This window comes from Pezoporus flaviventris, unplaced genomic scaffold (genome assembly GCF_033815535.1).
Source record: "Pezoporus flaviventris isolate CSIRO_AGI_PZ_B2104156 unplaced genomic scaffold, CSIRO_AGI_Pfla_v1 ptg000005l, whole genome shotgun sequence".
NCBI lineage: Eukaryota > Metazoa > Chordata > Aves > Psittaciformes > Psittacidae > Pezoporus > Pezoporus flaviventris.
The window spans coordinates 826,315-894,137 of NW_026892553.1; the positions used below are offsets into that span (position 1 = coordinate 826,315).

Sequence of the window (67,823 nt, forward strand, 5' to 3'; positions counted from 1 at the left end):
GCAGCGGTGCGGTGGGGCGAGGGGAGGGGGGGCTCCCAGTGCCCCGCACCCTGCACAGCAGGCGCGTACCCCTTTAAGGCCCAGCGCCCACATTCAAGATGGCGCCGACAGAACGTGCCCGTCCTTCCCCTGCAGCTCAGCTCGCCTGCGCACAAAGCCCTCTCGGATTGGATAAACGGGGCAGGGCGGGGCGGGGCTTCTCCTTTGCCCCGCCCTCCTCCGGGCGGGTAGATCCCGGCGCGCGCAGGTGCGTGGGGGCGGCGCTGGGCCCGGGCCGGGGCTCGGCCGCGGGGGCCGCGGGTCTGAGGTGAGGTGAGGCCGGGCCGGGGGCAGGGCCTGCCGGGAGCGGGCGGGCGCGGAGGGGGCTCGGGCCGTGGCCATGGACACGGGGCTCCGCGGGGGGCAGTGGGCCGGAGCCTGTCAAGCCGATTCCCACCCCCCACCCCCACCCCCCCCCCCCCCGTAACCTGGGTGTCCCCCTGATCCAGCCGTTCTTCCCCTTCCAGCAGCTCCCAGCAGCAGCGGAGCGAAGACAGGAGCTGCCGAGCCTCGGAGCAAGGTACTGGAGCCGCTTGCCCCCTGGTCGGGGAGGCCTCTGCGCCCGGGGGAACGCTCCCTGCCGGGGCTGGCGTCCGGGATCCGGGAGCTGCTGGCCCGCGGGACATGGAGGGTCCATGGGGGCTCAAGGGGATATGGGGGAGTACAAGGCGGTACGGGGAGCACAGGGACACAGTGCCTCCTTCTCCTTCCACCCAGCTCGGCTGGAGCACAGTTGGGCAGTGCTGGGCCTCATTCAGTTCCTTTCGGTGCTTGAGGCACGTTCCCATCTTAAGGAGCCGCTGGGAATAGATGAGGCAAGAAATAGGGCAGCCAGAGCTTGGGCATGCTTTCGCTCAATGTTCCCAGTGGCCGGTGTGTTCCCAGTGTCCAGTGTATTACCAACATCTTCCTGTTTTGAGCAGAGTTTGTCTAAGTTTTAAGGCCTTTGTTAAGGGTAATAACCCTTTTTTTTTTTTTCTTTGCAGCTGGAATGAAAGGAATGATTTAGGTTCTGACACTTGTGTAGGGCAGGTGTTTGTGACAGGCACCCTTCAGGATTGTCCATGTGGTGGTGGACCTGTCCTGGGTTCCTGGTGGCCATAGAGGGGCTGGTTGTGGGGCTGGAGAGCTGGTTGTGGGGCTTTGGGGGTGGCTGTGGGGCTGGGGCAGCCTTGGGGCAGGACTGGAAGCACTGGGACGCGTGCCTGGCAGACACTGCTGCGCCTCCGACCGCCTTTGTTCCCAGAAGAGCTGGAGAACAGGGTTGTTTTTGTTTGTCAATGCTGCTGGAATGACGGTTGTGCTAAATAGGGAATTGTTTGTGATTCTTTGGGGCACAGCGGCTGAAGCGTCACTGAGCTGGAGCCTCAGAGCCTGGCTGAGCTGCTCCTCTCTGGGACATCCCCCACCCTCTGCTTGGAGATGGGGAAGGCCTGTGGTGTATCCCTTGGCTGCACCAAAATGCCTGTTGAGATTGAATTTGGTTTTGGTTTGCCCAAGGATCTGTGGCATTGTCACTAGCAGGTGTTCTACAGAAGCTGGAGAACTCTGGGAGCAGCACCCAAACCAAAGTGGTTTATAACGGAACTGTATTCAACCTGCACCTACAAACCCCCCGTGTGCTGCATGTGCTTGAAACCACAACAGCAAATTCCCTTTACTCTCCCTGCGGACTCGTAGCTCCTGACTTCAGCTACTAGAGAGGTTAGAAAATCACTGTGGGCCTAAAATTCCAAAGCTCTGCCCCCTGAAATTCCTCACCTTGAGCAGGTTTGCAGGGGTAGAGTTCCTCCCCATGATGCCACAAGTCATTTGGGTGTTCTGGGGTAGCTGGTGTCGCACCAGCAGCTGGTGCCGCAGGCTGGGTGTGCAGCTGGGTTTGACGTTCCTGTCGTCTGATCTTGGACTCATCCGGCGGGTTTATCTGCGAGTTTGGATTCAGGTCCGAGTGCCCAAGTGTGGAGCTGCTGGTGTGGGTTGGGATAGTTATGTGCACCTTGCATCATGCTGTAATTATTCCCTCTGGAATAACAACCTCTTGGTTACGCAGCACAGTTTCATATGCAGTTGTGTCTGGAGGACTGGGAGCACCAGGTTTGGAAGATCTTGTTCCACATGAGTCCCTTGAGTGTGGAAGCCCACCCATCTCCTTGATGCAGCAGATGAGGGCTCCTGGGGAGCCTGATGTGTGAGACCCACCCGGCACCCTGCTTCGGCCCAGGTAACCCTGGGCACCTGCTTGGCAGGAGAAGCTCCTGCACTGGGTGCTTCGGACTCCTGCAGTGCTGTGCACCCATTAGTCAAACTGCCGGTGTTTGTGTAGTGCTTTTGGTTCAAGGCCAAGGCTTGGATGCTGTGAAGGGGTGTGAAAACACCGTAACTCGTATTTTGGGACTCATTGTGGTGACACTGGTGCTATTTCACAGAATCATGGAATGATTTGGGTTGAAGGGACCTTAAAGCTCATCCAGTTCCAACCCCTGCCATGGGCAGGGACACCTTCCACTAGAGCAGCTTGCTCCAAGCCCTGTGTCCAACCTGGCCTTGAACACTGCCAGGGATGGGGCAGCCGCAGCTTCTCTGGGCACCCTGTGCCAGTGTCCCACCACCCTCAAGCAACCAAGCCCTAAACCAGTCCAAGTCTCTGTGCTTGGCTCGTTTTGGTGGATTTCCCTGCCTAATGCAAACAGCTTGCCTTGTCTTTGCCTTTGCTGCAGTGGCCACCGAGGACAAGGTTCTGTGTGGAGCTGTGGGGTGAACATGAGATGGGGAAAGCTTCTCCAGGTCCCTGCTGCTGGGCTGGGGAGTCCCAGAGCCCCCCTCAGCCACCCCAGGGAGCTGTCATCTATGGGGAGAGAAGGGGAATGAGAGAAGTGGAAGGATGCTCTGGGGTGAAATGTCTGCTCTTCAGAAGAGAAAGGTTGGTGAACAGTGGAAGTGAATGTGTGTAAGACTCTAGGGAGACCTTAGAGCAGCTCCAGTGCCTAAAGGGGCTACAAGAAACCTGGAGAGGGGCTTTGGGCACGGGGACTGAAGGGAAGGGACAAGGGGGAATGGCTTTACCCTGCCAGAGGGCAGATTGGGATCATTTTGGCCATGTGATTGTGCACGAGGCTTCTCGTTCAGATCCTCCTGTGCAGCCCTGTGTAGCTGGTGGTGCAGCTGGTGGTTGTGATCATCTCTGTGGTCCCCCCTTTGCCTGCTGTTGGATCTGGGAACGGTGGGGAGGGAAGTGCCTGCCCCTGTGAAGACACGCCGGGGGGCTGGGGAGGTACAGGAGCCCTGAACTATCAAAGCTCAGCCTAGATTTGCTTATCTTGGAGGGTGTTGGTGGGGGGGAGTCTTCTGATACGGGCTTTGGTTGCTTTGTGCAAATAGCCACTAGGTGGTAGCTTGCTCCTCCTGCATGGCTCAGGGAGGCGGCTGCTCCCAGCACCCTGCTAAGTCGTGTTTTGGTGCTGGTGGGTTGGAGCCAAGAATCCCATCCGACAGCTGGGAATCCCCTGCAGTGCTGCATCCAGATCTGGAGCAGCAACACCAGAGGGACATGGGGCTGCTGGAGCGAGCTTTAGGGTCCCTTCAGCCCAAACCAGTCTTAATTCTGCGATGTTGAAGCATGAAATGAGGAGAAGCCCCTGCAGTTTCTGGTGCTGTTTGAGGCGCACTCCAGGCTGGAGGTAGCACCCGCTAGGACTGGGTTTGCTCTGGAGGGTGGCACTGGGTGCTCCAACTTCCTGGGTGCCAGTGCTGTCCTCTGAGTCACTTCCAGGCGTTGAGGGGGTGACCCCTGCTGGGTTCAGCTTCGCTGCTTCCCTTTGCTCGACTGCGATGGGAAGAGTCAGGACAGACTGAAGGAGCCAGAGGAGGTGAAGGGGAGCTGCTGGAGAAGGATGGCTTCTGGCTCACACCAGCACTGGGTGCGCTGGGAGCCTCCTGGTACGTACGCATGGTAGGAAGGGAGCAGTCACTGCCTGATGAAGTGTTGCAGTAAATGAACAATGTAGATAAGCTTGAGAGCAGTCTGGTTTTCTTGTTTGTGCACATGGCTCATCCTGGATAGGTGTTTCTCGCTCATAGAGGGAGTGTTCTTGTAAGAAAAAGGGATTTAAACCTGCATCTCCAGCTTTAGGACTCGGAGAGTAGTGAGCACTGAATGAGCACCTTGTGTCCCTGCTGTGCTGCACATGGGTGGTGCTGGGTGTTACTGGGCTGGAAGGTGGTGGTTGCTTGTTGGCTTGGGTTTGGTTATTAAAACTGAATGAGAACAAATGGGGGGATGGGTTGGGGGAGCAGCAGGTGACCTTGCTTCAGTCTCTGCCTCTGAGATGGGGATTCTGGCTGATGGTGCAGGCAGCATTGTGCTTTCTGTTGGCTGTGGGGCTTGTCTGTGGGGCTCAGCTGCAGGGCTATGGGTTCGTGCCTTATGTGATTACAGACATATTTTAAACCTTCCCTTCCACGGATACACATAAACACACACAGAGTTTTATTGGAAAATACCTACAAACCCATGCTGTGCTGCAGACAAGCCCTGTGACACACCAGCACTGAGGTTCGTTAGCTCTCTGCCTGCTGGGCTGGAAGCTCGTATCCCTGCAAGTAGCTTGGCACATTCCTCACTGGTGTATTCTGCACCAGTTTCATGAGTAAAGAGGGCTCAAAAGTGAAGTGCCAGCATGTTCCACAGACAGGGCTCACTGAGGAGACTGCTGCAGCTCTTTGGACAATGCCAGGGCTGGGTTTGTGTGGGGTGATGGCTTCTTTCCTTGTAATAGGAAGTGCTTTCTGCAGAGTGTGTTGTTCATGCTGTGCGTGGCTGCCTTCTTCCCTTCCTGAAATAAGGCTGAGCTGCACATTTGGTTCCTCTCTAATTCTCTTGAAATAATGTGTGCTTGTGAGAACAAACCATCTCATTGAGGTGAAAAGGTTCTCACTCCCAGGATGCAAGAGCTGGTTTGGAGGCCGAGACCTGATTCTTTCTCCAGTTTAGTTCACTGCTGTGTTGTCAGACCTTGTGCTGGTGTAATTACCCTCCCTCCTGGGTAAGGGAAGGAGAGATGATGGCTCTTATGGAATGGGCAGCTCCTGGCAATGGCTGGATCCAGGGACTTAATTAAAGTTGTTTGTGAAGCTAATGGCACATTTCCAGGTTCCTCTTGCAGCTTTGTGTTCGAGTGGTTAAGGACCATCCTTTGCTTGGGTTGTTCTCATGGGTTGCCTCCCTCTCGGGAGAAGGACATGCAGGGGAGTGTGGCACCTCAGGAGCGCGGCACATCTGCAGCTCTGCTGTGAGGGCCCTCCCTGGTGCTGGGCTCTGCACAGCTCCAGCAGCAGATACAGTTCTGTGCCATGGGAGTGGAAATGGTCAAAACCAGTGAACAAAGTGTCATTGAAACCTGTTGAGAGCAGTTGTGGAGATGATTTAAAAATACCTCGGCAGATGTCACTGGCCTTGTCTAACCCAGAATCATAGAGCCACAGAATCCCAGCCTGGTTTGGGTTGAAGGAACCTTAAAGCTCATCCAGTTCCAGCCCCCTGCCGTGGCCATGGACACCTTCCACTAGAGCAGCTTGCTCCAAGCCCCATCCAGCCTGGACTTGAACACTGCCAGGGATGGGGCAGACACAAGGTTCTCTGGACACCCTCACAGGGAAGAACTTCTGCCTAAGAGCTCATCTCAGTCTCCCCTCTGGCAGTTTAAAGCCATTCCCCCTTGTCCTGTTCCTATGGGTCCTTGTCCAAAGCCCCTCTACAGGCACTGGACCTGCTCTAAAGTCTCCCCTTAAGGAGCCTTCTCTTCTCCAGACTGAACCAGCCCAGCTCTCTCAGCTTGGCTCCATAGGACCTAGGTCACTTTTTACTTGCTGTTAGAGATTCTGAATTGCTCTCTCTGGCAGCAATCAGAAGATAGAAATTGATTCACAGGCTTTGAAAATACGGAGGTATAAAGGACAAAAAGGAAATAGCTCCTTTAGATCAGGAACTTAGAAATGTAATTGGTTTTCTGTAGAGAAAAACATTACATGAGGCATTTGGGCTGCTCTTGTGTCAGATCACGATTGGATCATAGATCATATTTGGCTCACCAGAGCTCAGGCCATGGTGGTGGGTGGCACAGAGCAGTGCACTGGAGCCATGGGCAGCTCAGGCATGGGCTGGCTGTGGATTTTGGGATGGTTGCTCACAGTTTATGGGTCTCAGAGCATGAAGTAAGCCTGTCTCATGGCTGAGCAGTTACTGGTTCCAGCCTAACTTCAGGCAGTGTCACTACAGTTCTTGACAAAGCATCAAATGGGCATCAGCCCAGTTGGCTCAGAAAATGAGTCTTCATGCTTGTGCTCTAACAGACTTCCCTTTGCCCCAGGGTTGGAAGCTCTGGCCATGGATCAGAAGGGCTATCGACGGGAGAGTTTCCAGAGCAGCACTAGTGATGAAGATATGCTGGAAATAGCAGGAGCATCTCTGGACTTCTCCATGGCAGAGGACGACCCACCTCTAGACAGGGAGATGGAAGGTAACACGTGCACATCCCTCTTCTTTCTGCTTTTTGTAAGGGCTTTTGGTGGGGTTTGATGTTAGTATTGTCTGCATGCCCCCCCGGCTCTGTCTGGGCTGGGTCTTGGGTTTCACAGCACCAGTGTGAATGGTTCTCAGGATTCTGCTCTGTGTTGCATCCCCGAGCAGATTCGTGCAGAGCAGCTGAATGCATGCTCAGTGTCAGGTTTGGCTTCCAGCATCGCTTCGTGGTGGAGGCTCGTGGGAGGTGTCTGCTGTAAGCAAAGCAGAAAATCTCCTTAAGGTAAATGGCCATTGCAAGAAGCATGTGAGTGACTTTGTTGTGGTGGGGAGGCACTGCTTGTCTGTCTCCAGCAGCCGAGCTGTTGTCCTCAAAAGTTCTGAGAACTTTCCCCAGTAACGTCTCAGAAAGGAAAACTGCTCCCTTAGCCATTTGTGGGGTATATTTGCTACTCAGTACAGCATGTCCTGTCCCACTGCTTTGCTTTTAGGGCTTCTGGCTCACCCTTTCTGGAGCTTCCAAAGTAGCTGCTCTAGGGAAGAGCTGCCCCTGCCACAAGGGAGGTGTCACGAGTGTGGTGGGCAGGATGACAGCGCAGGGTGGTTCTTAGGGGTGTGTGGTACAAGTAGAGACTTCCCTCCTGCTTTACTGTAATCTTAAAGGTTGTCTGTTGTGGAGAGAATCTTGAGCTGTGTCAGCACTGGTACTGAGCTTGTGCACAGCCAGAGACACTCGCCTTCTCTGCCACCACACATCAGTTCAGTGAGGGTGTGTTGCATCTCCTCCAGCTTGAGCCTGAGGCTGTGAAATGAGCAGGGGAGAGATGAATCTGCTGAGTTTGCTGAGCTTTGGCGCTAGACAAGCACAACTGCCTGACTTTTGTCCTGTGAGTTGTTAGTTTAAAAGCAAAACCACAATTTGGGCAGCAGAGAGCAGTCCTCCATGACCTCCTGTACACCTTCTCATCCTCTCCTTCCCCAGCCTGTTTACTACAGGGCAAAAATGAAAAAGAAATCCTTCTGTTTGGCTTCTGAGCCATGTGGTCTACCCCTAGGTAGTGCAAGCGAAGGCAGACTGCCTTGAAAGGCACCTCTCAGTAGCTGAAACAACCAGCAATTCTGCTGCAGGGGGTGCTGGAAGGAGGGTGGGATTCTCTCTGCTTGGCTCAGTCCCTCTTGCTGCTGTCAGGCTAACATGGGGGAAGAATCACTGTGGCTTTCAGCAGCTGCAGGAACTGAATGGTAAGCATTGGTTTGTGGTTAAAGAGCCTTTGTGTGTGCACAGAGGGGACAAGTGCAAGGTGGACACACTGAGTGTGGTGCTCCCTGGGCTCCCTCTAACGTGACAGAGGGTGGCTGGTGTGTGGGGTAAGCTGTGGTGCAGGGATTGGGCAGGGTGCTCGCTCCAGCTTGGCCTTGGGAATCCACCTGGTTTGTGTTGGGTGAGACCTCAAAGCTCACCCAGTTCCAACCCCCATTGGTTGAAAACCTTCCACTAGAGCAGGTTGCTCCAAGCCCTGGTCTAGAACAGGTCATATCTGGGGTCCACTTCAGAACCCCTCGCACCGAGCTTGGAATAATGACTTGTGACTGAACTGACTTCTGAGGATCTATGACGTATGAGTATGTGCAGAATTGCATACATGAAGTAATCATATTATGGTGTTGGTAACGGAATAGTAATTTCCTGTTGTCTGACCTGCTGGTGAGATCTGCTTTACTGTAGCCATTGGGGTCCCAGCTCTATGAAGCTGAACGTGTGCTCATGTTCAGTCTTTAGAGAGAAAGAGCTGAATTCTTTAACTTCTTGTAAGGAAATGGAACTTGGAGGCAGCACTGGGTAACTGGAGCTGAGTTTACTTTGCTGCTGCCTTGAAGGAGCACTTGGTGGTTTCCCTCCTTGTTTAAATGTTTTTTTTTCTCATCTCCAGTGAGGGTATTTGAAGGCTTGTGGCTACTTCTATGGAAGAAGCAAAGGTTCCCCCCTGGGATGTGTGGTTTGGAGTGCTGGAGGTGGCAGCACTTTGGGGGCTGTCCTGAGCTTTGTGGCAGAGAGGAGCAGTTCTCCTGCGGAAGGCTCTGACTGTTGGCAAGATGCTCGAGTCCACAGTAGGGTTGACAGGAAATAAAAGGGGAAAACGAAAAGTGGAGAGCTGCTCACCCAGATACCAGTTTCAGTTCACTCTGCAAACTTCCCCTGTGACTTCAGGAACTGTTTGCTGGTAAGTGTTTGGGTGCCAGATGTGCAGCATGAAGATGTGGTGGCACAGGCCCAACTGGAGCTGGAGAGGAGGGAGCAGAAGTTCTCCCATGGTGGGGTTGAGTGTAGACCCCTGTCTGGGACCTGCTGGTGTGTCAGATGGATGTGAGTGAGGGACATGTTTTGGAATCAGAACTCAGAATCCCAGCCTGGTTTGGGTTGGAAGGGACCTTAAAAATCATCCAGTTCCACCCCCCTGCCACAGGAAGGGACACCTTCCACTAGAGCAGCTTGCTCCAACCCTGTCCAGCCTGGCCTTACCACCTTCTCCAAGACTCACGCCCTCCTGCAAGAGTGATGGCATTCCAGGTTTCAAAAACAGCCACAACTGGAGCTTATGGATCTTGTCAAGCAACCAGAAGAGGAAGCATCTCCTACTGCTTGGTAGATTTGTAAATCGAGTCCATTTGGCAGCCAGTGCTCCTCCATGTTCCCTTATGAGCCCTTGACTGGTGAGTGACACCACTCTTGCACTGGGTCAGGTCCCCCATGGGAACCACCAGCCTTGCCTGCTGCCCACAGCATGGGATGCTTGTGCTGAAAAACATCTTCACATAGGATCTTTGTGCCTAGCTGGTATATGCTTCCCAAAGGCCAGAGCTGTTCAGGAGCTTCAGTTGAAATGCAGATACTCTGAGTAACTCAGGCTTGATTTAGACTGGGCTATGGTAGCTTTTAATACCTGTCACTGTGCTGCCTGGCTATGGAGAGCCCCTGTGAGTAGCACATGATCCCACTCTTACCTGCTCTGGTTTGGACTTCAGCATTCCGTCAACAGAAGGTAACAAATAAGGCTTTCCTGGATTATTTATTTCCACACTGTTAAGTTGTACCTGGGAATCAAACCTGGCTTTTTAAGGAGCAGCCCCTGCTGCTTTTCTGTTTTTCCTGTAGTCCAGATTATGGCATTACACCAGGCAGTGAGTGCCATTACACGAGGCAGTAAGTGGTGTTTACACCAGGCTGTGGCATTACACCAGACCACAGATGGGTCTTGGCAGTGCTCTTAGAATTGCTGTCAAAGCACAGCTGTTAACCCTGGCCAAAGGGGTGAGGAGGTGGCATGCTTGGTGAGGATTCAGTACTTCCTCCCAGGCATTGTTTCATCTTACTGGCTGTGCCATGGTGATGGGACCACCACCAGGTGGTGCATTTCTCCAGCAGTAAATCTTTTCTGCTGGTTGATTGAAGGGGTTTAAAAAGAAAAAGCTCTTTCCTTGTGGCCTGTTCCAAGTATTGAGCAATGACTTGCAGAGCATGATCTGCTGACGCTTCAGTTTCCAGGTCAGACGTGCTGACTGAGCCCGACACTATGTACACTTGTCTCTACCCCTGCCCTGCAGGACTTGCTTCATGGACACTGAATTTCTTTGCTCTCTCGTAGTCCCATTGCAGTCCTCCGAAGGCAGCTGAGGAGATGCTGGCCACCAGCCCAAGCTCCCATCAGAGCAGGCACCACTTGTCCAGACCCCTCTGAACACACTGAATAGTCAGTACAAACAGAAGTGGAGTTCCAGTTGCCTTCCTCCTGCTTCAAACACAGGAATTTATGCCTTGAGCATCCTGTGTCTTTAGCCAGTTGCTTTTCTATGAGAAGACTTTCCCTGTTGCTTCCCAAAAGCTTCATTTGCTTAAGAGCTCTAAAGGAAATTGCGTCCACAGCTCCATGGGTACCCAAATACAGGGTCAGGTACATTCTGTCTGCAGCCCTGGGTTGGTTTTTTTTTGTTGTTTTATTGTATTTTTTAAGAAAGTCAGGATTTACAAGTCCTGATTCCTTTAGCAAAGTCTGTTGGAGCTGAGGAGGTGTAGTACCTGGGCATTGTGGTGGCCTCTGCTGAGCTTTAGATCACAGAGAGCAGAGGGAGGATATTGTTCCCCCTTTTCAGAGGAAGGCTTAAATGTTTCATGGCTGGAAGGTCCACTTTTTGCTGTGGGATTTAAGGTTCTCTTTAAGCTCTAAGGGCAAGAACTGAGAATTTTAATAGCAAGAAATAACACCCCAAAGTGCAGCAGGGCTCACAAAGCTTGGGTTTCCCATGGAGCTTTGAGTTTATCCACCAGTTCTCTGGACACACTTGCTCTGTGCTGTGGGAAGTGGAGGCACGTGGTGGAGCTTGATGCGGTGTTCAAAGAATCACAGAATCCCAGCCTGGTTTGGGTTGGGAAGGACCTAAAAGATCCTTCAGCTCCAACCCTCTTCCACTAGAGCAGTTTGCTCCAAACCTTGTCCAGCCTGGCCTTGAACACTGCCAGGGATGGGGCAGCCACAGCTTCTCTGGGCACCCTGTGCCAGCGCCTCAGCACCCTCACAGGGAAGAGCTTCTGCCTAAGAGCTCATCGCAGTCTCCCCTCTGGCAGGTTAAAGCCATTCCCCTTGGCCTGTCCCTACAGGCCCTTGTCCAAAGCCCTTCTCTATGTTTCCTGTAGCCCCATCAGGCACTGGAGCTGCTCTAAGTTCTCCCCTTCAGGAGCCTTCTCTTCTCCAGGCTGCCCCAGCCCAGCTCTCTCAGCCTGGCTCCAGAGCAGAGCTGCATCACCTCTCTCCTCGATGCCATCTGGCTGCTGCTCTCCAAAGGTCTCCAAAGGCGAGGGTTTGCTGGCCAGGGGATTTCATTGCCGTGCTGCCCCTTGGGCAGGTGAGACTGATTCACCCACACATCAGAAGTGCTAGTGGACCACCTCTGATCCCTGTGCTGGGGGTATTTCCCCTGTTTTTTTTTCTTCTCCCTCCTTCCTCCTTGACCTCTGGCCAGAGACCCAGGGCTGGCAGCAGCCTCTGGCTGGGCATCTGGGCAGACCAGAGTCAAGGTTTGCAGGGTGTAGTGTTTCAGGTTCGCCAGACAATGGGCAAATGACAGCTATCACTAGTGAATTGCAGCCAGAAGAACTTAATCACCACCTCCTTTGAGCTCTTACCTCCTTGGAATAGCATGATAAGGAATGCTCCTGGGGCCCTGGGGAGCTTGGGAAAGCTATTGCCTGTGTGAGAGGGTGGAAGAAAGATTCAGTACCTGCCTACCCGCTGAGCAGAGAGCATGGCTGCCAGCTCATAGCAAGCGGAAGAGCAGCTCGATGGGCAAAGAAAGGGTTTTTCAGTGCCTCTGTGACTGTGTAGATTCCAGTGTCAGGAATCTACAGACGGTCAAGCTGAAGTTTGGCTTGCTCCAGACCTTTGCAGATGTGTGTGGAGCAGGGCATATCCGAGGCTGATGCAGCAGCAGCATCTGGTGCTGATGTGTGTACTGAGTGATGTTTCACTCTGCAGACAGGCTTTGGGTGAGGTGGTGAAGGGCCAGGTTGCAACGACTTAATCATAGAATCCCATGGCAGGAGATTGGAAGCTCATCCAGCTCCCAACCCCCTGCCATGGGCAGGGACCCCTTCCACTAGAGCAGCTTGCTCCAGGCCCCTGTGTCCAACCTGGCCTTGAACACTGCCAGGGATGGGGCAGCCACAGCTTCTCTGGGCACCCTGTGCCAGTGCCTCAGCACCCTCACAGGGAAGAGCTTCTGCCTAAGAGCTCAGCTCAGTCTCCTCTCTATGACAGGCTAAAGCCATTCCCCCTCATCCCAGTGCCCTGATGCAGTCAGCTTTGGGCTGTGTGCAGTCTGTACAGCACAGCAAACGGGCTGTGGTTTGTCCCAAGGATATATTGCCCCAGGTGAAACGTCCCCAGGTCTGCGTGAGCAGCTCCGCGCACGGCTCCGAGGTGCAGCCTCCGCGCTGGGCTTACCAGGAATCGCCATCTGGGTGAAGGAGCGGCAAGGGGACGATGGGGCTGTGCCGCCTCGATCCTGCCCTTCGGCAAGGTGCAGGGCTGGCCCATGTGACGGCCGGTGTGACGCCAGGCCCGGCGTGTGGGGAGGGCCCCGCGCCGCTGCCGGCTGCTCTGTGCTGCCGGTGCTGCCGTGAGGCACCGGAGCTCCCGCGACCCTTGCCCCGTGGGAAGTGGCTGCGCTCCCAACGGCGCTCCCGCGGGAGCAGCGGCTGAGCCACGGTGAGGAGGCTGCAGGCGTGGAGGAGGAGGGACGTGAGCCAAGGGGGAGCGTGTCCATGTGCGGGCAGCTGGAGCCGCTGGTGCCTCCGGAGCTGCCCCGCCACTCGCTGGGTGAAGGGGTGGGTGCCGGGCGATGGAGGGCGAGCAGCTGGGGGGGCTCTGGGGTTTCTGCTGTCTAATGGGTAATGGTGGGTGGTTTGCTGCCCATCTCCCTTTTGCCTGCAGACCCTTTCCTTTCCCAGGTCTGCTTGAGCAGGTGTGCAGGCGCCTCACCGGACTGTCTTCTTACCGTGCAGGACAGCTCCTAAAGCCCATGGGCTTGCTGGGTTGAAGTGGCAGATGCTGTGACTTTAACAAGCACTGCCTGTTTTTTCCCTGAGCCAGACAGACTCTCTAAAGAGGAGCATTAACCCGTTTTAGGGAGAAGAGGTGATCAAAACACTGACAAATCTGTGCTGAAGGAATGAACTGTACTCCTCTAACAGCGCTGTGCCTAACTAGCTGTCTCTAGGCACTAAACGACTCGAGCTCTGTACCTTAGGAGCCGGGGGTAGCTGTACGTTCATCTTGATTGCATTTTGGCAAGGCTTTCTGAGGCTCGTTTTCTTCCCTTTTTCCAGGGAGGTTATCAGAGAATCCTTGATTTGCAACAAGCTGAGGCAGGAAATAAAATCTTGATAAATATTTATGGCTGTCAGCCATGTTAGTTGAGTGTTGCTCCTGGAAAAAGGATGTTTCCTCATGATGTGCTGTCAAAGGGGCACCTTATCCTCTGCTGTGAATGTGCTGTGTGTGGCTGGAGACCTTAGGGCTCTGGGGACCACAGCCTGGGCTGAATAGAGTCGGTACCAAACAGTGCCTGGTCCCCAGGCACAAACATCCTTTCTGCATGTGGCCTTGTCCCGAGAGCCCTCAGCTGTGGTTGTGTTGTGGATGGGATTGTGCAGACGGTACCTGTGGGACTCCCAGTGCTGTGGATTGGGGTGGTGGGTGACCTGCAGTGCTGTGCACAGAGTCTGTGCCCTCGGGCTCTGATCCGTGTTGCTCTGTGGCAGCTCTGAGCAGGGAGCACGTTCCCAGGACAGCTGAAAGTTGCTGGTCTGGGCAGTTATTCCACTAGACTGAGCAAGGAATGACCCTGATATCTTGCAGAAAATACTGCTCAAGGGAGTTAGGGAGGTTTAACAGTGCTTTATAGAGGCTGGTTTTTAGGACAGCTCTATCTTTTTATCTTTAGATAAACTCCTGGCTGGGCTGCTTGCCTTTGGGAGGTGAGGGCTGGGGAGGTGATCATTCATCTTGCCCTTCTCAAGGTAGACTCGGTGTTGTCTTCTGCATTGCTGGGCTTGGTAGAAACTCGTCACCCACACTGAGCAAAGACTCAAAGACACCCCCCCCCCCCCCCCCAGAGGCACCTCATTGTTTGTAAGTGAATCATAGAATCCCTGTCTGGTTTGGGTTGGAGGGGACCTTAAATGCGAGTTTTCCCCTAAGTCAGTGTTTTGGTGATGTTTTCCTTAAAAGGGGAAAACTAAGAAATGCTCAGTTTTCCCTCTTCTTCCCCACCAGGGTTTTCCTCATATAATGGAGGAGGGATGAACGGTACAAGCACAATGATGGATTTCCTGGAGGAACCTCTTCCCGGTGTGGGCACATATGAAGATTTTAACACTATAGACTGGGTGCGAGAGAAGTCCAGGGATCGGGACAGGCACAGAGAGGTAAGATCTCTTCCTACTCTTTGTGGCACTGATGGCAGGGTAATGAACCTGCTGGAGCTGATCTGGGTTCTGACTGTGGCCTAGGGAGGCACTTAGGAGAGAGGCCTGGGATTGCCCTTTGGATGGGCATGGAGAGCCTCTCCACAGGAGCTTTAATCTGGGGACCAGGGACGTGGCATGTTGCAGTTTATCAGTTGCTACTTCTGGAGGCTTGGATTTATGGAAAAGCTGTGGTGGATTTCTAATACACATCTTAAATGCCTTAATGGCACGTTTCCTTAGGCCACAGTGGGCTTGTTTGAGACTGGACCATAGCAAAGCCTGCAGAGCTTTGCTCTCAGGGGGTGTCACCCCCTGAGAGAGACGCTCAGGGAAGCTGCATGGTTATTTGCAGTATTCTGGAAGAATCACATTGCTCTTCCCTGGTTTACAGTGGAAGGATCTAAGCACCATGATTCTGTTTACTGATGAAGAAACAGGTCACTCTTCTGCTCACACCATTGCACTGTGAATGATGCTCTTCCTGTTGGGTTTGTTTGTGCTGCATGTTTGAGAAGATGAAGTGCATTCTTTGAGACTTTCAGTCTTTCAAGCTAAGTGCAGTTCTTCCCAGGACTTCACCACTCTCTGCAATTCAAGGGATCCACTTAGAAAGCAAGGAATGCTTGACATAAAGCACCGGTGTCCCCACCGTGCTCCTGATCCCCCATGCCCTTGCTGGCAGACCTCGTGGGGGGTGATGACTGAGCTTAACTGGTCTAGTTGCTTTCCAAAATATTCTTTCATGATTCTTCTTTTCCCCTGAGCCTCACAAACCAACCTGGGTCCTAGTGACAGTGCACAAACTGTGCACCGTCCCTGCTCACTGGGACACACAATACACACAATACAGTGTAATGCCCGAACTTGGGTGAGTGCAGGTCCAATTTAGAGACTCCAATGCTCCCACTGCCTACTGCCCAAAATCCTATTCCCACCTATGAATGAAGAGTACAAAGCCAAAGGACCTCTCACACACATGCATGTATGCACTCATGCATGTGTGATGCCCATGATAGAACAGGATGACCTATGTCCTATCTGCAGAGGTGCCTGAACGACAAGACTGCTTCTGTCTTCCTCAAAAGAAGTTGAAATCAGGTCAAGGCAGAAGTTTCTGCTGGTCAAGTGTAGTGTTGGCTCAATGAAATATAAAGGAAATAGCTTTGGCACCCACCCCACCAAGCCTCCATTCAGTAGCAGTTCCACTCACCAGCAGCATGGCATTTGAAAGAGGAAAAATCCAGAGAATTCAGGCAGAAAGGATTCTTACTTTCTTTATTCCCCACTTAGTGAGTGGTAGTTGGCTGCATCAATGTGCCTTTTTATCTGGGAATATAGTGGTGTCCTGGAATGCTTCCCCTGGGAGAGGCAGAGGGCTGATGGGTGCACAGTAGCAGTTCTGTCACCCTTTTGTCCACCTGTCAAGAGCAGTGAGACTGACGGGCTTCTGCCGGCCCTGCTGGGCGCAGGCAGACCGGGGAGCTCACCCTCCCAGGGCACCTTGGACGGGTCGGAGTCCCACTTCCCAGTGCCACCATTCCTCTGTGTTGGTATTAAGCCTACCACTTGCCTTGTGCCCGGCTGAGCAGCACTTCACAGAGCCTCCTCTGCTCAGGGCGACTCTTGTTTGTGTTATAGATACCAGGGCTGTAGCTGGAGACTCTGAAGTGCTGATGGCAGCTTCTGTGTGCTCTCATGGTACCAGTATCAATTTCAGCGGGTATCAGTATCCATGAGGCACAAAGTTTGTTCAGTGTCCAGATTGGCCTGTGGCATAGAATGACAGGCTGTGGTCTGTGAATCACCATGTAGCTTTAGAGCATTTACACCAAAGTGTGTCCGTGTCTTAGTGGATTGTTGTTTCTTTTTGGAACCTTTCCTAGATCACCAGTAGAAGTAAAGAGTCCACATGGGCACTGATACACAGCGTGAGTGATGCTTTCTCTGGCTGGCTGTTGATGCTCCTCATTGGGTTGTTGGCAGGTAAGAGCAAACCTTGGTTTAAAGTCCTGGTTCTGAACTGCAGCATCAATTCCTCCCACAAACCCCAGCAGGTCATTGGAGCAGGAGACCTCATCCCTGGAGCATGGGCTGTGCGAGGGGCTAGCTGATACTGATGCCTCTGCCACAGCTTTGCTATTTATGGAGAATTACTTTTAAATGCTTTGATTTATGGAGAATTAGAATCATAGAACCACAGAATGGTTTAGGTTGGAAGGGACTTTAAAGTCCATTCAGTTCCAACCCCTGCCACGGGCAGGGACACCTCCCACTAGAGCAGCTTGCTCCAAGCCCCTGTGTCCAACCTGGCCTTGAACACTGCCAGGGATGGGGCAGCCACAGCTTCTCTGGGCACCCTGTGCCAGTGCCTCAGCACCCTCACAGGGAAGAGCTTCTGCCTAAGAGCTCATCTCAGTCTCCCCTCTGGCAGGTTCAAGCCATTCCCCTTGGCCTGTCCCTATAGGCTCTTGTCCAAAGCCCCTCTGCAGGTTCCTTGTAGTCCCTTTAGGCAATGGGGGCTGCTCTAAGGTCTTGCCTTAAGGAGCCTTCTCCAGGCTGAACAAGCCCAACTGTCTCCATAGCAGAGGTGCTGCAGCTGTCTGATCGTGCTCTGGACTCCCTTGAGAAGGTCCACATCCCTCTTGTGTAATCCATCAAGGCGGAGCTTATAAAAATGCTGGGTGTCACACTGCGGGGGGGTCTTTGAAGGCTCTTCATTGGACCTGGGGAGGGTAATGCCAAGGATGCTAGGAAGATTTTCTTTCCTCCTCCCCTCCCACTCTACTTGGATATAAAGTGAGAGGAGTATTTGCAGTCGGGCTTCTTTCAGAGCTTGACTGGCTCAGACCGAGCAGCTTCAGCATAACCTTTGCTCCCTGTGCTGCAGGAGCACCTCAGCCTTCCTGAGAGGGAGCAGCCCGGCTCCCGGCCCCAGGAGTAGATGAAAGCTGCTGTTAATGTTTAGAGCAAAAGCTGGTGTCCCATTAACTAGAATATCTGCTGAATGTTTATTGCCACCTCTGGAGCTTGTGCCAGGACTTGTTCACGTGGAGCAGAGGTCTCTGCTTCTGGCCTCAGTGCTGAGCTGATGTTATAGCTGAGAGCAGAGCCGATGGCAGCACTTACTTGTGGGGATTGTAGGAGTTGTTCTTAACATGAGAACAAGAAATTGCTTGAAGATTCCTCTTTTCAAATCTGAGTTACCGGCTCTCTGCGCCTGGCTTTCACTTGGCACACTTACAGCTTTCCCCTGGTTTTAATTTTATTTAAATTGGCTAGAAATGTTTTCTCCCAGTTCAAAGCTATTCCTGTCACAGCTTTAGTATTGTTAAGTATTTTGGAGGCTGATAACATGTACTCCAGAAGTGCCCCATGTCCCCCTCAGTCCACTCATTGTGCTGTATTTATCAAGTGCTTTTTCAGTGCCATTGGGCAGAAGTAATTCCTGGTGATCACTGAATCCCAACCTGGTTTGGATTGAAGGGGCCCAAACTCACCCAGTTCCAACTCTCTGCCATGGGCAGGGGCACCTTCCACTAGAACAGGTTGCTCCAAGCCCCTGTGTCGAACCTGGCCTTGAACACTGCCAGGGATGGGGCAGCCACAGCTTCTGTGGATGCAGTTTGTGGTGTTTCAGCCTTTGAAATATTATTGGCCATGTTTTGCTTCCTGACCTGCTCATTTCAGTGTCTATAGATCCTTTAGCAAATCTCCCCATTTAGCTCTCTATAGAATACAAAGTGATTGGAGGCAGAAATACCAGTGCTGCTCTACGTGCTGGTGTGTGAGTCAGAATGTAGCAGGGCAGACTGAAACCTTCAGATGTGCAAGTCTCAGCAAGGGGATTATTACACTTTTTTCCTTTCTTCCTTCAAACCAGGTTCCTTGGCGGGTCTGATTGACATCTCTGCCCATTGGATGACAGATCTGAAGGAAGGAGTGTGTTTAGCAGGCTTCTGGTTTAACCATGAGCACTGCTGCTGGAAATCCAACACAACCTTTACAGACAGAGACAAGTGTCCTGAGTGGAAGAGCTGGTCCCAGCTCATCCTGGGCCATGGAGAGGTGATGTGTACTTACAGCTGGTTTTATAGAGTCCCAGACTGGGTTGGGTTGGAAGGGACCTTACAGCTCATCCAGTTCCAACCCCCTGCCACAGGCAGGGACACCTTCCACTAGAGCAGCTTGCTCCAAGCCTCATCCAGCCTGGCTTTGAACTTTAAATGTCCCTTCAACCTAAATTATTCATGATTCTATGACTGGATTCATTTGTTTCCCTCAGAGGAATGCAAGGTGACCTCAGGTCTTGCATTTCTGGCAGCTCTATCCAGGGAGCCACCTGCCTGACTGGGACAGACCTTACCCCAGTGCCAAGCTACCTGTGCACCCTGTTTGCTGTTTTAAATAATGGTCTTTGGGTATAGGATTGGTTCATATCCCGATAACCCAGGAGCATAACTTGTCCTTGGAACCTCACACTTGCTGTAGTTCTTTCTGTTTTGGGCTGATAACTTTATGTGGCATTACCTGCTATTTCTGTGCTTGCTTCAGTGAAGAGGCTGGATGTGATCTCAGCTGAAATGATCTCATTTGGGTTCCTTTCTCTGCATTCCAGGGGGCTTTTGCATATATTCTCAACTACTTCATGTACGTTGTCTGGGCCTTGCTGTTCTCCCTCCTTGCTGTGCTACTTGTGAAGGGCTTTGCTCCTTATGCCTGTGGCTCGGGGATCCCAGAGGTGAGTGAGAATGAGGAGGGAGATTTTAAGTGGGCTGGGGAACCATCACCAAAAGATTCAACATCGCTGCTGTGGAATAATAATTTCCTGCACTTTAGAAATGATAATGTTTTTTTTCCCCAAACTATCATGAAACATGCCTAGTACTTAGGTCTTCATGCAGTTCCTTTAAAAACTCGAATGTGTCAGCATTTGCTGTGGGAGACACAAACAAAAGCACACTGTGTAAAGGCTACAAAAAAGATTTTTCTTTAGCAGGGTCAGTAGCCCTGAAGGAAGGACTCGAGAGGCTGTTTCAGCACTTGCATGGTGGGGTATTTTTGCTATGTTGTTTTTGATAGCTGGGGGGAGTGGGAAAGCTGTGAGCAGGATTGGGAGCACCCAGTAAAACAGGAGCTCTGCCTAGGGCTTGACTGAAAGCCTGTAGAGCTTTGTGTGCTTGACTTCCAGATCAAAACTATCTTAAGTGGTTTCATCATTAGAGGCTACCTGGGCAAGTGGACGCTGATCATCAAAACAATCACCTTAGTGCTGGCTGTGTCCTCTGGGCTGAGCCTGGGCAAGGAGGGGCCCCTGGTGCACGTCGCCTGCTGCTGTGGGAACATCTTGTGTCATCTCTTCACCAAGTACAGGAAGAACGAAGCCAAGCGCAGAGAGGTACAGTGGGATGCCTCTGGTGTGGGGAGACTGCTGGGGCTGGAGCTTTGCCTCAGGTGTAAGTTGTTCTCTTTTGGCATGTTGATAGTGTGCCTCAGTGTGACACCCTTGGAGCAAAAGCCATCGTGGTTAGGAAGGGACAGCACAGCAGTGCAGGTTGTCATCTCGTTTGTGATGGAAGCATTCACTGCACTAACCTCCACGTCTGCAATACTTGTTGGTTGGCCATGCAGCTCCAGAAACTGTTTTGGAACTGTTTCAGAGACCTGGACTTGGCTGTAGGAATAAAATGAAGGGCTTTGCTTTCAGGGACACAGTGATGGGCACGGTGGAAGAACTATGCTAACATCTAATGCGAAGCTTAGGAGTGTTTCCTTACAGTGCTCCACATGAGTCAGTGGAGAACAGTTCATGTGGGATGTGCAGTATCACATTGGCCAGTTTACCTTCTGCTAGCCAAACAATGGAATGCACCCAGTGGACTGGTTTTGGGTGGCCACCAGCTCCTCTAGTTACACTGCATGAGAAATGCTCTGAATGTGAGACAGCAAACATGGAGAAGTCAGTGTTCTGAGGTGAAATTGCTGCCATGCTGTTTACTGGGGCTTTATCTAAGGTAAAAGCATGAAACCAGCTGAAGCAGGAAAAGGTACTTGCCATGATGCCACTTCTACTGATTTGGGTGGGAGTCTTGAAATGCCAACACCGGTGGATGTGTAGCTCTCTGCAGCTCTTCTCCCTGAGGAGCTGGCTCACTCCACCGTTGTCCTGCTCTTTGTAAAACAGGCCAGACCTGGCTGACTGAGCACTCGCTGGAGATGAAAACTGAGACATGAAGGTTGGGGGTGTGTGAAAATGCCTCTTTGGTTTCTCCCGTAGGTTTTATCAGCAGCTGCAGCTGCTGGAGTGTCGGTAGCGTTTGGTGCCCCGATCGGAGGAGTGCTCTTCAGCCTGGAAGAGGTAACAGCAGCATTTTCTGGTGGCCCTTGGCGAGCCGTTTGATTGCAAGGACTGACCCTGCTGGGTTAAAAATCCCTCCCATTACTGCTGGTGTGTAGGAGAGCCTCCCGAGTACTGGTCGGTGGTGTGCTTACAAGGCCAAACAATCTAAAAGCTTATTGGGGTTTCAGGTAATTCTTGGGAATACGGGAGAACTTTTTGGATAGTCTATCCAAAGCTTTGCTTTAAACGTGTTGGTTTCCCATGGTCTGTCTGTGCCCAGCACCACTGACTGCTCACAGCCACAGCCTCCCTCTTGTTTGCCATGTGCCCACCCTCTCCTGACAGCTCTGTCCCAGGGTACCCTGGGAACAAACTTACGTGGCTCATTGGACCCTTTTTCTTCCCAAGAAGCTTCCAGTCCTTGTCCTTCAGATCCAGATGTGAAATGTATCACTGCTGCTTGCTTCAGGGCTTAGAGGAAGAGTGGGATGGTTTTGCTCAGCTGAGCACAGTTGTGATGGCAGCTATGGCAAGCACTGTTGTTTAGCACATCTGGACCTTGCAGAGCATGCAGGACAGAAAGTTCTCTGATTCAGCTCACAGCTGATCTGTAACAGCCTTTATTATCTGAGTAAAGTATCTCCAGCGACAGAAGGGTTGGAAGGGACCTTAAAGCTCCTCCAGTTCCAAACCCCTGCCATGGGCAGGGACACCTTCCACTAGAGCAGGTTGCTTGGAGCAACCTGGCTTGAACACTGCCAGGGATGGGGCAGCCACAGCTTCTCTGGGCACCCTGTGCCAGCGCCTCAGCACCCTCACAGGGAAGAACTTCTTCCCAAGAGCTCATCCCAGTCTTCCCTCTGGCAGATTAAAGCCATTCCCCTTGTCCTGTCCCTACAGACCCTTGTCAGAAGTCGTAGAGGGCAGTTGTTGCACTGGAACTGAGCAGGCCACAGTCAAGCCCGGGGTGCTTGGCTGGAGAGGAGGGGGCTGTACCCAGCACGCATTGATCTTGTCCTTGCCTGATATCACTAGGCAGTGGTCGGTGGAGCGGCAAGTGTTGAAGTGACTGACTCTGCCTTGTTTCTCCTCTTAGGTCAGTTACTACTTTCCTCTCAAGACACTGTGGCGCTCCTTCTTCGCTGCTCTGGTCGCGGCATTCACCCTGCGCTCCATCAACCCCTTTGGGAACAGCCGCCTGGTTCTCTTCTACGTGGAGTTTCACATGCCATGGCATCTTCTGGAGCTTGTGCCCTTCATCCTTCTGGGCATATTTGGGGGGCTTTGGGGGGCTTTCTTCATTCGCAGCAACATTGCCTGGTGCAGGCGGCGCAAGACGACCAAGCTTGGCAAATACCCGGTGCTGGAGGTGTTTGTAGTGACAGCCATCACGGCCGTGCTGGCCTTCCCTAATGAGTACACCAGGATGAGCACCAGTGAGCTGATCTCCGAGCTCTTTAATGACTGTGGGATTCTGGACTCGTCCAAGCTCTGCGAGTACGTGAATGATTTCAACAGCACCAAAGGGGATGACCTGCCAGACCGAGCTGCTGGCCCAGGAGTCTACACTGCCATGTGGCAGCTGGCTTTGGCCCTTATAATGAAGGTCTTCATCACCATCTTCACCTTTGGCATGAAGGTAAGAATTGCCTGTAAGTGAGCTCACATTCTGCTGCAGAAACCCCAGGTCTTAGTTTTATTTGCTCAATAAACACGTTTTCCTCCCCAGGCCCTGTTAAGAAGGGGGCAAAGTGATAGACTGTAATTATTTGTTCTGTTGCTTGTAACTGAAGGCAGTAGAAACCCTTTAGCTTGAGTGGGTGTGAGGTGCAGATGTTGTTGTCACGGAACTGGTGTCTCAGGGCTTCATGTCCCCTTTTCCAGCCGCAGAATGCTGCTACATTGTCCAACCTTAAGCCTTTCTAGTATATATGCAATAGATAATGGCAGTGCAGTTGTCTTTATTTGTAAATGCTTGCTTATAGCTGTTCCTTGCTCAGATGGTTTTGATCTGGCTTGGTGGCAGCCTCCTGAGCTATGGGTGTAGGGCCAAGGTCTGAGCTTTCCTGCAGTGGGGTTCAGCAGGTGGAGCAACTTCAGTGTAACCTCTAACTGAGCCCTGTTTTGAGCTGTCACTGGAACAACTGTTTTTGAGCATTCCTTTGCAACGTGTGGGGAGCAAGGCCTTGACCGATGGTGTTTCTGCAGGTGCCCTCGGGTCTCTTCATCCCCAGCATGGCGGTGGGTGCCATTGCAGGCAGGCTGCTTGGTGTGGCCATGGAGCAGCTGGCCTACTACCACCATGACTGGGCCATCTTCAGTGGCTGGTGCAGCCAAGGAGCTGACTGCATCACTCCGGGCCTCTACGCAATGGTTGGGGCTGCAGCGTGTCTGGGTGAGCAAGGAGTCCATGAAGTCCAAGCTGTGCTTTGGGCTTGGTTGACCATGTGGAGACATGTAGGAGTGAAATGCTGCTGTTCTCACAGTCCGTAGAAGCTGGCTTCATCTCCAGAACAGGAACCCTTGTTGTAAAATGCATGATGTTGTAGAGGCACTGGAGCAGGCTGCCCAAGGAAGTTGTGAATGCCCCATCCCTGGCAGTGTTCAAGGCCTTCTCTTGCCAGCACCAACGTGTCATTGGATGTGGCAGGTTTCAGTGGGGAGCTCCTGACCATGCAGCAGAACAAGGGAGGCTGCCTACTGACCTCAGGTTTTCCTGTGGGCTTTTACTTCCTGTTCTGGCCTTAACTCTCGTGGAGCAACTCTTCTTTCAAGCACTCTGGGTTTTGGTAACGCTTCTTCCTCTTGGCTGGATGTGAGAAGTTGAGTGCATGTGGCTGAACTTCACTTTCACTGTATTTCCCAATCCTTTCCTCCACAGAAAAATGTGCTTAACTCTAAAGGGATTTAAGGACTCAAGAGTATCAGAAGAAACTCTCATGTCAGAAATAGTAAAAGCATGCCACCAAACCTCATCTTTGGCCTTTTTAAAGGGGAAACACCTTGTTTACATGTAATTGATGAAAATAGTTCCTTTTCATTAACTCTTCTTACCACTGCACGGCACTAAAGGGTCTGTGTCCCTTGAGGTGATGGTATTGGAGCAAAACTGCATGGCCAGGCTGTTTTTCAGCTAGCTAAGTCACCTGAGAGAAGGTTAGTTAGTCATCTTTTAAGGTTCGGTCTGAATTGAAGGGAAACCCATCAAAACCAGGTAGCAAACCCTTGTGAGCCAGCCCATGGCACCATGCTCTGGATGGGATGGGTGGTTTCAGTACTGTGTTCTGCTCGTGTTTGGTGTCCCCTGCAATGCTGAATGTGGTGCAGGAGTCCAGCAGTACAAGACCTTCTCTAGAAGTGTTGGCAGATGCAGCTCTGCTGCCTGGAACCCCCCAGAACTGCCTGCTCATGTCCTCTGTCATCTCCTGTTGTGCTTGCAGGTGGTGTGACCCGAATGACGGTGTCCCTGGTGGTCATTATGTTTGAGCTCACTGGTGGACTGGAATACATCGTTCCACTGATGGCAGCAGCCATGACCAGCAAGTGGGTGGCTGATGCCATTGGGCGGGAAGGCATTTACGATGCCCACATTCGCCTCAATGGGTACCCTTTCCTGGAGGCCAAGGAGGAGTTCTCACACAAGACCCTCGCGATGGATGTAATGAGGCCACGGAGGAATGATCCTCCTCTGACTGTCATCACGCAGGACAGCATGACCGTGGAGGACGTGGAGAGCATCATCAATGAAACCACGTATAGTGGCTATCCGGTGGTGGTGTCCCGCGAGTCCCAGAGGCTTGTTGGGTTTGTCCTCAGAAGAGACCTCATCATTTCAATTGGTAAGAGGAAAGATACTGCGCAGATGAATGATGCCATCAGAGTCCTTAAATGGCACCAGCTGTAATTTACTTGAGGAGTTTAGGCACCCAGTAGCGGTGGTGTTTGCATCCCCAAGCAGCATGGGGTCTGCATGCAGTGAGTGTGAGGGACAGGATGACTTCTTGGTGCAATCAGTGTGGCTGTCTTGAATTCATGAACCTTACGGCATGAAGCAGGGGACTTCTTGCCAGCAGGAACTAAGTCTTCCTGACTGTGGATGACTGGACTGTGGAATGCTTTCTTAGCTGTTAATTCATTTCATTAAGAAAAAGTCTGGTTGGTCCAGGCACTGAATATTGGGGCACTTCTGAGGTGGTGCTGTCCAACCTGTAAATACCTCTCTTCACCACTAGCCAGCCTGGTCTTCCACTTGTTTCACTCGGTGGTTGAGATGAGTAGTGCGTGGTGTTGGCAGGGCTTGGTAAACACTGTCCCGGCATCTCTCAGATGTGTGTTGAGCTCCTTTGGAAACAACTTCGCCATGGTACAGTTTAGGGCATGTTTAGGCTCCTCTTGATCTCAAGTTTCTTAAAAAACTTCAAGTGCTGTTTCTCAGCATGAGACCTGAGTGGAAATTCTGGTCATGTTGTCTCTCATTGGCCTGGGTGAGGCCACGTGGCTTCTGGTGGTGCAGCAGGAAAAATCTGTGTGTTAGGGTTGAGTGCTATACAGGCATCTAGCACTCCTGCACTGGAGCGGAGGTTGGGCATCGGGGTGCCAAGCCCCGTACTGTCGTGCCAGTTGAATTCCTGTGGTGTATGTGCAGCTCCGAGCAGCTATGCTGAGCCTGGGTGAGCTCCTCACCTCCTGCACCAGCACCTAGCAGTGTTCATGTGAGTGCCGTGGTGAGCTGGAGGGAAGGATGGATCCAGCCAAAGCCACGTATCCCTCTCTGCTCGGGATGCCGGAGCAAGGAGCAGGATGGTGCTTACCTTGAAGCTCCTCCAGTTCCAACCCCTGCCACGGGCAGGGACCCCTTCCACTAGAGCAGCTTGCTCCAAGTCCTGTGTCCAGCCTGGCCTTGAACACTGCCAGGGATGGGGCAGCCACAGCTTCTCTGGGCACCCTGTGCCAGCGCCTCAGCACCCTCACAGGGAAGAGCTTCTGCCTAAGAGCTCATTTCAGTCTCCCCTCGTTTATCATGCACATTGCCTTCCTTCTGCTCTGTGGGATGGCCATGAATTCTTGCAGTTATGTTATTCTGAATCTTCAGGGACTTAAGAGTAATCCTCCCCCCAGAGATAAGCACTGTTGTGTGCCACAGGAGGGGATTTCACCCAGCTCTGGTGCTGGGGCTGCCAGGCCAGCCCCTTCCCAGGGAGCCTTGAATGTAAATACCAAATTGAAGCCTGGACTGCCCATGCAGCCTGAGAGTAATGCACTATGTAAATACCTGAGTGAGGGCAAGTACTGAACCTGGTTTTATTCCTGACACCATCATGGGCACGGAGCCTGTGCCAGTATGTTTAAGTGCTTAAAAATACTTGTGAAGTTGCTCTGCATAGGACCCAAATCAGTGAGTGATAAAGTACAAAGCATTTTATCTACCCCCTCTTAAAATTGGGAAGTTAAAGATCTCCAGAACTTGCCTTTACATGGCCAGAGCAAAACACAAGAAACGTGTTGCACCCTCCTTGAGTTCCTGGTTGCCTGGAGAAGCAGCTCAGGTGAAGGGAAGGAATAGACTTTTAAGGCAGAGATGAAAGGGTATGCGCTCTTTTGTTTGGAAAAGAAAGGGAGGGATAATACTTAATCAAATGTTCCTTCTTCCAGAAAATGCCCGGAAAAAGCAGGATGGGATTGTGAGCACTTCAGTTGTTTATTTCACTGACCACTCTCCCCCGCTGCCTCCAAGCTCCCCCTCCATGCTGAAACTTAGGAGCATCCTGGACCTCAGTCCCTTCACAGTGACAGACCAAACGCCCATGGAAATCGTAGTGGATATATTCCGCAAGCTAGGATTGCGCCAGTGCCTGGTGACTCATAACGGGTAAGCACGCTGCAGGCAGGGCCCTGGGCTCGGGGACTGCCTCCTCTCCTTCAGTGAGCAGAGGGCTCTGAGTATCAGGGGGAGCAGCTCTGGAACAAAGCACTTGTGAGAACACCGAACCTTCAGCTGAAGCAGTAACATAAAGCCTGTAAGGTGAGGACCCAGCTCCATGCAGTGATGCATCTGTCAAACTGATGGAGAGGGCTCACAGCCTCCTCTCAGATCTGCCCATAGGTATCATGCAACTACTGGAATTCACTTTGATGCTGCTCAGAAACAGTGTTTTCTGAGGGGGAAGGAGTGAAGGGACACCTTCTTCTAGACCAGGCTGCTGCAAGCCCCTGTGTCCAACCTGGCCTTGAGCACTGCCAGGGATGGGGCAGCCACAGCTTCTGTGGATGCAGTTTGTGGTGTTTCAGCCTTTGAAATATTATTGGCCATGTTTTACTTCCTGACCTGCTCATTTCAATGTCTCTAGATCCTTTAGCAAATCTCCCCATTTAGCTCTCTCCTGGGGCAGGACCGACCCATCCCTCCTGCCCCTTTATCCCGATGCACCCACCCATGCCCACAGAATCCCAGACTCTGGGGTTTGGTTGGGTTGAAGGGACCTTGAATCTCATCCAGTCCCAACCCCTGCCACGGGCAGGGACACCTTCCACTAGAGCAGCTTGCTCCAAGCCCCTGTGTCCAACCTGGCCTTGAACACTGCCAGGGATGAGGCAGCCACAGCTTCTCTGGGCACCCTGTGCCAGCGCCTCAGCACCCTCACAGGGAAGAGCTTCTGCCTAAGAGCTCATCTCAGTCTCCCCTCTGGCAGGTTAAAGCCATTTCCCTTGGCCTGTTCCTGCAGGCCCTTGTTCAAAGTCCCTTCCCAGGTTTCTTGCAGCACTAAACATTCAGGTTGATCTTTTCAGCAGAGGTGGGTGTTAGCAGTGATTAGTATTTGTCTTTTGGTCATAACCTCCTAAATGTAAATCACTGACGGTTTCTGCTGGGGCTTGTGAGCACCCTACATTGTGCAGAGTGTCCCACAAAGGTACTTCAGCTCCTGCAAGGCATTAAAGTGTGAAGCCTGTGAGAGGCAGGATACTTTCTGTGCATGCTAGTGCCCTGAAACTGTGGTTCCCTTTTTCAGGAAGCTCCTTGGGATCATCACTAAGAAGGACGTTCTGAAGCACATTGCACAACTGGCCAACCAGGACCCAGATTCGATACTCTTCAACTAAAGGCAGACCAGGAGGTATTGTGTGTTCAACACAAAAGGACCTTTAGAGACCATCCTGGATACACTTCCCTATTTTTATTGAAAACATGGAACTGTTTTCCAAGTTTTCTTCAAAGGAGCTGAAGAAGATACTTTTTTTTTCTACCAGATACCGATTGCACTACATAATCTGTGGAACAGAATCTTCTTTTTAGAAGAAAAAAAGAGACTTTAATTACGTTGCTTTTGTGAAGTTGCATTGGAAAGATTCCATGAAGGAGTAAAAGCAAAATGCTATAGAATTGGATCTCTTACTTTATTTGGACTCGGCACTAACGCAGGGAGGAAAAGACAAGCTCTGTTCTTCAGAAGCTTTGCAGGAGGAGGATTTTGCACACAGCACTCAGGTGGTGGCAGAAGGATGTGGTTGTAACTCAGGGGTGGTGGATTCCCAAGTAGCCGCTTGGGAACAATAGGAACAGTCAAAACTGGTGGGGGGAGGGAACCGTTGGCTGGCTGAGGGTGTTCTGCTCAGCAAGGGTAAGAGCCCCACAAGCCCAAACCCCCGAGAGCAGATCTCCTGGGCCTAGGTCTGGTTGGGATGAAGCTTCTTTCGATGAATCTGTGAATGTATTCAGTGCCTCTGCTGCTACCTTGCCAGGAGAGTCCTGAGGAGGAGGCAGGAGGTAACAGTTGTGTTCTCACCATGATCCTGTGCTTAGATACATGCCTGAGGATTCCTTCTCCTTTACTTTCCTTTTACTTTTAGAATGGGAAAGGCCAAGTCCTATGTTATTGCCCTTTGCACTTCCGTGTTCTGATCATGATTGATACCACACAGTGACCTCTCCCATAGTCAGCAGGGGCTTGGGGCTGGAGACTTTCTCCTGGGCCCCCTGTGCCTGGGATGTTTACATGGACACTTTTGCTGTTCCCTGCTCCTCCAGGTCCCAGCTCCAGGATTGGGAGTGCTGCCACTTCACATACGTGCACCGCTCGGGGTCTCTCCTTTTGCCAACAGCTATGCAATAAACCCTTCCTGAGCAATAAACCCCTCAGCCTCGTTCCACCTGTGTCCTTCAAGTCCCTGTCCCAAATCCCACCAAATGTTCCTGTTAATAAAATTGTGACCATTTACTGGAATTCTGAAGGTATGTGAATGGTTTTGGAGGTGGATGATGTTCATCATGGCTTCAGTCTCTATCAGGTGGTGGTCTATGGTCTATGCCTGAGGCTCTGCAGAGCTTCCTCTCACCCTGGTTCACCACTGTGGCTGCAGAGAGGAGCCAGCTGGTGAGTGATGGCCCACAGTTAGGGACTGGGGGCTCTGACTCTGCTTCCTGATGGACAAATCTCTGATGGGTGGTCCATGTGAGGCTGCTGCTGCCCATAGTAAACCTATTCCATGTGGGAGCGGGGCTCCTGGATAGAGTTGTTTGGAGGTTTGTTCTTAAACTCTCTGAAATAGAAGCAAGTTCTTTATCTACATGGAACTGAAGCCAGATCATTTTCCAGCAGTGAGTACCTGCTGCCACTGCTTTTCCTGGCTCTGAGGTCCTGAATTCTTGTCTACCTTAAAGCTGAATCAAAACAAGAAGTTACCAATGGATCAGGTCCCTTCTGCCTAGAAAATAAACGCCTCAACTTTGTCTACGGTGTTCTGTACAGCAGGAGCTGGTGCTGAGTTGAAACCAAGACTGGTGTGTTGGTAAGTAACAACTTGAAATGCTCCTGCCTCTAGCAGGAGAAACTTTGCCTTTAAATGCCTTTCTTTGTCCTGTTTGGAGAGGGTTGTTCACCCTCTCCCAGTTCCTGGGGGTTTCCTCCAGGAAATTCCTGTCCTGTGCATGCAGGGGTGCATGCAGGCTCCTCATGCAGGCTTCTCTTCCCTGTGGCGCTTGGAATACCAGACAAATAGAGCTTTGCTTTTCTGCCTCTTACACTTGAAAACATGGTCCCTGCTTCAGTTAGATCCACACCACATCTGAGCCCATCCCTCTCCTTGCAGGAAGGTTGCTGCAGCCTGGGGTAAGGGTAAGGACAAGAGGTGCAAAAAAGGAAAGCTGTGAGTGGGCCGGAGCCTCCCGGCTGCCTGGTGTCTTATCCCAAATGCTCCAGGGAAGCGGGAGGGCAGGGAGCAGGCTGTTGGAAGGGGATCACAGCGGCTCTGCCATCTGGGAATGGGAGCTCGGGGCAGGAAGCAGTTGCCAGCAGGCAAACTCCCAGCTCCACCATGCCAGAGCCTTTTCTTTGCCTCTGGCTTGCACAGATCTCTTCACTCCTGCTTCTCTTTCACGTGGTAATTTCCCTGTGGATGGACAGCTGGAGGTCTGGTGCGCAGTGGCAACGTGGAAATAGGAGCTTGGAGCTGCTTGTCTGTATATGAAAGCCTGCTGACCCCAGTGACGTAAACTGTGTTTGTGTGAAGGGAGAGGCTCAGTTCAGCTCCAGACCTGGTTGGGTCTAAGCTGTAGTTCTCTGTGCAGGGACACTTGGAGCAAAATCATCCTCATCATGACCGTGTTACCCACGGCAGTGCTGCCAGTGCCTGGAACGTGGGGCTCCTGCAGGGCTGTGCACTGGGACTGGTGCTCCCCCAGGGAGCCGGGGGGTACAGATCCTCCTGGCTCGTTGAGCTCTGCTTTGCGGGATTCCTTTAATTCCTATGAAAACAAGTTCATCTCTTTCCTGCAAAATTCTGTGCAGGGAGAGCACATACTCACGGCTCTAACTAATGGAGAAATGGTTGGGAAGGGTTTTCCCCATCCGCCTCTTGCTTTCCCATTGCATTATCTTCTGAGCGACTCCAGGAGGAGCCCTGGGGTTTCCCTTCGGCAAAGGGCTGGTTATACAACCCGGCGCTGGAGCCCGTGCGTGTGTTTGATAAATGCCACCAAGCATGTGGTGGTCTGAGCTAAGCAAGAACTGCTGCTTGCAGCGCTGTGCTGAGCACCAGAGAGAAGGCTGAGGCTCTTCAAATCCCTTTTCAGCTGCCTTCAGGGTCTTAGACCCCACTCCAGGTGATGTTCCATGCGAGGAAGTGGCTGTGGGGCACTCTGCTCCTCACCCAGAAAAGGGAAGGACCTGCCAGAAAGGTCTTAAACCATGATATCGATGATTGTTGTATTGTTTATGTGATTATAGCTCATTCATACGTGACTGGGACCCTCGTGGGAGGGCTCTGGCTGTCCCACGTCCGAAGGGCAGGATGTGAGCTGGGGTGGTTGACTTGGTGCTTTCCCAGCCTGGTGCTGGGGTGTGAGGAGCAGGATGAATATGCACTGGGTGGGTCACTATGAAGCTATGGGGCCAGTGGGCTCTGGCCTCCTCTGCCTGCCCCTGGAGGAGCCCTCGGCCACTGAGTCTTAATGAAACACAGTGTTTAATGGAGCCTGATGCTGTCCCTTTCCACTCTGCTGTACTAAGGCAGCAGATGCATAGAGCCACAGAGTGGTTTGGGTTGAAGGGACCTTAAAGCTCATCCAGCCCCAACCCCTGCCACGGGCAGGGACCCCTCCCACTAGAGCAGCTTGCTCCAAGCCCCTGTGTCCAACCTGGCCTTGAGCACTGTCAGGGATGGGGCAGCCACAGCTTCTCTGGGCACCCTGTGCCAGCGCCTCAGCACCCTCCCAGGGAAGAGCTTCTGCCTAAGAGCTCATCTCAGTCTCCCTTCTGGCAGGTTAAAGCCATTCCCTTCACATATGGGGGTGTCCATGTGCGGTGCGTTCCTGTGTGGATCAGGACCAGGTTCCACAGAGCTGTTGGGATGCCCCAGGCAGTAGGTAAGTGGAATTACTTTTTCCTGGGATCTCCAGTCTGTTGCACGGTGGGAAATCAAGGGGAAAACTGCATATGCTTCATAAGCCTGGGTGGAGCTCGCTCAGTTCTTCCTTTGTGTCCAGCTTGCTGGTCCCAAGGGCAGAGCCCAGGAGCTGTCGGTGCTGGCTGGGGATCCAGGGACCGTGCCAGTGAGAGCTGGGGACATGTCTGTGGAGGGAATGGAGGATGGGCCAAGCTGCTGACATCAGCTTCCTGTTCCAGCAGCCCTGAGGGCTCTGAGCAGCAAAAGGTAATCCACTGGAGGAGAAAGAAACCACCTTCAAGGCAGTGTTTTTCCTGAGGGGCCTCAGTGGGACCTTGGCACCAGTCCCTGTGGGGCTGCAGCCTGTGGGAAGGCTCTGTGAGCAGTACGGGTCCAGGGAATGGCATGGGTGGAATGGGATGGCTGAGCTGGCCTCCTCCTGCCTGTGGCTGCACTGAGGCTCCTGCTCACTCCTGCTGTGGGAGCACCGATGTTATCCTCTTGGTTTAAGGAGCATCCTGCCTCCCACAGCTGCTTGAATCTCTCCTGCTGAAGGAAAGGGGTTTCTGCTTTGTTTTCCTCCTTCTCGGGTTCAGTTCACTTGGGGGATGCCCCAAGGTGCCCCAGGGCAGGCAGAGGGGCAGAGCCCTGGGCTGGGTTTCTTTGTGCTCTGTATTTACAATGTCCCAGTAAGTGATTTCCTGGGGTGTTGACATGTTTTCCATGTGGACTTCCTCCCTCCCACTGTGCATGTGTTCTGGGCTTGGGACTTGAAAGTGAAATAAGATGTTTGGAGAGGAACGGAAGGCTTGGATGCAGTGATGAACTGGTTAACAGCAACAGGAGGGGGGAGACATGAGCCGCAGACTTTGCTGGGAGACAAAGGGCAATGCAGTCACTGCTGGGAACGCCCTTGGCATTGGTCTGTGCCGAACTGAAAGCACAACCTCGGGGCAGCGAAGATAAGACAGTTCTTTGGCAGCGACTCCAGGGAAGCTGCATGTGTCTGGATCGAATTAACGTGATGAAGCCATAAGGAATAAGGTCAATGTGAAAATATTGCTGCAGCATTCCCCTCACCCCTTGGTGTTTTAAAGCAGGAGGAAAGGGCAGGGAGGTTTCTGTGCTGTCACCAGGCACGGAGATGAGCAGCTTTTGCTTCCAGGTGACTCCTCTTTTGCTTCCATGAGGTTTTAAGCTTCGTACGGGAAAAGCAAACTGCTTTTGTGCTATGAGAGTAGCTGTGTAAGCAGACACCCCCATATGTGAAGGGAATGGCTTCACACGCAGGCTTTTTGGTGTAAATCCCACACCAGTGAGCAGTTCGAGGTCCTGGCCTGTGTGTGTGTGGTGTCTGTGTGGTTTGGGAAGCCCTGCTTGCTCATGCCATGGTGGGCAGGCGTGTTCTGTGTTGAGTGCTGCTGCCACAGCCTCCTACAGTGAGGCCTGGCCAGTGGGTCCTGGGCCATTGACTATGACCAACATCTACGGGCATCTTGTCCAAGTGGTGAAACTGAGGCACATATTTCATGAGGAACCGGTGAGTAGCTTGAGTAGAGCCTGCCTGTCCCTGAAAGAAAACCCTTGTGTGACACTGCATCAGCAAGCTCTTGGCACGAGCCAGGTTGTTCTCCTGGTTACTGCTCACTTCTAAGGATGCTGCACACGTGGCCACTGGCTTGGTGATGTCCAGTCTTCAAAGCTTTGCATTAAGGTCAGCTTAGAGAAGCCAGGACCTGCTGTGGTACAAGTGAGGGCTGAGGCAGCCTCACCAGGTGCTGGAGCAGTGGGAATGAAGCAAGAGGAGCTGGGTGGGATGTGCCTGTCTGCACAGGCTGTGGCTCCAACAGCTCTTGCTGCTGCTTGTTAAGCTTCAAACCGGTTTGTGAAACTGAAACTCGTCTTCCAGTTCAGCACACGTTAAATGTGCGCTAAATTCCTGGGCTTGTTCTGCTCTTCCCAGCTTCTTGTTTGGTTTCCTCCTTGTTAAGCTTGGGAAGTGTGTGTGGGGGGGGGCTCTGCCAGCAAGGTGAGGAACCCAGGGCCCTGCGACTCTCCTGGAGCAGGCTGTGCCTCTAGAACCTCCCTTTGCCTGGGCTGTGCAGCTGGAGAGCCCCTGGCCACGTGCTGGGTTTGCCCTGGTGCGCTTGTGCCTTTCCCTTGTGTTCATGTCCTCGGGGCTCCGCAGGAGCCTCCTCAAGGTGCCCACAGGCCAGGTCCAGCCCACGGCGCTGGGGCTGGGGGGGGAAGAGCTGGGAAGAGCCTAGAACAGCAGAGCCAGAAAAGTTGCGGAGCTGGGACCTCGGGAGCACCCTCGAGGCTGGGGCCAGGCTGCATCCCCCAGCAGCGCTCCCCCCCGTCCACCCCATCTGCCCCTGCCGGTGCCACACAGGGCTCACTGCACTTGGCCCAGCTGCTGCTGGGCCTGGTGCTCCTGGAGCTCCATCCTCCCCCAGAGCATCTGCCCATGGCGTCCTCTCCCTTTCCGGGAAAGCGGGGCTGGCACCGAGCCTGGCAGCCCCGGCTCCAGCAGCGCTGCTGCAGCTGCACCTGCACCACCGCCAGCTCCACCGGGACAGGGCTGCTGCAGCTCCACGCCAAAGAACGACTCGGAGCCTCCTGCTCTGTTCCCTGCAGCCCCACGTGTGGCAGCTCAGGGTTGGGCTGATCCCAAAGGGATCGGGATGCGGGAGCTGGGCTGAGCTCAGCGCTCCCCACGGAGAGGTTTCAGGCTGGGAAGCCAGATTCCTGTTGTTGGTCACCAAGGTGGTTGAGAAAGAAGGCAGAGAAATAAGAGGTGGAAGGGGAAGGGAGCATTTCAGAGGTGGTTTTGGAAGGGTTGGCAGGCCTGCCTGGAGCGGGGAGCAGTCCTGCCCCCCCTTTTGCAAAGGGCAGGCTGGTGCTCCTGGCGTTCTCTGACTGGGAGGCTTGGGATGAGCTGGGAAAGCTGCCCATGGGCTCGGGGCTGGTCCAGCAGCTTGTGTGCAGGGTCACAGGGCCAAGTCAATCGGGGAGCTCTCTGTACTGGCCTCACTGGAGCAGGAGGCAGAGCCCAGTGAGCAGCAATGGGCAGGGTTTGCGGATGTGGGGGGGATGTGAGAGCTGGCACTGGTTGCCAGCCCCAGCCAAGGATGCAAAGAGCTGGGACTCAAGCCTGGAAAGCTGTGGGATGGATAGTGGGAGCGAGGAGCAGTCCCTGCCAGGCAAGGGTGAGCTGGGGAACAGCCCACCTTGGAAGCCCTGGGTTTGGCCGTGCCTTGGGCTGGGCTTGGCAACCCAAAAGCGTTGAGAGGAGCAGCACCAGGATACCCAGGATGAGGTGTAGTCCTGGAGAGTTGATGGGAGGAGGGGAGGAGGAGGAGGAGTGGGGCCAGGCTCAGCTCCCGGGAGAAAGGCTGGTGGAGCTGCCCCTGGTCCCAGGTGAGATAAAGGTACCAGGCTCAGAAGTTGGAAGTAGGAGCGTGTCTCGCTGGGAATGCCCCAGGCATCCACCAGGAAAGTCAAAAGTGGAGCCCTTGGAATTGCTCCATATGCAAGATGAGGCAGGACCCTGTTATCGCCTGGAGCCCTCAGCTGGGCTCCATCTGCAGTGCCTGGACCAGAGCTCCTGAGAACCACACGCTGCCATTCCTTGGGGCTACCATGAGTCTAAGCAGCTCTGGCTTCACCCACGCTGCTCTGCTGCCACTGGCACAGGTGGGAAGCAGTGGGAGGCTGCGGGATGCTACAGGAGCCTGGGGAAGCTGCCCCTCTACCTCTTGCAGCCTACGGCTGGGCTGGGGCATGAGTCAGGAAAGAGGGAGCAGGTAAAGGTGGGCTGCAGCCAGGGGCTGTCCAGGTCCCAGGGGGCTGCCCAGGACCCGGGGGGGGGCTGCTGGGTGCTGGCTGAGTGTGGCAACCAGCCCAGGCCTCCCATGAGATGCTTTGCATCACGGCAGCTCAGAGCCCAGGGCTGGTACCTGCGGTGCCCCTGCTAAGAGGTGAGAACCAGCACTGGAGTAGAGGCTTTATTGAAGCAGCACCGGGAGTCCCCGCAGCTGTGCTGCCATGCGGGGTGTTTGCACCCTGCGTGGAGCCCGTGCTGCCACCCTGTCCATCCGCTCCACCAGTCCCCACATGATAGAGTATACAGGGAGTTACAGAAAGGGTTACATTCACCCCGGCGTCTGTGGGAGCTTGACGACGCTCTGCCCTGCTTGAGCCCACCTCCAGTATCTGACACAGACTTCAGAACCAAGGCCCTGCCCTCATTCCTCCCTGGTCCTGTGCTGCTATGGCCGGGCTCACCCATGAGTTCAAACCCTGCGGGTTAACCACTGCCAGAGAGGACCAGGAACCCCGAGGAAGAGGGAGCTGCTTGGTCAGGAGAGAAGGGGAGGTGTGATGGCAGGGTCTTGGGCTGGAGGGGGCCATACAGCCACGTGTGGTTGTTCGGGCTGGTGACTGCTCCAGCTTCGTGGTCCTGCCCTTTGACCTCCCCTGACACTGGCTGCTGGCATCGCTTCATGTTTCCGATGATCCCAAACTAAACTCCTTCACACCTCTCCAGAAGCTGATGCTGGACCTGCCCTGTCCCTGCTGCTGTGCCTGGGTTCCAGCCCTGCACTCACAAAGGGCTCCTGTCCCTGAGCACCTGCAGCCTGGCAGCACATCTGGGGCTGCCCCTGCCAGATGTGCAGACTCACAGAGGCTCATCCTGCCACGGGGACACTTTGTCTTGTGGTTGCAGACCTGCCCCTGGTGCCTCTCCTGCAGCAGGTTTGGTGCTACCTGGCTGTTTGCTCAGATGGAAGCCAGGGAGATGTCCCACCTTGTCCATGTCTCCTGGCTCATGGTCTTCCTCCCAGCTGGATGGTACCAAGCACAGCAGGTCCCTGTGGGCAGCCTCCCTGTGCCCTCTGCTAGCTCCTCCCTTGGGACAAGCACTTAGGGAAGGGTGCTGCACCAGGCCCCTCCTCCCTGGCTGGTCAGCTCCTGCTTCCTGGGGCCCTGCAGGACCCCGGCTGGGCAGGAGCAGTGGGAAGGAGCGAGAAGGCGGCTGTCACAGGTCGAGCCGGAAAGCCCCGAAGTAACTGGCTGCTGCGTCGTTGTAGTCGATGGCCAAGGAGGAGACGGAGACAAAGAGCTCATCCCCGGCCTTCAGCTCAAAAAGCCCCCCCTGGTAGAGCGCGTGGAGCCCGTAGTCCGCCTCGGGTGCCCAGCACTTAGTGCCCACCCCTTTGAGCAGGAGGATGGGCTGGCTGTAGGATGTCTTCCAGTTGATGCACTGCACCAGCTGCGGGACGGAGCCCCGCGTGCCAGCCATGTCGCTGGGGTAGCGGAAGTAGATCTGGGAGTACACGTAGTACTTGCCAGCCTGGTTGACCTGCAGGCGGCCGTCCTGGTACGTGATGTTCTGCAGGTGGGAGTGGATGGTGCTGTCCTCCCAGCGTGCAATGGCGTGGCGGCATGACTGAGAGAGGTTCCCGAAGCGCCGGGTGTTCCCTGGGGAGAAGGAAGAGTCACCAAGGGCAGCGAGATGCTCTGGGGAGCGCCCACTGAGGTCAGTAGGAAGGGAGGGCATGGCTCTAACTCTCTCCCACAGTCATCCAGCTTGGAGGGGTGGAGAAGGGGGTCTTGGACCTGACAGGAGACCCCTCCCACATCCTCCCGTCCTGGTCCCCTGCCCCTTGGGTGAGATCTTTCCCCCCGTTCCCATCTCAGAACCCGCCGGTGCCCAGTGGGGTTCTCCAGCTCACCGTCCTGGGCCAGGCTCTGCGGGCGCAGGGTGAGATGTGCCGAGGGTTTGCCGCTGGTTTTGGGAGGAACCCGCCCCTCCGAGGTGTTGAAGTAGCTCCTCTGGGCCTCTGCGAGTAAAGGGACACAGGCCGTAGAGGACAGGGAGCGTGGGGACACTGAGCCCCATGCCAGCAGAGTAGGTCCTTCCTGAACAAGCAGGGAAATGGCCCACTGATCCGTCAAGGAGGAAGGTTCTTTTGGGGTGGAAATGCCTAGTCAATCATTACCCAACATGTCTGTGTTGCCCCAGGTTCCCTGGGCTCTGGACAGAGGTATGTGGCTGTCCTTCTACCCCATTCCCCACGACGTGTGTCCTTCATCCTCCCAGTGGGACTGTCCCTGCTCTCCCAGCACCGTGGCCGGCAACCCAGTCCCAGCAAGGAGGCTGTCAATGCTTTGCCCCCTGGTGCTGGGCCAGGAGGGACTCACCCTTCACCACGCTCCTGCGGATCACGTTCTCCGTCACCTGGACCCACAGAGAAGAGACACAGACCCATGGTTAAAGCTGAGACGGGTGCTTTCCATGTTCCAGAACCCCTTCGCACTTTCCAAGCCTCCACGACTTTGTCTTTCCTGCTGTCTCTGGGCTCCACCAGCTCCTCACTGGTGTCCATCTCAACTCCACCACCTCCCTCTGCAACCATCCTTGCCAGCGCCTTCTGCCACCCCTCTGGTGAGGAAACTGAGGCATTGGCTCCCACCCTTCCCTCGTCCCCAAAGCCGGCAGGCCCAGACTCACAGTGGCCACATAGGCCTTGATGGTGTTGGCCAGCTTGAGGCAGGACTGGTTGCTGATGAGCTCCTCCAGGCTGGAGCCCTCCTGCTGCTGGTTGATGACCTGCAGGCACCGCAGCTCCTCCACGTTGCCTGGCGCCTGGGCTTTGAGCTGGAACAGAAACACCCCGACACCCCCACGTCAGCCTGAGCCACACCACGGGTGGGGAACAGCCCAGAGCTGCCCTGATCCTGGAGCTGGTGTTCTGCCAGGCTGCAGCTGCTGCCTGTGTCTCCTGTGCTGGGGGGCAGGTAGGTGGCAGGAGGCTGGGTAGTTCTGTCTGGAGTTTGTGACATGCATGGCTTAAACCTTATCTTGTCCTCCCATGCTCCCTGGCAGAAGCGGGTCTTGCTCATCCCAGCTCTCTGGGAAACGCAACAGCCCATTTCGCTGAGTTCCAGGCCCATGAGCAGGGAGAAGGTAAGCACCAGGTAAAGAAAAGGATCCCAAATTCCCTGGTCTCCACCTCCTTCACCTCTTCCTCTCCTGGATTGAGGGAATGAGGCTTCTGAAACAGTAAAGCCCAGCCTGAGGTGCTTGCAGCTCTGGGGAAAGTACCCAGCCTCGTCTGTGCTCCTCATGCTTCCTGCTGTGGAGCTACACCAGGGTTGCAAAACAAGCTCCAGGCAGCTCCATCCGTCCAGCTGCAGCTGGAGATGGGTCCCCACGCACTCGGTGCTGCGTCAGCACATGTCAGACCCTTCCTAGCCTCTGCTGGCCTCTGGCTTGGGCTGGGAACTTTCCCTCCACGTGATGGGGGCCCTTTCTGAGCCTGTCCCGGGCCTGCCCCAGCTCTTCTCCAGCCCTGGCATCACACTGGGGACAGGCACGGTGGCTGCTGTGGGTGCTGCTGTTTAGGGTGTGGGGAAACAGGCGCAGATAGGAGAGGGCTGCTCTGAAATCAGGAACTGGGGATGAACACTGGCACATTGAACATCCTACCTCTGCTCCCTGGGTAATTCCCAGATCCTAGGACAGAACCCAGGAGTCCTCAGGATTGGCCACATCATCACCTGGGGCTCAGCCACCTCCAGCACCCTGCGCTTCCCCATGTCTCTGAGGGCTCCGAGTCCCCACCAGACCTTTTGGGTACCCACTTTGCCTTGTACCAGGATGTGCTCCTCTGGGATCAACAGACTTTACTGCCGGCAGAAAGACTGCGTGAGGTCAGATGAAAAGGGGTGGGTTTTTAGAAGGAATTTTGGACCAACCATCCCTCCTAGCACCAGATGGACCCACCAGGAGCACAGAGGCTGCGGTGCTGGGCTCAGGGGACCAATGTGGCTCATGTTGGGGAGAGCGTGGCCCTGCCTTTATCCCAGGCTTTATCCCTGGCAAAGCCTTGCCTGCCCCAAGGGCAGGACACACAGTGCCTACCAAGGTGGTAAATCCCCAAGTGACAGAGCTGCTCCCATGGCACTCCACAGCAGGAGAGCATGCTTGGGCAGTGCCAGCGCCCACAGCTCCTCCACTACCAGGAGCACCGATTATGGTGTGTGCCTACACAGCTAGGGAGAGCCCTTCTCCTTGTCCTCTTCCTCCTCCTCCTCCTCCTCCCAGGCCCGGTAAGGCAGGTCCCCGGGTAAGATGGTGGCACATCCCCAGTGTGGGGATGGCAGCCACATGCCTTGTCCCTCCTGACAAAGGCCTGGAACTGACTGATGACACTAAGTGCTTGACTAAAGCTTGCTGTGACAGGTTGCCCATCTCACCAGCATCTCTGTCTTTGCAGGGTCTCTACCACCTGGGACCCTTGCACTGAATGGGGTGTTTAAATTACAGGAAAAGTGGGAATGGTTTGTAAAACTGGGAGCACAGGAGGTACCTGGGTGAGGGGGAGAGGGCAAGGTGGTTGTGCTGAGGTTCAGTGAACCTGGAGATGCTGAGCTCTGACCCCAGCACTGATCCCATGTGGGGATGCAGTGGCCAGCCTCTGAGATTAGCTCAAAGAGGTCAATTTAAGTGTCTCTTCTGACCACCGCTTCCCATGGCTCCATCTGCCCACAGTCCCCTATTCTCCCCAGCCCCTTTCATGCAAATCCCTCACAGCAGGATCCAGGGATGGAAACAAAGCCTCAAGAGGGGCTGAAGCTGCTCCAGAGGATGCTCCACCGGGCACCAGACAGCAGTCAGGGGCTGGACTTTTCCCTTGTTTTCCCTGCTCCTGCTGTGGTTTTAAGCAAACCTGAGCACAGCAGGACACCTCTCTTGCCGGGCAGTCCATCTGAAGGGATGGAGTATCCTGGCATCCCTGGGATTCCCTCTCCCTGGTGCAAAGGTCTCTTCCCTTTGGCATTTTCCTCTCCTGGGTGCTCCTGATGGCTGGGAGCCTGGTTCAGACTGTGAACAGATCAGGTCCCTCACATCCGACTTTGGCACAAGTGACGCTGGGAATGCCTGCGTCCCAGCACAGTTATTTGGGGTGACTGAGCTGCCGCAAGCACCCGAAGGCTGCTGGTATGGGGGGGTGGGGGCGCAGCCAGGACCCTTCCACCACCTCCCAAAGGGGGTGAGGAGGATTTGGAGCTCCAGAGCGGGGTGGGATGCAAATGGAGGGAGCCCAGAGCAGCCCCCGTCCCCCCCGGGGCTGCGTGCTCTGATGGGACCCCAGGACAGGGCCCCGGGCCCGGGCGGACCCTCAGCTTCGGCCGCAGCCAGGACAAAGGATCCTTCTCTCCACATCTGGCTCCAGAGGGAGCTCAGGGCAGAGCTGCCCCCCCCCCCCCCCCTTCGGCTCCGCATCTGGCGGGGCAGCGGCGCAGGGCGGGGAGCGGGCAGAGCCCTTCCCACACGCCCCGGGGTGCAGCTCCTCGCCGGTCCCGGGACCCTGCGCACCAGAACGGCTCGCAGAGGTGTGGGGGAGGCAGGAGAAAGCCCCCGCCGACGGGCTCACCTTGGAGATGGCCATGGTGAAGTAGACGAAGAGGCCGGTGGTGCAGGCGATCTGCAGGGCGAGGATGGCCATGACGGCCACGCTGCCCCAGAGCGGCCCGCACCGCCGCCGCCGCCGCGGCGCACCGGGACCGGAGCCGGAGCCGGAGCCGGAGCCGTCCGCCAGCATCGGGGCCTCCGAGCCGCCGCTGTCGGAGCGCAGGTACTGCCCGGCGCTGGGCTGGAGCGGGGTCATCGGCCGGCCCTGGCCTCTCAGCTCCAACGGGGCCGCGGGGACGGCGGGGACGGCGGCGGCGGCGGCGGCGGGACGGACCGTGGAGGGGCGGGACAGGGGTGGTCATGGGGCGGGGCCTCACGCAGACACCTCCCGGGGCATCGGGACCTGCGGGGGCGGTCCTTGGCGTGCGGACACACGGCTCCGGGCAGCGGGACCCCTCCGGGGCTGGGCGGACGCGAGCCGAGCCGAGCCGAGCCGAGCCGGTGATGGGCGGCGCGTCCCTGCGGGGCAGCAGGTCTGGCCGAGGCTCGGCTGGGCGCCCCTGGGAGCGCCGATAGGTAAAGGATTGCAGGAAGCGGGCAACTGCTGCTGGGCATCATCCCAGGCCTTGCCTAGGGGGGATACAGAATCAGAGAATGATGGATTGGTTTGGGTTGGAAAGAACTCTAAAGATCATCCAGCTCCAGCCTCTGCGACGGGCAGGGACCCCTTCCACTAGAGCAGCTTGCTCCAAGCCCCTGTGTCCAACCTGGCCTTGAACACTGCCAGGGATGGGGCAGCCACAGCTTCTCTGGGCACCCTGTGCCAGCGCCTCAGCACCCTCACAGGGAACAGCTTCTGCTAAGAGCTCATCGCAGTCTCCCCTCGGGCAGGTTAAAGCCATTCCCCTTGTCCTGTCCCTACATCCCTTGTCCCAAGCCCCTCTCCAGCTTTCCTGCAGCCCCTTCAGGCACTGGAGCTGCTCTCAGGTCTCCCCTTCAGGAGCCTTCTCTTCTCCAGGCTGACCCAGCCCAGCTCTCTCAGCCTGGCTCCAGAGCAGAGCTGCTCCAGTCCTTGCAGCATCTCCGTGGCCTTCTCTGCACTCGCTCCAACAGCTCCACGTCCCTCTGGTGTTGCTCCTCCCAGAGCTGGATCAGGACTGCAGTAGGGGGACTCCCCAGAGCACAGCAGAGGGGCAGAATCCCCTTCCTCAACCTGCTGCTCATGCTCTGGGGATGCGGCCCAGCATACGGAGGGGTTCTGGGCTGAAGAACCCACCCCTGCTGGGAGCAGGGCAACTGTCCTGTCTGCCAGCTGACCCCACAACGCTCTGTCCTGCAGAGCACCCAGTCACTCCGGAACAGAAACACTGAGCTGTTTGGAAAGCAAACAGAAAGGCTGGAGAGATACCTGCTCTGCAGTCAGGTGAGTCTGTGGCTTTTAGTGCTTTTGCCTCTGCAAGGAAACGAGCTGTTGATAAAACCCACAAGACTCCGTCCCCTCCAGAACTGCTCCCTCCTCTCCTGGGATGGGGTGTGGGAAATGCGGCTGTCCCAGCCCGCAGCAGGGAGCTGCGTTCCCTCAGCCAGGCTGTGAACCAAACCCCTGCTAGGCCCCGCTTTGGTCCTTAAAACCCTCTGGGGTATTACAGTCATAACACTGGGGCAGGATTAAACTGCTCTTTCTGTGCTGGGTCTTGCAGAGTGTCTGTTATCCAGGGACCCCTGACCTGGGGAACAGGGAGAGCCGGTTGGAATATGCAGCTACATCAGTGCCTTACTTTATCAGTGCTCTTACTCAATGCAGGGGTTTTAAATTCTCTTTTCAAAGAGGAACTCATCCCACTCCACATCCTGCATGCCAGGGCCGGCACTGCCTCTTTCACGGAATCCTGGTGCCTCCCCTGGCTTTGTGCAGACCCGTTTCCCGTATGGAGCCCCAGGATGCAGGAGGAGGCAACTATTCCAGGCAAAAATTAAAAGGGAAAAGCAGCTCTAGGTCCAGATTATCTTCTTCCTGATGTCTTTGTGAGGCTGGGAGGAAGCAGCAAGTCCCCCTCAGGTCCCTAATTGCCTTGGACATGGGTAGGGGGACAGAATTGTCCTTTTCCTCAGTTGCCAGGTCAGGAGCACTAAAGCAAACCACTCCTTCCAGTCCTGCTTTTGTGCTTACACATTCCTGCCCGTCCTTGCAGGTGGTGCCCATGTCCCTGCAGCACTGCCAAGCTCCTCACCACAGTCAGAGCACAAGGCAGATGAAGAGGAGGAGGAGGATGAAGCTGTTTGGGGGTCCTTCCCCAGGAGGTGGCACTTGGAGAACTATGGGGGCTGAGAGCTGGTCCCCTACACATCCCTATATGTGAGGGCCCCATTCTCCAAGCTGCCTGTGTGCAGAGAACAGCATACCAAAGGCTCAAGCAGGTCCTGCTTCCTCTTCTGTCTGATTTGGAGCAATACAAGGGCAGGTAGTGACAGGACAAAGGGGAATGGCTTCAAACTGCCAGAGGGGAGACTGAGCTGAGCTCTTAGGCAGAAGCTCTTCCCTGTGAGGGTGCTGAGGCGCTGGCACAGGGTGCCCAGAGAAGCTGTGGCTGCCCCATCCCTGGCAGTGTTCAAGTGTCAAGTTGGACACGGGCTTGGAGCAAGCTGCTCTAGTGGAAGGGGTCCCTGCCCATGGCAGGGGTTGAAACTGGATGAGCTTTAAGGTCCTTCCCAACGCAAACCAGTCTGCGGATACTACTGTGGATGTGCTGCTGCATGGGATGGGCAGGACACGAATGGGCTGTGCTGGGGAGCAGAGGGGAGCTGCAAGAACCTGGTATGCTGGAGCTGCTATTGGTGCCTGCTGGGAGGTTCGCCCAGCAGGCGGGCTGTGAGTCAGGGCAGCACTGGAGCCAAGCTGTGAGCAGATACCTGGGAGGGAGCCAGCTGGGAGAACCAAGCCCTCCTGCTCCGGCCCAGGAGCTGCTTTCACTTCCAGTGTTTCCAGGTCTGTGCCCTGGCAGCGCCAGCTCACCCAGCCTGCGCCCGGGTTTCCTGAGCACTGTGGTGCGGAGCAAGTTTAGAGGAAGGTGTTTGCGGGCTCTGGCCGTGCTGCCAGCAAGGGGCTGGGCTGGGGGGTGTGAATTGTGTGTCTGGGAGTTTGCAGCCCGTCCCTTGGATCCGCTTCAGCTTTGCCTCAGGAAAGGAGGCTGTGATTTGACCGTGTTTATAGTCCCGTGGTTCACAGCGGTGACAGGACGGGCTGGGTTTGGGCCAGGCTGGACCCTCTGGAGCCAGGCCCTTCTCCACCTCCGGGACAGAGCTCTAGTGCCAGATCTCAGCTTCCCGGAGCTGTGCCTTTAAGGCAGCCCGCAGCCTGGCCTGGTTTACTGAGCGGCTGATGCTTCCCAACACGTGGTGGCTGCGTGATCAGCCCCCCGGGATGTGGAGTCATTGCAGCTCAAGAAGCCCTCGCTGCCTCTCCCCGCCCTCTTCCCCCCCCGCGCTGTGCTCTGTGTGGGTTCCAACTGCTTCGGGTCACTGGCAGGAAGACGTTGAGCTCAGAGTGTCCTGGTGCTTGTTCATTCAGGATAGTAACAGAATGCCAGCCTGGTTTGTACTGGAAAGGACCTTAAAGCTCATCCTGTCCCAAACTCCTGCTTCTCCTCACACAGCATGGATCAGCCACAGGACCCACCACTGCATCCCAAAGATGTGTCTGTCCCAGGGCTGCTCCCTGAGCTGGGCAGTGGGACACGATGCCGGGTTACATCGTGTCCCCAGGGTCCGGTGGGGAGGAATGGCCAGATTCTTCCGGTGAGCCCCTTCTCTGGGCTGGGATCCCTCATTTAGATGATGTCCCTGCTCATTGCAGGTGGTTGGACTAGATGAGCTCTGAAGGTACATTCCAACCCAAACTGTTCTGTGATTCTATGATTCTATATCCCAACCCTTCTGCTCTCCCACGACAACAACTGATCTCACTCCCTGTATTGGGACCATTCCCTGGTCTCCCTGCCTGTGCATACACACTGGCCAAGCTGCTCCACTTGAGACTTGATGCCTTCTTGGAGACTGTGATCTCTTCCTGTAGATGATGATGCCTTCTTGGAGATTGTTATGTCTTCTTGGAAATCATGATGGTTTTGGAGGGGATCTTGGTGTCTTCCTGGAGATCGTGATGTCTTCTTGGGGATCTTCCTCTGCCCACGCTGGGTCAGGCCACCCCTCTCCTCCCTGCATCACTCCAGGCCAGCACTTAAGCTTGAGCCAAGAGGATGAGTTGGGACATGACAGTGATGAAGAGCTCTTGGAAGAGGAAAACACGGCCATGTACAACATCGGGAGTACCCCAGGATCCTGGGCCTCTCTCAGGGCCCCTGTGCTCTGCAGCAGGTTTTTTCAGTGCTGTGTTCTGCCAAGCCTGTGCTTTAGCTGGTGCTCGTTCTGTGTGGTCAGCTTGTGCACGTCTGGCGTGTGCAGCAGCTTTGTGCATCTCCAGTGAGAGCAACATACCCAGTTCCAGGAGTACCTGGGGGGACACTGGAAGTTTCCCCCAACACCAGCACCACCCAAAGGCATCAGGCAGGGCCCGAGGGGACCCAGTCATGGCAGGTTTTGAGCTTGTTGCATTCCTGAAGTTGTCTGGGGCTAGGAATAGAAGCTGAAGTGGTGTCTGAACCTGCCTTCATCAGGAAGCTCCTCTGCATGGGGGTGCTCAAACCAGTGTGGCTTGGCTTCGGTTTTATTTATATCTGTCTTATCCATCTATTTCTTTCTTTCTATCTATCTATCTATCTATCTATCTATCTATCTATCTATCTATCATCTATCTATCTATCTATCTATCTATCTATCTATCTATCTATCTATCTATCTATCTATCTATCTCTATCATCTACCTACCTAATCTATCTATTCTCCAGGGTTGGTTTCCCGACATGAGACCATACAAAGCACCATGCAGGGTTTTGCTGTGGCAGAACAGCTTGTGCTGGTGCAGACACCCTTCAGTGCCCTCCAAAGCTGCTACAGGGATGGAAATAATGTGGGAAGGGCAAGAAAATCCCTGCTCCCCTGTGCTTTATGGGACAACTCTTGTGCAGGAACAGGAGGTTTCTCCTGCACCGCCTGCCTCCAGCTGCTCCAGCAAATTATCAACCCCCCATTCATTGCCATTGTCATCTTTCACCTGCCTTCTCCTTCTCCTCTTCCCAGTGCTGCTGAGGGCCCGTGGGGAAGGGGAATGTGGTGATGCTGCTCCTCCAGTCCCTGTTGGACCTCACACGGGGGGATCTGCACCGTGGCAAACAGAGCTGGGACAGATGGAGGGGTTGCCTTTGGGTTTTGTTGTTCTGAGGAGGTAGAGGAGAGGGGAGGGGAGGAGAGGGGGAGAAAGAGGAGAGGACAGGGAGGAGGAAGAAAAGGAAGAGGACGAGAGGACAAAAAGGTAGAGAAGAAGAAGAGAGAATGTGATAACATAGTTTGCTTCAGCAAAAGCTTGCTTTGTCTTTGTTTTTGCATTGTATCCTGCTTAAGCACAATTGCATAGGTGGATGAGAAGAATAAGTTCCTGAAACTGTGAAACAGGAACAAGGGAATTTTAAGGCCAGATGTAGGATATATGGCAGTCATGCTTGATCAAGCCAACATCTAATCTCGAAGTAACAGAACAAGTTATAAGGGCTTTAGGTACATGCGTGGGGTTAAGTAGATCAACACTTCGTATCAAATAAGACTACAGGCCCTTATCAACTAGCTCTTAAAGGACCCTCCTGGATACGCACAGAAGAAAGAATGAAGATTGCATCAGCCATCGGGAGGTGGGATTTGTCTTCCTGAAATTCCTATGAATATGTAGAAGGCTTGACTATACGAAACTTTGCCTCTGCTGGCAGGTGGGCATGCAGGATATGAAGGCACGCACCCAGTGTTGTGAAAAAGCCTTTGCTCCACTGACTTTGTCCCCGGTTAAATTTTTCTAAAGGTGATCTCCTTTCTCACAGAGAGGAAGAGGAGGAAAGGAAGAGGAGAGGAGGAGGGGGAGAGAGGGAGGAGGACAGTAAAGAGAAGAGAAAAGAACAGGAAAGAAGAGCAGGGACTGGAAGGAGAAGAGGAGAGGAGGAGAGGCCGGGAGGCAGAAGCCAGACCCGCGGCTTCCCCTCCTCTCGCTGCCGTTGGGAGGAGCCGCCGCTCCCGGGCCAGGCGGCTCCCGGTACCGCGGGGCGGGCCGGCCACGGGAGCGGCGGGGGGAGCTCCGGGACTCCGGGTGCCCCGCTCCGACCCCGCTGATGCTGCCCCTGCCCGGCCCCGTCCTCCTCCTCCTCCTCCTCCTTCTCCTGCCCCTCGGCTGCCCCTGCAGCGCGGCCGCCGGCCATGCCATCACAGGCAAGTCTCTGCCGCGGGGGCCTCCGGACCTCACGCCCGAGGAGCGAGCACCGCTGCGGGGCGTAGCGGAGAGGGGGGCAGCGGGTCCCGGCAGCTTCTCCGGCTCCCGCTGTGAGAAGCGAATGCGATTCCAGGGACAGGGCGCTCATTAACGCTGCTTGTCTCCGGACAGAAGCGCTTAAAGGAACGTCGGGAGGGCCCGGGGCCTTCCCCGGCTCCGGGCATGTGTTCTTGTCAGCGGCGCCAAGGGAAGGGGTTTATGGGCTCCTCCGGCGCCGTCACACCCGGGGTTGTGCGCGTTGGGTGGTTGGAGCAAGGAAAACGGCTCCTGAGTGGGAGCTGGGAGCCGGTGGCCCACTGGGGCCTCCTGCTTTGCCATGGCACTCCTTAAAGCAAGAAGTAACTTTAACAGAGGGGATTGTCCCCTCTGTTGTGCTCTGGGGGAGACCCCCCTGCAGACCTGCATCCAGCTCTGGGGCAGCAACAGCAGAGGGACGTGAAGCTGCTGGAGTGAGCCCAGAAGAGGCCACAGAGATGCTGCAAGGGCTGGAGCAGCTCTGCTCTGGAGCCAGGCTGAGAGAGCTGGGCTGGGTCAGCCTGGACAAGAGAAGGCTCCTGAAGGGGAGACCTTAGAGCAGCTCCAGTGCCTGAAGGGGCTGCAGGAAAGCTGGAGAGGGGCTTGGGACAAGGGATGTAGGGACAGGCCAAGGGGAATGGCTTTAACCTGCCCGAGGGGAGATTGAGATGAGCTCTTAGGCAGAAGCTGTTCCCTGTGAGGGTGCTGAGGCGCTGGCACAGGGTGCCCAGAGAAGCTGTGGCTGCCCCATCCCTGGCAGTGTTCAAGGCCAGGTTGGACACAGGGGCTTGGAGCAAGCTGCTCTAGTGGAAGGGGTCCCTGCCCGTGGCAGGGGTTGGAACTGGAGGAGCTTTAAGGTCTCTCCGAACCCAAACCATTCCATGCTTTTGTGACATCCTCAAGTCCTCAGCGCTGCAGGGAGGCAGGAGCTGCCCCTCAGGAGCTGTGCACTAACGTCTCCTTTCTTCTTCAGGCCGTACGCTTGCTCCCTGCTACTCCGCTGACCTTAGGCCAGCATCAGGGAGACTCGTCTCGGCCATGGGCTGCACCGTGCATCTGACGGTTCCACCGCTGCAGGGCGGCAGAGCTGTCATCTGGGAATACAGAACTGCCCAGCAGGAAGGAGCCATCCTCAGTTATGCTTTCGATGGAGCCAGCACCACCTCTCACCCTTACGAGAACCATGTGAGGTTCAACAGAACAGACTTCTCGCTGCAGATGGTGCTGCAGCGGGGGGATGACCGGCTGTACCGCTTCAGGTCCGAGCTGGAGGCCACGGGCTGGTTCCAGCTGCACGTTGTGGGTGAGTGATGAGATAGAAACCTCCCTCCTCTGCAGCCAGAGAGCTGGAAGGTGCTCTGGGTCTGGGACCTGGGGAACTGTGGATTTGAACATCGACAGTCACTCCATCTCTCCTAGAACCACTTTCCAAGCCAGAAATTGTGGGCAACTCATCAGTGAAGGCAGGAGACAACACCAAACTGGTTTGCAACGTCCTGGAAGGGAAGGCAGACGCTTACTGGTGGAAGAAAAACGGAGTGTTGTTGCTGGGGAGCGACCATATCCAGCTTGAGAACACTACCCTGTGCATCCTGAGAGCCTCGATGAATGACAGTGGCTACTACACTTGTGTAGTCCGCAACAGAGTCAGCCAAAATGAAACCTCCTTCCTGCTCCACGTCCAGAGTGAGTGTGGGTTTCCTCTCTGTGCCCAGGAAAAGAAACAGGGGTAATGGCTCCAAACCACCAAGTTTTGGTGGCAGATTTTTGCTTGGAGGGAGTGTGTGTGTGTTAAATTCAGTCTGGGTGCAGACACTGTGGATTCTCTTCTCTGCAGATGCAGCGAATGTGGTGCTGCCCATGATGCTGGCGTGCGTTGTTGCGGGCTCGCTAGCGGGTGAGTGCTGGGCCTGGCTCTTGCCCTGCCATTTTGGCCGCTGCAGTGGGTGCTTGCATGCGAGGAGGGATGCGGGATGAGGCTCTGTGCTGGCTGAGGTGGCATGGTCATACTGGGACCAGGAAGCCTGTCACTGCTGTCATTGCAAGCAGGGCATCCCCTATCCAAGGAGGTTGTGGTGTTCTCTGCTCCCTTCGCTTGCATCCCTGCTCTCAGGGAAGCTTGTCAGGAAAATGCCTGCTTGTACTTCCCTTTCCTTACCTGGCTCAGTCCCCTAAGGACCAACCTTCCCCCTGGGTGCTGGGTGACGTCACACAGCCCTGTACGGTGAGAGCACCGAGCCCTCCTGCGGTCGGTGTTGGTTTCCTGCCCACAGAAGGGCAGCGTGCTTCCTCTTTGCTTGTTTTGCTTTTCCTCCTTTTTTTTCGGAGCTGGAGAGCCAAGTTTTCCAGCCCATCCCCAGGCCCTGGCAAAGTGAGGGTTTTAATTCTCAGCTTGCCGACCTGGAGAGGAAAACAGAAAGAGGAATAAAAGCCCAAGACTGGGATCTGTCAGTTCAAAACAGCAGTAGGAGTTCTCCTGGGTGACTTAGGCTTGTGTTTTGCTACTGCACAAAGTTGCCAGGTTCTTCCTGGGAAAATCCTCCAGGCACTGGACAGGTGCTGGGATCTCCCTTCTGTGCTTCTGTTCCCATCATCCCTGTGATGCTCCTGCCCTACCTGCTCACCCAGAGTGGGGATGGGCAGGGCGGTTTCCTCCAGAGCCCAATGCTTGCCCTGCACTGGAGCACCTGGCTCCAGGTTTCCCAGCTGAACTTTGCCACACTTTGTCCCAGCAGCATCTCTTTGGTGTTTGATGGTGACTGGTTTTTCCGCAGGTCTCTTTGTGTGGTGCAGGTCAAGGAACCACTAGTGTCACAGCGGCTGTAGGTAAGATGCCTCCAGCCCTCTTTGGGGCTGGTCCTGCTCCTCCAGCTGTAGCTAAAAGCCTGAATTTATCGTGAGCTGGACACGTGGGATTGCTCGGGGTTCTTTGCCAGCTGCTCCTCACAGGACCAAGAGGCAGCTGAGGGCTTGCTCTCCACTCTCCAGAGGCTCTAAGGATTTGCTGTCTTCCCTGTTCAGTCCCCACTGGGATTCGCTCTGGAAATATCCTTGATTGCCCCACCCAAAGCCTCATACCACACGTTACTTCTGGCAAAGCAGGCACTGAGCACCCCTGCATGGAGGAGACTTTGAGCTGCTCCAAGCCCATCACCCCTTTGCTCCATCACCTGCTCTCCATCAGTGCTGGCTTTTTAATTCTTGTTGTGCATTTTCTGCAGCGGGATGTGCTGGGGGAAGTGATGGTCCTGTCCCAGGTCCTCCAATTGCAAAAGTAGTCATCAGCTCGTGAGTGGTTTTTGGGAGAGTGGAACCTTGCCCGGAGGGGAAGCACTGCACTTCCCAAAGAGGCCACACTCTGGTTTCCACTAAGACTTTCCAGAGTGGCAGGAAGCAAGCTGCCTCCAGGGTGCAGCAGATGCAGAGCATGAGCAGACCCACTCTGAAAAATGCTCCTTATTGGGTGGGTTGGTTGGAACTCTCCAAAGGTCTCTGAAAGTTTCTGGGAAGTGAGTCTCGAAACCTTCTTGGGTTGTGCTCGCTCTCTGTGACCACAACAAACTCGGGCTGAGAGTGAGGACAAGGGTGTGATCCCCTAAGGATGGAAAACCACACTGTGGCTAGTTGAAAATCAGAGCTCTCATTTGTCTCGTGCAGCCAGGTCATAGGTAACTTCTCCTGGAGATAAGCTGGCCAAGGTAGCTCCTGGAATTTGGAGTAGAGCACAAGCCCAGACCTTCCCAGCACTGCCAGGGCCAGCACTGCAGTGCTGGGAAGTCACCAATGGGGTCTGAGTGAATGGGTCCGCACCCAGGAGATGCCTTGGATGGAGATGTCTCTTCTCCTTGCAGGTAGAGAGCTTGAAGAGCTGTGCCCTTGCTGCCTTCTGCTGATGGTAGGTGCTGCCTGCAGGGCGCTGGACGACCGATGCTGTCCAGCCTCTTCTGGGCTCACCTCTGAATTGCTGAAGGGCTGAACCCCACGAATATTTTTGTGTAAAACCCCAAATTGAGCTGTTCCTGTGCTGTCCTGCTCCTCCCCTGGCACCGTGCACATCCCTGGCAGGGCTGGATGTGGCTGTTGTACTCCAGAGCTCCAGACCTCGCCTGGCTTCCTCCAGAAGCCATGTGGGCTGAGTGCTTGTGGGTGGGCTGATGGTTCTGGAAGGAGGCACCATCCCCACTGGACAGACACCTGGTCCCGGGAACGCTGGTGTGTGCTGCAGTGCCAGTCCTGCCTCCCCAGGGCTCAGGCCACTCACCTTGGCCTCCCGGGGTGCAGCTGTATGCTGTGCCTGGGACTTGCCAGGGTGGATCAGGAGCTGGGACCACGGGCATTCTACTCAGCTTGGTCCTTGGAAGGAGGGAGAAGGGCAGGATTTTGATGTCATGTGACTGGGGAGTCCAGGAGATGTGTGAAGGTGGCAGGGGATGGAGCAACAAAGTTGTTTCAGAAAGCAAAACTCCCCATGCGGGTGTGTTAGAACCACGGTGTGCCTGGAGGGGAGATGCCCCAGCCCAGCTCCTCTGTCTTCCAGCCTCGGGTTCTGGCCATGCCTGGGACATCCTCTCCTCTTCCAAGCAACTGCCACCTGTGTTGTACCTGTGCTGATGTGAGCTTGTCCTTCCCTCCTGCGCTTCTGTGGGTGACGGGAGGTGATGAGAGACTTGGTCTTGTTTGGTTTGGCCAGGGCAGCACTGGTCCATCCCTCTCCTGTCGCTTCCCTTCACCATGCCGCTTCTGTGAGGAGGGTCTTATTTGTTCTTACAGTGGAAATTACTGGAGAAAACTGGACGCTCCCCTAGGAGCACTGAACCTCACAAAATGCCTGGACCGATCGTGGGGCCTGGGTGCTCACACCCATCGTTCATTCCAATAGGTCAGCTCCAGGTCCAGCACCTCACTGAGCCAGCCCCCAGCCCCACTGCGGGGTGCAGGCATTTTGGGTGCCTTGGATTAGCTACTGGATGGTCACATCTCTCCCAGGACAGCTGGTGGCCTGGCGACATCTTGCTCCAAGGCACTGCCAGCAAACGGAGAGTGGCACAGGGGGATGTTTCTGTTGCTTGTGTCTGCTTCTTCTGCAGCAAAAGGCTTTCCTGACCTGAGGAGCAGTGGGTTTCCCTCTCCTTGGAGCAAACAGGAATGCAGGCACGTGATTACAGAAAATACTTCATTGAACCTTTCAGAGTTGCCTGTGAATCATTTTGGAGATGTTTCGGTGTTTTAAGGTTTGCTGCTACTAATAAAAGTGTGTTATCCCTGTTGATACTGTTGTGATCTTCAAGGGTGGGAAATGACCCCTCAGGGGTACCCAAAGGCTGCGGCAGCGCAGGGATGTGCTCCCCGCTGCTGGGCTTTGGTGGGCAGACCTCGGGAATGCTGTATTTCCGCTGATATCCAGCTCTCCTGCATCCCCATCCCATCCCTCACCAAGCAGCCCAGCTTCTCCTGCAGCAGTTGCAGCTCAGGGGCTGAGTTGGCTTTAAAACCAACCCACAGCCTTGCTCCTAAGTCAGGTGAGGGTATTTTTAACTGGTATCAGTGCCCTGAGTCACTGGGACCTGGCACACAGCCACCCTGGCACGGCCAGTAGTCCCAGGGGCAGCTGGACGGGGCAGAGGATGCCACCCGGGTGAGACAAGGCCAGAACTGCCTCTGGGCTTACCCTGTGGGGGCATTTCAGGGGAGGTCTTAGCTTCAGGTTTCACCTGGTGGCCCTTGGGTTTATGCAGGTTTACGCAGAGTGGCTGTGTCTGGAGTCAGAAAAGCCTCCTCTAGGCTGCAGGAAATACCTTTGTGCATCTAACAGCTAAACGTGGTGGGGAAAAACAGCCTTTGGGAAAGGTAGGAAGTATATGAGAGTTTCAGTGTGTCCTGAGCAAATAGGTTCCTGCTTCTGTATGTTGGAGCATGTCAGATGAGCCAGGATGCGCCTGTGGAAGAGATGTTGCAGCATCCAGGTTCTGCATGTCCTCCTGCTTGTGCCCTGCTGTCCTTCCTCATCGTGTGCCTCTTCCCCTTCCCTGGGAAGCCCTGGCAGCTTAAGGAGCCCTGCGCCAAAATAGCAGAGCTGTTAGCACCAGGCTGGGCACTTCAGTCATTTTGCTGTAGAGGGTAGACAGGACCTGACCAAACACCCGTCCTGAGCAGCACAAGTGCTTTGGCCCGCTCGAGGATGCCAAGAAAACAAACTGCTACTGGTAAAGCAAGTATTTCTTTCAAGTTACTACAAAATTACTTCCAGAAAAGCAAGTGTGTGCATATAGTTCAAGCTGCTACTGGAATTACCACTTCCCAAGCAGCAAGTATCTACGTATCTATATACCAGTATCAGAAGTATGTGTATCTGTGATTTATCAATATTAGAAGTACGTGTATCTATTATTAATTTCTTACATGAATTCCTATATATATGTATCGTTTGAAATGTAACTGGTATAGTGCTCGTCAAACCGCTCTCAGGAGTGAGGCCACTCCGTGCCGGACAAAGTCTCCCTGCATGAACGATGCATGGCTGGGAATCTGGAATCAGACAGGCAGCCCTTGATGGGGATGTAGAGTAATTTCTGCAGGGAGAGGCTCCATTTCGGGTAGAACGTGAGTAATTCTTTTATACCATAGCGACGAGAGAGGGCGTTGGACACCACTGTTTGGAGCAGATGTTTCTGTTTTGCCCATAGATCATGTTCTTTCCTGGTTTTGTCGGACCAGTTTTGCTTTCCCAGGCTGTTTCACTCTCCCTCCAGCTGAAGCAGCCAATACCTTTTGCCACTTCCTGCTTTCCCAGCCTGCTTTCCACCTCTTTTGACTAGTTTTCCCCTTTCCAGATGGTACGTCTGTGACTGCTGTTTCTTGATTCTGTGGTTATCGAGGGTACCTTGGGCTGTTCCAGGTTCTTGGTACCCAGCTGCAGTCCTCAGGGATGCTCCTGCTCCCAGGACTGCAGACATCTGCTGCGGGTTTAGCATATGTTTTCTGGCTATTTTCTGCACTAAAACCTTCAGGGCTGCTCCTGATGTTGTTCTCCTTCCTAGGTTATACCTTAGGAAGAAGTTCTTCCCTGTGAGGGTGGTGAGGTGCTGGCACAGGTCCAGCGAGTGGGGGGAGAGGCAGGAACCAGCCTGTGAGTGGGGTTGGGTAGAGGATGGAGTCATCTTCAAGATGGGGACACACAGAGACGTATCCGTGTGAAACGAGGAGAAAATGATACAACTTTGAATGATTCCATCTTTGAGATATGGGACTCTTCCTCAGATCTCCCCTCGTCCTTCCTCAACGACGTCCCGGGCAACACGGTGCTCCTGGCCAAGAGCAGCTTCAACAAATGCGTTCTGAATGTCACTAGGAGTAAGCCAGGGTAGACCTGAGTGATGTTGACCCTCCTCCAGAGCCTTCTAAACTTCTAACATGGTCTTCATTGAAGGCAGAGCATGAGACTGAAAAGTCCTTCATCAGGATAAGCACTAATAAGCAACAACTGAATCATCGGTGTGTTACCAGCACTGTTCTCAGACTGAAGCCGAAACACAGCACTGCACCGGATACTAGGAAGGAGAAAAAAGACTGTTACAGCTGAACCTAGGACAGCATCCATCCCTTATTCCATACCATTCACGTCATGCTCATTTCCCGCATTTTTCAATACACCGTTGCTTTTTGTCTCAGTATACATACACATACACACAAAGAGACAAATATCATTCCTTAGTCCATGGACCATTGCTGTAAAGCTCACTGAGTTCATTCAGTCCGTGATATCAGGCTCCATCTGTCATCACAGTCTTTCAGGGCAGGAGAGACAGTGTGTAGTGTTGGACTTTTCAGTCTCATGCTCTGTCAGCGAGGAGGTGTAAGCAGCGAGGAGAAGCAGACAGGCCAACCCAATATGGATGATAAGCAAACTTCTACCTTATTTGTGACGCAGTTCACATATATATAGGAGAAGTATTCAGCCACTCCTCCTTGGCACAACAGTATTGGTTAGCCCCACACAGCTTCCTCCACATTCTCCTCCCATGTCCGGTTTCCAATTACCTGTGGGGGCCACCCCCTGCCTTGCTCGCACAGTCCTCCAGGGCTCTATGGTCTTGCTCTTAGAGTCATTCTGCAACAAGGAGGGGCACAAGAAGCTGGGAGGAAGCAGCTGGCACACGCGCTTTGGGATCTGGGGTTGCCTTCAGCACCTTGGGATACCTGGTGTCAGCCACAGGCGTGGAGCTCCCCTGGTGCTGAGAGTCCCGTACCAGGAGAGAAGCTGCTGCTTCTCCTTCATCGTCTGCTCCAGGAGCAAGATAGGGTTTTCCAGCATCTTCCATGGGGATGTCGGGCAATGAAGCTGCCACTTCTTCCTTGTGTGCTTCTGAGGAGACAATGGCTCTCCCGTCCTGTTCTTGATCGTCTCCTGACATGGGAGACACGGTATCTTTTCCATCCTCACTTCCTGATGGGACAAGGAGGGGTTTGCTGGGCTGTCCCTGAGGGCCTTCAGCCACAGGAGACTCAGTGTGCTCAGAATGTGCATGGGACGATGCTGCCATCGCCACATCCACACTTTGGGCCACGTCCTGGTGTTCCACTTGCTTCCTGGTTGGAGACTAGGAAGGAGAAAAAAGACTATTACAGCTGAACCTAGGACAACATTCATCCCTTTTTCCATACCATTCACATCATGCTCAGTTCCCACATTTTTTCAATACACCGTTGCTTTTTGCCTCAATGTACATACACATACACACGCACAAAGAGACGGATATAGAAACACAGAATCACAGAATCATAGAATAGTTAGGGTTGGAAAGGACCTTAAGATCATCAAGTTCGAACCCCCCTGCCATGGGCAAGGACACCTCACACTAAACCGTATCACCCAAGGCTTCGTCCAACCTGGTCTTGAACACTGCCAGGGATGGAGCATTCACAACCTCCCTGGGCAACCTCTTCCAGTGCCTCACCACCCTAACAGGGAAGAATTTCCTCCTTATATCCAATCTGAACTTCCACTGTTTGAGTTTTAACCCGTTAAACATTCCTTAGTCCATGGACCGTCCCTATAAAGCTCACTGAGTTCATTCAGTCCATGAAGTCAGGCTCCATCTGTCATCACAGTCTTTCAGGGCAGGAGAGACGGTGTGTAGTGTTGGACTTTTCAGTCTCATGCTCTGTCAGCGAGGAGGGGCACAAGAAGCCAGGAGGAAGCAGAGACAGGCCACCTTACCCAAACTAGCCAAAGGGGTATTCCTTCCTAAAGCACGTCATGCCCAGCATGGAAACTGTGGGGAGTCACCCCAAAGGGTCAGGCTGCAGCTAGGGCAGGGGGTGCTGAGCAACTCTGTTGTGCATCACTGCTGGCTATTGTTCTTTTCCTTTGCCCTCTTAGTTTTATATTCTCTCTCCTCCTGTCATCAGAATTATGACTATTATTAGTACTGGTAGAACTAGTTGTATATTGTATGTTAGCTATGGGACTGTTCCTATCTCAGTCCATGGGGTAGCAGTAGTGGTTCTATATTATACTTTAGTTATGGGACTGTTCTTATGTCAATGCGTGCAGGATTCTTTCAGTTCTCCTCCCCCCACATCTTGCCTGGAGGGAGGCTGGGGAAGGCGGGCTGAGCGAGCGGCTGTGTGGTGCCGAGTTACCAGCTGGGCTTAAACCACAACGCAGCTAAGGCCAGTGAGTTACCATGGTGTCCGTGACTCATGTGCTCTGTCTGACACACTGCATCTTCATCTCCTTCCACCTGGGACAGGAATCTGGAAATAAAGGAAAGGCCAAGTAACTCCTGGGTTTCCAACAAGGCCCTGGAAATTTTGGATGCACCCTGCAATTCACGGGATGGGTGAAGACAAGCTGGCTGCAGAGAGCGATGGAAATGGGAGCCTTCCACTGGGGAGGGCCCATCCATCTCCAAAGCCAGTCTGGCAGGGAAGCAAGACAGCAACACGGAGAGTGGATGTTTGCCTGGACAAGCCTTACCTGCAGCCCATCAGCGCTGCTCTGCCTCCCTTTGGCTGTATGGTCTTGGTCCAATATTACCTATATTTCAGACTGGGAGATGCTCTGCGTGCTCTGGAAAAGCCTGGGAGTTTCCTTTCAATCCTCCCTTCGAGGGCATCCTCTCCTCAACAAGATACTGATTCATGAATCATTGAATCTCAGCCTGGTTTGGGATGGGAGGAACCTTAAAGCTCCTCCAGTTCCCAGGCCCTGCCACGAGCAGTGACTTCTTCCACTAGAGCAGCTTGCTCGAAGCCCCTGTGTATACCTGGCCTTGAACACTGGCTGGGGCAGCCACAGCTTCTCTGGGCACCCTGTGCCAACGCCTCAGCACCCTCACAGGGAAGAATTTGTGCCTAATGTCTATTCTGAATCTGTTAAGGACCTCTTAAGGTCCTTTCCAACTCTAACTATTCTAGGATTCTATGAATCTATAAAGTCATTCATTTATGTCAGCGTGTTACCGAACCAATCAAGTTGCCATAGGTATTTATCTACTGCGCATGCAAAAATGGCCTGGAATTATGCAAAATGGTTCTTGGAAAACTACTGAATATGCATGATGTTTACCAGAAATATAATGAAGACGTATGTTAGGCAACAATATAATCATGCTCTATTTGATGCTTGGACTGGACACATTAGGAGGAGATCTCCCCTATGTCTCCCAGCACTGCAATAAAGAATACCTGCTTGTCACCTTAAACTTTGTTGGTGAGTTCTTAATGAGTTATACAAATTAAAATACTCCATCCCTTCCTGTGGAAGAGACCAGGGCTGGAAGGGACCTTAAAGTTCCTCCAGTTCCAAGTCCCTGGCATGGGCAGGGACATCTTCCGCTAGAGCAGCTTGCTCCAAGCCCCTGTGTCCAACCTGGCCTTGAACACTGCCAGGGATGGGGCAGCCACAGCTTCTCTGGGCACCCTGTGCCTCAGCACCCTCAAAGGGAAGAACTTGTGCCTAATGTCTTAATGTGAATCTCCCTCAATAGCCCCTGTGCGTGGATTCAGCTGAGGTAACACCCGAGGTCCCTGCACAAACACCAACTTTAATGGAACAAATGTTCTGTAAATGTTCACCCTCTCACAGTCAGAGCCCAGCTGAGCTCTGCGGCTTCAATGGAAGTCGAGGTGGGCCTCGTGTTACTTAGCAACTTTCAGAAAAGACAGAGAGAGAAAGGGGGGTGGTGGGGAGGCAGAGAAACAGAGAGCTCAGCAGTCTGCCAGTGGGGGTGTTTGGTGTGGAGAGAGTGCCCCAGGGGCTCACACATGCCCCAGTTCATTGGCGCCGGTTCCTGCCCGTGTGGAAGCTTCTCTCGCCCAGTTCCAGGAGTGACTGACACAGCAGTCAGTCAAGAGAAGCTGCTCCAGGCCCTCCCCATGACTTCCCTTTCCGACTTGTGGGACCTTCTCTCGATGCATTCTGTCTCTGCCCTCACAGCCACAGACCCCGAGCGAGGAAATAGCTGGGCACATGAGGTTGATACATGGGTAGACTCCACAACTTGTTAAAGTTGTAAAGTAGGTATGCTTTTATTCAGCGCTGAGGTGCAGGAGGATTGCTCTTCCAAAAGCAGTTTGTTTATATTACATATAATGATTACATAAACATGAGATTGCTTCGCACCTATTACATATGCAAAACCTATTCCTGTCTAGTATTAGAAGTAATTTTCTGGCATTTGTCCCATTGATACGCTTGCGTAGTGCCTCCTGGTGGTGGTCGTTAGGGGGTTGTGAGAATGAAGGCCTGTAGTTCCTCTTCACCGCGAGTAACCTTTTGTTTTCACACAGACTCAATACGGTTTCGGCTCCTATCCAAACCTCAGGTTCAGCACAAGCCAGTTTTATGTATCTTAAAGCAGAAACTTGTCAAGTTTGCAAAGTGTCCACAGCGAGCGCAGGCTGCAGCACAATGTTCTCAGCGCAGCTCCCTCAGGCCTGGAGCTGGCAGTGGGGCTCTACTCCTCCACTTGCGGGCTGATTCAGGATCTGCGGAAAGCCCTGCGCAGAGAATTCAGCACCCTTCTGAAGCGGGATGGTTGTTGCTTTTGGACGTGTCTATCACTGGTCTCATGCAATCCTTTGTTTGGGGTGGGTGTTTCCCAAGTATAGCTGGTGGACTGGGGATGGATGGGTAGCAGGTAATGTCGCGTTAGAGGCTGCCAGTTTTGCATTACCATGCGGGTTTGCCGCTGTTGGCTTTCAGTCCTCTCCGAGGCAATGGAGGCCCTGGAACTGCCAAACCTGTGCAAACTGTGCCACCAGCGTAGCCTTGTAGTTGGCTCCTCCTCGGTGTCCGGAGGTGGTACAGGCACTGCCTGTTCATCCCAGTAGAGTGGTGGGGAGGCAAAGGTTCTGCTGGCCTCTCCTTGATGCTCTTCAGGTGCTTTCCTCTCTTTGCGCCTGGTTACAACCTGCAGAGCTCTTTTGACAGCTGAGACCCTTTGTCTCTCGGCCTGTGGTGGCAGCTGGCTCCAGCTCAGTACTGGTCCCTCTGTCCAGGCCTGTCCTGGTCCCCGTCTATCTGTGCCCAGGTGCCTGGCCTGTGTTGCTGTCTCTGCCTGGGCCTGGGCTGGTGTTGGCACAGGAGACTTGGTGTGCTCAACTTCTGCAGGTCTCTTTGCTTCCATTGACACATCCACTGCTTCAGCCATGTCCTGCTCTTCCAGACGTTGTTGGATAGTTTCCTCCATCGAAGCAAAAATCCTGTGAATGACTTCCTTTAGGAAGTGGCTGGCTTCTTCCTCTGAAACCAAAACAGAGGGTAAGGGGCTGAACAGAGTAAGTATTAGACTCCAGGCATTCTCATCTTCCTCCTGATGCTTCGCTTCCTCAGCAGGTGGGCAGACAACTACTTTTACAGGCTCTTCTTGATGATCTCTAGACACAGTGGACACCTTGTCTTCTCTAGCCTCACGTGCTGCTGGGACAAGAGTGGCTGTGCTGGGCTCTGCCTGAAGCTCTGCAGCTGCAAGAGGCTCCGTGTGTTCAAATGCTGCAGGCCTCGTTGCTGCCACTGGTACACCCACAGGTTTTTTGTCAATGTCCTGCTGTTCCAGAGGCTGCTCGTCCGTTTTGTGGATGCCAGAGAAACTCTTGCGCAGGACGCCTCTCACGAAGCTCCTGGCTGTTTCTGAATGTATCAGCTCAGAGGCAGTAGGGCTGACCAGGGCAAATGGCTTTCTCTGTGCCTCTGCTTCTACTTCCTGCTCATCAAAGCCATGGGAAGGTGGTGCCGGTGCCTCCTCAACTGTTACTGGCGTCACTGGTGCCATTGACACATCCACATGGCTTTGGACCACATCCTCCTGTTCCTGAGGCTGCTCATCTGTTTCCTGGATGGCAGCCACAGCCTTGCGCACAACGCCCCTCACAATGTCCCTGGCTGTTTCCTGCAGAAACAACTCGTAGGCAGAGGGGCTGAGCAGGGCAAATGGCTTTCTCCGTGCCTCTGCTTCTACTTCCAGCTCATCAAAGCCATGGGAAGGTGGTGCCGGTGCCTCCTCAACTGTTACTGGCGTCACTGGTGCCACTGACACATCCACATGGCTTTGGACCACATCCTCCTGCTCCTGAGGCTGCTCATCTGTTTCCTGGGTGGCAGCCACAGCCTTGTGCACAACGTCCCTCACAAAGTCCCTGGCTGTTTCCTGCCGAAACAACTCGTAGGCAGAGGGGATGAGCAGGGCAAATGGCTTTCTCCGTGCCTCTGCTTCTACCTCCTGCTCATCAAAGCCATGGGAAGGTGGTGCCGGTGCCTCCTCAACTGTTACTGGCGTCACTGGTGCCATTGACACATCCACATGGCTTTGGACCACATCCTCCTGCTCCTGAGGCTGCTCATCTGTTTCCTGGGTGGCAGCCACAGCCTTGTGCACAACGTCCCTCACAAAGTCCCTGGCTGTTTCCTGCCGAAACAACTCGTAGGCAGAGGGGATGAGCAGGGCAAATGGCTTTCTCCGTGCCTCTGCTTCTACCTCCTGCTCATCAAAGCCGTGGGAAGGTGGTGCCGATGCCTCCTCCTGCTCTTGTGCCACGGAAGCGAGAGGTGCGCGGCGCTGTTCTTCCTCAGCAGCTCCAGCCAGGGGAGGAGCTGCCAGCTCGGTTTCCGTGGGACCGGCCAGGACAGGAGACACGCTCTGCATGTCTCCAGCTGCCTCTGATGTCCCATCTGTGCCCACAGTGCAGCGGATGTTGGATTCCACCTGGATGTCCGCTGCGGGGTCCTGGAAGAGCTCTGGCACCAAAGGGCTGACACAGATGTTGTCCATGGTGACGGCTTCCCCCTGGGATAGCTCTTTGTCACTAGCACATTCCAACTCCTCCTTCGCCTCCTCATCCTTCTCCTCAGGGAAGGCCGCTGGCTCCTCCTGTAAACACACAGCAGAACATCAGGAGCTGACAGCTCTCCCCAGGCCTGTCTCTCTCAGGGCTGCAGGTAGCTGTGTGGGTGCTGTGCCGTGGGCTGCCTTCTCCCCTGCTGCCCTGTGACCAGTGCCAGGGCTGGGTGATGCAGTGGCCCATCACCTGGGGTCTGGGGCTGCTGCTGGTGGCTGTTCACTGAGGAGGTCCCTCACGGGCTGCTCTCCTTCAGTGCCTTTGCTCCAGTGGAGGGGTGCGGAAAGGGAGAGCAAGAGCACAGGCAGGGGAGGGAGGGAATGTGAGAGGGATGGCACAGGGAGCACCAGCAATGTCCCTGGCACATGCGCTTTGGGATCTGGGGTTGCCTTCAGCACCTTGGGATACCTGGTGTCAGCCACAGGCGTGGAGCTCCCCTGGTGCTGAGAGTCCCGTACCAGGAGAGAAGCTGCTGCTTCTCCTTCATCGTCTGCTCCAGGAGCAAGATAGGGTTTTCCAGCATCTTCCATGGGGATGTCGGGCAATGAAGCTGCCACTTCTTCCTTGTGTGCTTCTGAGGAGACAATGGCTCTCCCGTCCTGTTCTTGATCGTCTCCTGACATGGGCGACACGGTATCTTTTCCATCCTCACTTCCTGATGGGACAAGGAGGGGTTTGCTGGGCTGTCCCTGAGGGCCTTCAGCCACAGGAGACTCAGTGTGCTCAGAATGTGCATGGGACGATGCTGCCATCGCCACATCCACACTTTGGGCCACGTCCTGGTGTTCCACTTGCTGCTGGTTGGTTCTCTTGATGACAGCCACAGACTGGACACGTGGCTTCCTCTCTTTGCTCATGGCTTTGGCCTGCAGAGCTGTGTCCATTGCTTTGGTGGTCTGCGGGGCAGGTGCCCGTCTCCGTCCCTGTGCTGCTGCCTTCTGCTTGCCAGAGCGATGGGGACCTCGTGCCGGTGCAATAGGAAGGAGAGGTGCCCGGTGCTTCCCAAGAGTTCCGGGCAGGTAGGTCCAATTTGGCTGCTCTGAAGTCTTGACGTGAGGCAGCGGGGACAGACGCTTAGGAAGCACCTTCTGCTGCAGCCCCAGCAACTTGCTCTTGAGGCTGCCCATCCTCCCTGCTGCTGACAGGGGCTCTGCCGCTCGCCCAGCGCTCCTCAGTGTGTGCTGAGTGGCTGGGGCCTTGCTGCTGTTGGCTGCACGGACGGTGCCTCTTCTTGTTTGTGTCCCTGCAGCCCTGCTGTGTGCTGGCTCCTGCCGTGCCACTGGCTGCTGGCGGGGTCCCTGGCTCCCAGCGCTGTACCTGTGCAGCACTGTGCTCGTGCTGCCTGAGCTCTTACTTGTGGGAGCAGAGGCTTTGGGCCTGCGTAGAGCAGGCTGACAGGTCGCTGGCCGTGCATCTCTGCTGCCGTAACTGGGGATACGGGGCAGCTGGGCAGCAGTTTTGAGAAGCTGCCGTTGGTTGCTGCTTGCACTGCCGACGGAAGAGATGCTCACACGGTCAGAAGCTGCAGAGGCTGCTGGTGTTATAGGGGGCAGCTTGAAGCCGCTGCTGACTGCTCTCTGTGGGCGAGGTGGCTGCCTGGGTGCCATTGTCACCAATGGTGACAGATGGAGTGTCTGCTCCTGTCTTGACCTGCTGCTGCTGGGCAGCACCACCCGGTGCCCCAGGCTGCCCATCTGCAAAAGAAGCCAAGCAGAGAGGCTGTGTGACGGTGTCCCTTGTGCCCATGTCCCAGCTGGCTGAGCTCAGGCGGCTGGGCTCCTCTGCCAGCCCCAGGGCAGGGCTTAGAGCCGGCTCGGGAGAGGCCTGGCCACCCGCAGCCCACGGCCACTGCCCAGAGCACCCCCGGCATGCCCGGGCAGCCTGCGGGGCACGGCATGGGGGGCTCAGCTTGCTCCCTCCTGCACCTCCCGCCTGACCGTCAGCATCTCCCGGGGTCAGGAATACGTTTGGCCCCATCTCCCTGGGGCTCCCTACCTGTGCCTGCTGAGTGGTGACAGGCCGAAACCTCTCTGGGTAGGGCACCCGTGGCAGTGTGATCCCATGGTGGGACGACGCCTGGCTCTGGCTGCCCTGCGGCGCTTCTTCGGGCTGCCTGCGGGTCACCTGCGGGCAGGAGGAGGAGGAAAAGGTGTGTGAGGGAGGCGGCTGCCTTGGCACAGCGGCCTGTGCAGTGCGGGCAAGCCTGGCGCTGTCACCGAGGCACTTCCGAGCGGCCCCGTCCCACCACCGGCCTCTCCCTCCTCCCGAGCCCTCACCTGGCGCCTTCTCTGCTCGCTTGGCCTGCCCTCAGTGGGCTGGGAACGGGCGTTCGCCTCTTTACCCACGGGCATCTTCCACGTCCTGGGACGCTGAACTGCCGGGGGCTTCCAGGGGACTGCTGCCTCCTGAGAGAGGCTGCTCCTCCTGACTGAGGTACTCCAGGGCTCTCGCTCCTCATGTACCCCACGGTCAACACCGTGTCACAAAGCCCTGGCGGTCGCCATGGAGATGCCCACGCCCGTGACTGGTTCCGTGGAGTCCCAACCGGTGACGAGCATCTCCACAGTGACCTGCGAGGCTTTGCGATGGTGGCGCCATTGTGTCAATGAACACTGGGCACACCAGGGCTGCTGCACGCCGTCATAGAGTCAACCAGGTTGGAAAAGACCTCTCCGATCATCAAATCCAAACGCTCCCCAGCACTGCCAAGGTCACCCCTGACCCATGGCACTGACGGCCTGGTCTACACAGCATGTGAATACTTCCAGGAACGGCGACTCCAGCACTGCCCTGGACAGCTTGTTCCAGTGCCTGACTACACCTGAAGAAATGCTTCCTAATCTCCAGCCTATACCTCCCCTTGCTCAGCTTGAGGCCATTTCATGAGACCGAGAAGTCCTTCATCAGGATAAGCACTACTAAGCAACAACTGAACCATCAGTGTGTTATCAGCACTGTTCTCAGACTAAAGCCGAAACACAGCACTGCACCAGATACCAGGAAGGAGAAAAAAGACTATTACAGCTGAACCTAGGACAACATTCATCCCTGTTTCCATACCATTCACATCATGCTCAGTTCCCACATTTTTCAATATACCATTGCTTTTTGCCTCAATGTACATACACATACACACACACAAAGAGACGGATATAGAAACATAGAATCACAGAATCATAGAATAGTTAGGGTTGGAAAGGACCTTAAGATCATCAAGTTCGAACCCCCCCTGCCATGGGCAAGGACACCTCACACTAAACCGTATCACCCAAGGCTTCGTCCAACCTGGTCTTGAACACTGCCAGGGATGGAGCATTCACAACCTCCCTGGGCAACCTCTTCCAGTGCCTCACCACCCTAACAGGGAAGAATTTCCTCCTTATATCCAATCTGAACTTCCCCTGTTTGAGTTTTAACCCGTTAAACATTCCTTAGTCCATGGACCGTCCCTATAAAGCTGAGTTCATTCAGTCCATGAAGTCAGGCTCCATCTGTCATCACAGTCTTTCAGGGCAGGAGAGACGGTGTGTAGTGTTGGACTTTTCAGTCTCATGCTCTGTCAGCGAGGAGGGGCACAAGAAGCCAGGAGGAAGCAGAGACAGGCCACCTTACCCAAACTAGCCAAAGGGGTATTCCTTCCTAAAGCACGTCATGCCCAGCATGGAAACTGTGGGGAGTCACCCCAAAGGGTCAGGCTGCAGCTAGGGCAGGGGGTGCTGAGCAACTCTGTTGTGCATCACTGCTGGCTATTGTTCTTTTCCTTTGCCCTCTTAGTTTTATATTCTCTCTCCTCCTGTCATCAGAATTATGACTATTATTAGTACTGGTAGAACTAGTTGTATATTGTATGTTAGCTATGGGACTGTTCCTATCTCAGTCCATGGGGTAGCAGTAGTGGTTCTATATTATACTTTAGTTATGGGACTGTTCTTATGTCAATGCGTGCAGGATTCTTTCAATTCTCCTCCCCCCACATCTTGCCTGGAGGGAGGCTGGGGAAGGCGGGCTGAGAGAGCGGCTGTGTGGTGTGGAGTTACCAGCTGGGCTTAAACCACAAAGCAGCTAAGACCAGTGAGTTACCATGGTGTCCGTGACTCATGTGCTCTGGCTGACACACTGCATCTTCATCTCCTTCCACCTGGGACAGGAATCTGGAAATAAAGGAAAGGCCAAGTAACTCCTGGGTTTCCAACAAGGCCCTGGAAATTTTGGATGCACCCTGCAATTCACGGGATGGGTGAAGACAAGCTGGCTGCAGAGAGCGATGGAAATGGGAGCCTTCCACTGGGGAGGGCCCATCCATCTCCAAAGCCAGTCTGGCAGGGAAGCAAGACAGCAACACGGAGAGTGGATGTCTGCCTGGACAAGCCTTACCTGCAGCCCATCAGCGCTGCTCTGCCTCCCTTTGGCTGTATGGTCTTGGTCCAATATTACCTATATTTCAGACTGGGAGATGCTCTGCGTGCTCTGGAAAAGCCTGGGAGTTTCCTTTCAGTCCTCCCTTCGAGGGCATCCTCTCCTCAACAAGATACTGATTCATGAATGATTTGAATCTCAGCCTGGTTTGGGATGGGAGGAACCTTAAAGCTCCTCCAGTTCCAACCCCTGCCACCAGCAGTGACTTCTTCCACTAGAGCAGCTTGCTTGAAGCCCCTGTGTCCAACCTGGCCTTGAACAGTGGCTGGGGCAGCCACAGATTCTCTGAGCACCCTGTGCCAGCGCCTCAGCACCCTCACAGGGAAGAACTTGTACCTAATGTCTTAATGTGAATCTCCCTCAAAAGCCCCTGTGCGTGGATTCAGCTGAGGTAACACCCGAGGTCCCTGCACAAACACCAACTTTAATGGAACAAATATCCTGTAAATGTTCACCCTCTCACAGAGCCCAGCTGAGCCCTGCGGCTCTAATGGAAGTCGAGGTGGGCCTCGTGTTACTTAGCAACTTTCAGAAAAGACAGAGAGAGAGAAAGGGGGGTGGTGGGGAGGCAGAGAAACAGAGAGATCAGCAGTCTGCCAGTGGGGGTGTTTGGTGTGGAGAGAGTGCCCCAGGGGCTCACACATGCCCCAGTTCATTGGCGCCGGTTCCTGCACTTGTGGAAGCTTCTCTTGCCCAGTTCCAGGAGTGACTGACACTGCAGTCAGTCAAGAGAAGCTGCTCCAGGCCCTCCCCATGACTTCCCTTTCCGACCTGTGGGACCTTCTCTCGATGCATTCTGTCTCTGCCCTCACAGCCACAGACCCCGAGCGAGGAAACAGCCGGGCACATGATGTCAGGGAGGGAAGCGAAGGCCTTGCGCGAGCCCATGCTACAGCTTCCCACACACAGTCTTGATCTTGCTGGAAACCAGCTCTAAAGTTGTTCTCCGCTTGCTCCAGTTGCACTATGGAGCTTCGCGTGTCAGCCGCACACAGGACGTCCAGGAGCGCACGGTGATTTCCCAACCCCAAACACAAACCAAGAGCTGTGTGCGCACTCCTGCACAAGTTCATCTGCAGCCTCAGGCCCACCTCCCTGTCCTTCCTCTGCTGCAGCCCTGTGGACATGAGGCCATGGCTTGCGGCAGCTGCAAGAACCCCTGCGCTTGGTTGTTTGGAAGCTCTAGGATGGGGAAGTGGGGGATTGAGCGGGATCACCCATCTGCTGCCCATTTGCAGTTCTGCTTCTGGAAACACTGCCAGCTTCTCACTGCATTGCTCCAGTGCTTGCGTGTGCAGGAGGAGCAGGAGAATCACAATCTGTCGTCCCTTATCTCTGGCCTTAGCAAGTCTAAGCCTTGCACCTTATTCCTCCCGTCCCTTCTACACCCCTCTCATTGCCGGCACC

General features: G+C 54.5%; 3 protein-coding genes across 6 annotated transcripts; 2 read left to right on the forward strand and 1 right to left on the reverse strand.

The window, feature by feature from the left end:
• Window positions 1-295: 295 nt before the first annotated feature.
• Window positions 296-28,294, forward strand: LOC133265245 (H(+)/Cl(-) exchange transporter 5). Of its 2 annotated transcripts, XM_061445549.1 has the most exons (14): window positions 296-312; window positions 507-559; window positions 6,405-6,554; window positions 14,386-14,537; window positions 16,463-16,562; window positions 18,460-18,644; window positions 19,195-19,317; window positions 19,768-19,974; window positions 20,854-20,934; window positions 22,013-22,555; window positions 23,125-23,311; window positions 24,357-24,755; window positions 26,569-26,785; window positions 27,924-28,294. In XM_061445549.1, exons 3-14 carry the CDS (start codon window positions 6,422-6,424, stop codon window positions 28,012-28,014), a joined length of 2,418 nt encoding a protein of 805 aa, XP_061301533.1. In that variant the 5' UTR covers window positions 296-312; window positions 507-559; window positions 6,405-6,421; the 3' UTR covers window positions 28,015-28,294. The 2 variants fall into 2 exon arrangements, with proteins under 2 accessions (XP_061301533.1, XP_061301534.1); XM_061445550.1 differs by lacking the exons at window positions 296-312; window positions 507-559 and adding an exon at window positions 6,725-6,839 and having other exon boundaries at window positions 6,438-6,554.
• A 7,494-nt stretch (window positions 28,295-35,788) lies between these two features.
• LOC133265246 (tumor necrosis factor ligand superfamily member 10-like) lies at window positions 35,789-41,557 on the reverse strand. Of its 3 annotated transcripts, XM_061445551.1 has the most exons (5): window positions 41,241-41,556; window positions 38,312-38,458; window positions 38,002-38,038; window positions 37,533-37,640; window positions 35,789-37,278 (listed from the first exon to the last, which is right to left on the reverse strand). In XM_061445551.1, exons 1-5 carry the CDS (start codon window positions 41,472-41,474, stop codon window positions 36,836-36,838), a joined length of 969 nt encoding a protein of 322 aa, XP_061301535.1. In that variant the 5' UTR covers window positions 41,475-41,556; the 3' UTR covers window positions 35,789-36,835. The 3 variants fall into 3 exon arrangements, with proteins under 3 accessions (XP_061301535.1, XP_061301537.1, XP_061301536.1); XM_061445553.1 differs by lacking the exon at window positions 38,312-38,458 and having other exon boundaries at window positions 41,241-41,557; XM_061445552.1 differs by lacking the exon at window positions 37,533-37,640 and having other exon boundaries at window positions 41,241-41,557.
• Window positions 41,558-41,688: 131 nt separating this feature from the next.
• Window positions 41,689-49,637, forward strand: LOC133265232 (hemicentin-2-like). The gene is made up of 4 exons (XM_061445527.1): window positions 41,689-41,751; window positions 48,634-48,963; window positions 49,080-49,346; window positions 49,498-49,637. Exons 2-4 carry the CDS (start codon window positions 48,699-48,701, stop codon window positions 49,635-49,637), a joined length of 672 nt encoding a protein of 223 aa, XP_061301511.1. The 5' UTR covers window positions 41,689-41,751; window positions 48,634-48,698.
• Window positions 49,638-67,823: the final 18,186 nt, after the last annotated feature.

Excerpts from the sequence above, each read along its gene's own strand:
- LOC133265245 (XM_061445549.1), top strand. The coding sequence starts at position 6,422 with ATGGATCAGAAGGGCTATCGACGGGAGAGTTTCCAGAGCAGCACTAGT. Across the intron at positions 6,555-14,385 it reads TCTAGACAGGGAGATGGAAG|GGTTTTCCTCATATAATGGA; the intron begins GTAACACGTGCA and ends CTTCCCCACCAG. Across the intron at positions 18,645-19,194 it reads TCATCCTGGGCCATGGAGAG|GGGGCTTTTGCATATATTCT; the intron begins GTGATGTGTACT and ends TCTGCATTCCAG.
- LOC133265232 (XM_061445527.1), top strand. The coding sequence starts at position 48,699 with ATGGGCTGCACCGTGCATCTGACGGTTCCACCGCTGCAGGGCGGCAGA. Across the intron at positions 48,964-49,079 it reads GTTCCAGCTGCACGTTGTGG|AACCACTTTCCAAGCCAGAA; the intron begins GTGAGTGATGAG and ends CATCTCTCCTAG. Across the intron at positions 49,347-49,497 it reads CTTCCTGCTCCACGTCCAGA|ATGCAGCGAATGTGGTGCTG; the intron begins GTGAGTGTGGGT and ends TCTTCTCTGCAG.
- LOC133265246 (XM_061445551.1), bottom strand. The coding sequence starts at position 41,474 with ATGACCCCGCTCCAGCCCAGCGCCGGGCAGTACCTGCGCTCCGACAGC. Across the intron at positions 37,641-38,001 it reads CCGCAGGAGCGTGGTGAAGG|AGGCCCAGAGGAGCTACTTC; the intron begins GTGAGTCCCTCC and ends CTTTACTCGCAG. Across the intron at positions 37,279-37,532 it reads GCAGAGCCTGGCCCAGGACG|GGAACACCCGGCGCTTCGGG; the intron begins GTGAGCTGGAGA and ends CCTTCTCCCCAG.